This window comes from Arachis hypogaea, chromosome 3 (assembly GCF_003086295.3).
Source record: "Arachis hypogaea cultivar Tifrunner chromosome 3, arahy.Tifrunner.gnm2.J5K5, whole genome shotgun sequence".
NCBI lineage: Eukaryota > Viridiplantae > Streptophyta > Magnoliopsida > Fabales > Fabaceae > Arachis > Arachis hypogaea.
The window spans coordinates 68,744,985-68,817,073 of NC_092038.1; the positions used below are offsets into that span (position 1 = coordinate 68,744,985).

The 72,089-nt window shown below is 38.8% G+C and overlaps 1 protein-coding gene and 1 non-coding gene across 2 annotated transcripts; one reads left to right on the top strand and one right to left on the bottom strand.

Annotated features, from left to right (window-relative positions):
• Positions 1 to 30,504: 30,504 nt before the first annotated feature.
• Positions 30,505 to 31,044, top strand: LOC112778923 (putative F-box protein At1g67623). Its single transcript, XM_025823190.1, has one exon. The coding sequence runs from the start codon at positions 30,505 to 30,507 to the stop codon at positions 31,042 to 31,044; it is 540 nt and encodes a 179-aa protein (XP_025678975.1).
• A 26,875-nt stretch (positions 31,045 to 57,919) lies between these two features.
• LOC112792918 (small nucleolar RNA R71) lies at positions 57,920 to 58,023 on the bottom strand. The gene has a single exon (XR_003197636.1). It is a non-coding gene; the product is annotated as a small nucleolar RNA R71 (small nucleolar RNA).
• Between the last annotated feature and the right edge of the window lie 14,066 nt (positions 58,024 to 72,089).

Consider the following 72,089-nt stretch of genomic DNA (forward strand, 5'->3'; position numbering starts at 1 on the left):
ATTACTACACAGTGAACAAAGTGCTTTCCCTTGAGCATATTGAAATTGAGCATAATGGCACACAGAGAAGATTCATAGTCAGAGGGGACAAGCTGAGGCACTACAGTTATCAACCACCATAAAAGAAGGGTTCAATGTCAAGCTAGTGACAGTAAACGAGCGCTCCATGGGAGGCAACCCATGATTTAATTTTCTTGTCTTTAATATTTCAATATAAATAATATTTGTTGCACCAATATGATTTCAAACTTTTGTGGACAAACTTGACAATTATTCATGACATTGGAGGGTATATGATTGAATTCTAAGTTTGGTGTACCCACGGGTTACACTAAATAATTTACGGGAACAAGTCATGAAAGTCAATGGTCTTTTAAGTTTTGAATATCATGGAGGTTTGACAATAACCATAATTGTTAGAAGGCAATCTAATAAAGCATTCCTTATGAAAGATTTAACCAAAAACAAAGTAGGAATTTCAAAAGAACAATGGTTTAAAGAAGTAATATCTTGGACCATGGGACCAAACATTAAGTTTGGTGTCACCCGCGGCAATGCATGAAGAAATCACGGATGATCTAGCATATGGAATGATAGTTTACATTTATTTCTTTTCTCTTTCTCTTGCCCTTATTTAAATATAGTTATTCTTGCTGTCTTGTAGTGATGGTTAGGTGGTCAAAAGAATATTCAATGAAAGGGACAAGACAAGGAAGGACATAGCATGAGGACAAGAATGCATCACATGCTTCAAGAGGTGGTTCTGCACATCCTTGGGAAGAGTACGTTGAAAACCCTTGAGGAGGCAAGCCTTATCCTTATTCAACTTTACATGCACACCTTAGATTTACAAGATATCCACTTGCATCCTAGCCCTTCATTGTTTAAATAAATGATTACAAAACACTGCCTAGCCATGCACATAACCGAAGAAGTTGTACACTCCTTGCATTCTAACTATCCAACCTCCATTCCCTTCATCATTACTCATCATATATTCTCAACTTCACAAATCTCTTCTTCCAAAAACATGCCGAAACCTTAACCCCCTTCCACATACAAACATAACCTCAAAAAGACTAAGTATGGCCTCTTCTTCAAGAACCAAACGGAGGAAAGAAAAAGAACCCATGAACGAAGAAAGTGTCCCTGAATTTGATCAATGGAGATTCAAAACGTGGTACCATCAAACACAATGGGGATGGATGAGAGATAAAAAGATATATCCAGAAGTTCCACTTCTCTTGGAGGATGAAGATTGCCAAGAAATGAACGCCAAGATTAGAAAGAGGAGGTGGGAAGAGCTCATTTCACCAATTACTAGGATCAATGCAAACATTATATGGGAATTCTACACTAACACCCCAAGGATAGAAATGAATCAAGCTTCAACTTACAAGAGTTATGTACGGGGAACTGAAGTAGATTTTAGCCCAAGCACTATCATGAAAGTGTTGAAACTAAGGGCAACCCATTTTGATGAGCCAGGATACCATCAAAGGCTAAATGAAGAGCAAGACTATGATGAGATTGCTAGTGAAATTTGTGTGGTAAACACGGAGTGGGTAGGAACCACTAAAAATAAGTACAAATACTTGAGAAGAGGAGACCTCACCCCTGAAGCAAAAGGGTGGTATGAGCTATTGAAGAGATCAATCTTGGGCACAGTGAACACTTCTGAGGTCAATAAGAAGAGAGCTATCATGTTGTATTGTATAATAATGGGAGGAGAAGTGAAGGTTCATGAAATCATTGCAAATGACATTCAAAGGATTGCAGAAAAGAATTCGGCCGAAGGTTGGCTATACTACCCAAGTACCATTATGCGTTTGTGCATGAAAGCCAAAGTGCCAATGGAAGATGAAAACCCAACATGGTTGGTCCCGGGTATGCCTATAACCATCGAAAGAATGATGATGGTTACTGAAGCATAGCAGAGCCGAAGGCCACAAAGAAGAAGGCATAGAGATGAACCAATGGAGGAAGAAGAGTCACAAGAAGAGGAAGAGGAACAGCAACACATTCCATCATATAACAATCTGGATATGACTCAGATGCAAGAAGCAATTGGAAGGTTGTCACAACAGTAAACAAGAATTCAAGAAAGGCAAGAGGAGTACCATCTACAATACATGAAGCACCAACAAGAGCAAGAGGAATGGCAGCTGAAAATGATGAACCAACAAAGTGAGTTTGAATCAAAATTCTTTGTAATGCAAGAGGAGCATGCTTTTCAATCTCACGAATCATTTGGGAAGTTGGCACAAATGCAAGCTGAAAATATGAGAGCTTTCAAGGAATTCACAACCCTTCAAGATGCAAGATATGAAGTCCAAGCCGATTATAACATAAATAGCCAAATCAAATTGAATTATATTGGAGAACATCTGCACAACATGGATCCAGCATTTCCAACCTATGATGAATTCTTCAAAAAGAAAAGTGAAATAGAAGTAAGCAAAGCTATGAGCCTTGAAGATCGAGTAGAAGAAACAATGAATAAAGCTGGATTCTGGAAGGGTCAGCAGACAACAGGCTTGGACACAGAGGGCACCACCCCCAAGCAAATGCAAGAAGAAAGAAAAAGCATGACAAATGAAAGGTGGATTCGCTCCTTGTTCATCACCACAAGAAAAAGCATGCATCCTCTTTGTTTAAAGTACTCTTTGCATCTTTAGTGGTTATTTTAAGTGTTACTTTATGTTTATCTTTCCTAAAATAAGTAAGCTAGTCTAAGTGTGTGCTTGCGTGTTTACTTTCACTTAACTAATGCATGCTCTGTGCCCTAAGCCTTTTCAATTCAATAAAAGAAATGTTTGAAACAGGAAGTAATATGGTTCATTGTTAGCTAAGAGTCAAATAATAGTAAGTGGTGGTATGTATGTGTGATTTTGTAGTGACTCACTTTTAGTGAATAAAAGGAATAGAATGTTTTCTTTTTAAATAGAAAGTAACTCACTGTCTATGAATCTCAATTGAATAAAAGTCCTTGTCTAAAAAAAGAAAAGAAAAATGAAATGAGAAAAGCCAAAATGGCAGCAACAAGAACAAAAGAAATAAGAAATAAGCTAGACACCAATAGCTTGAACTTTAGAGCATATGCCTGTGGTGTTTTTGTACTAGGATCTGCTTGGATTATTAAGTTCTTTGGAGTGCATTAACACTTGGTAACTTGGGTTAACTAACCTGGGATTATCAACTGAAAATCCACCATCAAGAGCAACCTAACTACAAGGCATTTAGTGACCCAAAGAGGTGCTGGGCATCAATGCTCTAAGAAGGAATGTAAGCCAAGTGTCTAAAGTGAATAATGTGTCAAGCACAAGTAAAGAAAAGAAGCTTGTTACACATGACACTGAATTAAAGCTTATAAAGAAATTTTTTTAGTAAACAGGGACAAAAGAATAATGAGAGGTCATAGCAGTGTGTTGCTTGATGCTTAGAGGAAAATTTCTAGGCCTATAAGTCAATAAGAAGTGAGTAGTCACATATCTGCATAAAACCCCATGAGCTACCAATAATCCTCTACTAACATTAGCCTTCTCTTCTTCTTTCACTCTTTCTTCTCAATAATTCTCTTCTTGCTTGGGGACAAGCAAGTTTTAAGTTTGGTGTTGTGATGACAAGTCATCTTAGCCTAGTTTTACTAGTCTTTTTCTTTGTTTTCATTTAGTTTTATGCACTTTCTTAAGTCATAAGTAAGCCAATTGGGTTGAAATTCATGTTATCTTTGACTCAATCAATCATGTATAAAATGATGCATTTTCATGAGATATTGTGCTATAATTGTCATATATTTTGGAAGAGAAACAATCTCATGATTTGAAGCATAGCTTTGATGTTTTTGATTGATTGATGATAGGTGAAACAAAGCTTGGAAGGAGGGTGGAAGAGGCTGAAGAAGAAGCTCCTGGAAGGCGATGTTGGAGCCAACGTTTGACCTCAAACGTTAAGGCAAATGTTGGCTGAAGAAGAAGCTCCTGGAAGGCGACGTTTGCGCCAACGTTTGACCTCAAATGTTGAGGCAAACGTTGGCGCCAAAAAGAAGAAAAAGGGCATTCCTGGAAGGTGAAGTTTGCGCCAACGTTTGACCTCAAACGTTGAGGCAAACATTGGCACCTAAGAGAAGACAGATTGAGCTTTAGGCAGCGACGTTTGAGCCAACGTTTGACCTCAAACGTTGGGTCAAACGTTGGCTACATTTTGGCAAATAGGAGCATGGAAAAACACCCCTGATTGATGAGCTAATTGAGCCACGTTTGCGCCAACGTTTGACCTCAAACGTTGGGCCAAACGTTGGCCAAAAAGAAGGCATGGGGATCCACGTTTGAGCTCACGTTTGACCTCAAACGTTGAGCCAAACGTGGATGACAGCAAAGTGAGGCCTGCTGCATAATTTCACACGGCAACGTTTGAGTCAATGTTTGACCTCAAACGTTGGCTCAAACGTGAGAGTTGCATGGCCCGGTTCATAAGTGGATTTCTTCCCAACACCAAGAGAAATCAACAGAGGCCACTAGCAACCCAATTCCATCAAGGCCAAGGCCCAATTCAAGGCTTGAAGATCATTAGAAGAAAGTGTATATATAGCTTAGGATTTGAAGTTTTAGGAGAGCTTTTCCTTTTTAGTTTTCATAGGGAGTTTTCGGAGAGCTTTTGGTGTTAAGTGATTTTGAGTTTCTAAGTCTCGGGGAAGGAGAATTGAATTCCTTCCTCTTAGTTTTCTTGCTTTCAATTTCAATTACATTTGCTTGGATCTTGGGTTGGAGAATTGAAGGAATTCTGTTTCAATCTCATCCTGAGATCTCTCTGTTTATTTACTGCTTAATTGAATTTCAGTTTCGGCTAATTGCCTCTTCATCTACTTTCTCTGCAATTTACATTTCCTTTGCAACTGCTCTTGTTGGATCTAGGAAGGCATTGAGATCTAGACTTGGTTATCTAGTCTCTTGAGTCCTGAGATCTGGATTTCCCATTTTCAATTCTCTGTTTACTGCTTTTCAAGCTCAATTACATTTCTGTTTTAGATCCGATCCAATCCAAGTCATTTTCTACTCCTCTGTTTGTTGAATTTTACTTTTCCTTGTTTAATTTCTGCAAATCCAATTCCCAATTCCCTTTATAATTCAAGCCATTTACATTTCTTGCAATTTAAGATTCTGCAATTTACATTTCTTGCATTCTAAGTTTCTGTCATTTAATTTCTTGCACTTTAAGATTCAGCACTTTAAATTTCAGCTCTCCTCTTTAATTTCATGCAATTTACCCATTCCCTTTACTTTCCATGCAATTTAAATTCTGTTAATCACAAATCTCTCAACCAAATCTTGATTCGCTTGACTAAACCAACCACTAAACAAAAATTGCTCAATCCTTCAATCCCTGTGGGCTCGACCTCACTCCCGTGAGTTTTATTACTTGATGCGACCCGGTGCACTTGCCGGTGAGTTTTGTGTCGGATCGTTTTCCGCACATCACAGCACTTCCTTCATGAATTTGGCATATTGTGGCATATGTTCAAGTACTTCCAAGAAAGGAATATTGATGCTGAGTGTCTTGAATATGTCCAAGAATTTTGAGTATTGCTTATCCTCATTTTCTTTTTTAAACCTCTGAGGGTATGGAAGTTTGGGGACATATGGCTTCACCCCTTCCTTTTTCTCTTGTAGTTGTGATTCAAGGATGTTCTTGTCTCCCTTTGAGATTTGTGCCTTCTTAGTTGTCTAATCCTTTTCACTTTTCTCCTCTATTTCTTCTTGTGGAACTTCTCTGTTGTGTTCTTCTTGATTGACGGATTCCTTCTCCCTAGTCTCTTCACTTTCCACTATGATTGCTTTGCACTCCTCCCATTTTGTGGCTTTTCCTTTATCCTTTGGATGTTCTTCAGTGACATTAGGGAAGGTATTTGCTCTCTTCTCACCCATTACTGAAATTTGCTTAGCCATTTGCCCCATGTGTCTCTCAAAGTTTCTGATTGAGGCCTCTTGGTTTTTGAATGCCAGGGCCTGATCTTTCCTTGCAACTTCTTGATCTTGTCTTGCCATCTCTTGATTTTTCATGAGTTTCTCCATCATTTTCTCTAGACTTGAGATTCTTTGAGAGTCTGGATTTGGTTGTGGTTGTGTGAAATGAGATGGTTGTTGCTGGAAGTTGTTTGAATTAATTGTGGGGGTACTTTGAGGGTGGGATGTGGATGTAGAAAAGTAATTCTGGTGGTTTTGTGAGTTGTTATGGGATTGGTGGTATGTGTTTTGTGGGTTTTTGAATTGGTTAGTATTATTAGATGAATGGTTTTGGTTGTTTGTTTGCTAATGCTGCTATAGTTGAAGTCACTTTGTCCTTGGTTCTGGTGCTCACCCTACCTTGAATTAGAATGAGTCTTCCAGGGTGTCTTATGTGCATTACCATGAAAACTGTGTTGTAATGAACATGAAGTGTTATTCATGCATTGCACCTGCTCAGGGCTTTGTTGCTCATAATTGAGTGTCCTAAAACTTTTTTCAGATTGCTTCCACCCATGTGAGGTTTGAGATTGGCTTTGTGTATTTACTACAGCGATTTGCAGTCCATCAATTTTCTTAGCCATCTGCTCAAATTGTTGCTGAATTTGTTGAGCCATCACTTTGAAGATGGTATCCACACCTTCCAGCTCCAGTACACCCCTTCTCTGGGTTGGTTGGCATTGTCTTTGATGAGCAAAGAAGTATTGATTGTTTGCCACCATCTCTATATGGTTTTGGGCTTTCTCTGCTGTCTTTATTAGCTGCAATGAGCCTCCTGCTGAATGATCTAATGCTTTATGAGCTTTCTGGGTCAACCCTTCATAGAAGTTTTGGAGTCTATCCCACTCACTGAATATTTCTGGGGGACACTTCCTGATTAAGGCCTTGTATCTCTCCCAGGCATCATACAGTGACTCTCCATCTATTTGAATGAATGTTTGCACCTCTGTTTTTAGCTTGATGACCCTTTGAGGTGGGTAGAACTTTGCTAGGAATTTGCTCACCAATTCATCCCAATTGTTGATGCTCTCTTTGGGAAAGGTTTCTAGCCATTGAGTAGCATTGCCCCTCAAGGAAAATGGGAACAGAAGTAATTTGTAAATGTCAGGATGAACCCCATTTGTCTTGACCGTTTCACAAATCCTTAAGAAAACAGACAAATGTTGGTTGGGGTCTTCAAGAGGGCCACCTCCATAAGCACAATTGTTCTGCACCAAGGTGATTAGTTGAGGCTTCAACTCAAAGTCATTTGCCTGAATGTTTGGGGTGAGGATGATGCTTCCATAATGTCTGGGATTGGGGATAGTGTAAGAGGCCAACACCCTTCTTACAGGCTGGGTATTGTTGTTCACTCCCTCTTTACGCACCTCAGCCTCCATGACTTGCAAAAATCACAAATAAACCAAATAAAACATGCGCATTCTAGTGCCAGAATGTGGTTAGAGGGTTAGGTGACACAATGTGTCAAACAGTTAATGCGCTTAGTAAAAATAAAGAAAAATAAAAAAATGCTTAATCTAGACCACCACCTTACTTAATCATTGTCAATCTAATTCAATCCCCGGCAACGGTGCCAAAAACTTGATGTGTGGAAAATGATCCAACACGAAACTCACAGGCAAGTGTACCGGGTCGCATCAAGTAATAATAACTCACATGAGTGAGGTCGATCCCACAGGGATTGAAGGATTGAGCAATTTTAGTTTAGTGGTTGATTTAGTCAAGCGAATCAAGTATTGGTTGAGTGATTTGTAGTAGACAGAAGATAAATTGCAAGAAATGTAAAGAGAGAGGGATGAATTACAGAAATTAAAGAGAACTGAAAGTAAAGGTGCTGAATCTTAAAGAACAAGAAATTAAATGACTGAAACTTAGAGTGAAAGAAATGTAAATTGCGGTAACTTAGAGTGCAAGAAATATAAATTGCTTGAATGGTAAAGGGATTGAGGAACTGGGATTGCAGAATTTAAACAAGCAGAAGTAAATTGCATTAAACAGAAGAGTAAAAGATGAAGTGAATTAAAGTGGATCTTGAACAGAAAAGTAAAAGTGATTGAGGAATTAAAAGCAGAAAGTAGATGTAGCTTAATTGCAGCAAATTAAAAGAAGGTTGAAGATCTCAGGAGTGGAAGAGACTAGATATCAAGTCTAGATCTCAAATCCTTCCTTGATCCAACAAGAACAATTGCAAAGGAGAATGGAAAAGCGAATTGCAGAAGAAAAGAAGAGATGAAGTAGTAAACAGAAATTGAAATTCAATTATGCAGAAAAAGTAAACAAGAGATCTCAAGATGAGATTGAAACAGAAGTTCTTCAATTCTCCACCCAAGATCCAAAGCAAAATTAAAGAGTGCTAAAGCAAGAACAAGGAAGAAGAGAGATCAATTCTCCTTCCCAATTCTCTAAGAACTGAATTCAAGAGTAAAAGCTCAAAATGCAAAATGAAAGTTTAGAGTAAAAATGAAAATTAAGATGAAAGTTCAAAAGTAAAGGTAAAAGCTCCTAACTAAATCAAACTAGCTTCTATTTATACACTTTCTATTCTTGGATTTTAGAATTTGGATGGGCTTTTGATTTGGTGAAGAAATGAATTAAGTTGGATTTTTAATTGAATTTCAGCCCATGTTGCTCCCAGGAGGCTGCTCTGCTCTTGTGGAGAGTAGAGCAGTGAAGCTTTGTGTGGGGATCCTTTTTGCGTGCCAAGTCTTGGAGAGGCACCAGGGGACTGCCCTGCTCTTGTGGAGAGCGGAGCAGTGTGTGTCTTGCGCCCTTGAAATATTTCGCGTGCTAAGTCTTGGACATCATCAGGGTAGCACTCAAGTGGTGCTAAGAGCGCAGCTTCCTTGCTCTGTTAGTGAAGCCTTCGTGTTCGAGACTTGCTGGGAGCATTTTGGCCAATTTTTGGCTTATTTTCCTTTGTGAGTAACGCTCCCCCACTCCCCCTTGCTCATGAGTTCGAACCTTGTGGCAAGCATTGGTAAGCTTTTTCCTTGAATTTATTTCTTTGATGAGCCCGATAATACTCTCAAGGAGAGCATAGCAGTGTTCTTCCCTCCCTTGTTTTCTTGGTTCCAAATTGTGCTCTGCTCTCAAGGGAGGGCAGAGCATTGAAGCTTTGCATGCTTGGTTCATTATTGTGCTCCCTTGGAAAGCATTGTGCTCTTGGGGAGAGCAGTGTGCTTCCACCTTCCATGCGTCCCGCTTCCTCATTTTCTTTGCCACACTTTCTTCTTCATTGAGTCACGCTTCTTAAGCCACACTTTCTTATTTTCTTCTTTTCTTCACCTACAAATAATCAAAACAACCACTCAAAGTATCACCAAATTCACAAGGTTTATAAATCATTAAAAATCAATTAAATTTAGCTTAAACCTCATGATTTAGCATCAATTAAATGGTGGTTGTTTGATTCAAAGAAACCATGCATTTTCATTCCAAATTACTTACTTAGAATGCAAGAAAGTGCATAAAAACTAGTGGAACAAGTGAAATTAGCTTGAAAAATGGGCATATGATGACTTGTCATCACATAATCTCATGACTTGGGCTAGAGCTTTGATGCACTTTATTTGCTTGATTTCAGGACAAAGGAAGCAAGGAAGAACCACGTTAGTAGCCACGTTAATCTAATTAATGTGACCACTAACGTGGAATGGGGACAAGCTTGCAACGTTAATGAGAAAGGTGGTCGACAATAATGCCTGCGAAGCCATCATAAGCCCACGTTAATTGCCACGTTAACTACATTAACATGGTTGTTAACGTGGAGATAAAGAAAGCTCCAGTGTTATTGGTAAACGTGAACACCACTAACGCTCCAAAAGTTGGCAATTGGCCACGTTAAGAGTCATGTTAACTTAGTTAACGTGAACTTTAACGTGGAAGAGAAGACAATGCCAACGTTAGTGACACTCACCTTTGTCACTAACGTTGGATCAAGCTAGCATTGCCCACGTTAGTGGTCACATTAAGACCATTAATGTGAAAGTTAACGTGGAGCTAAGATTGATGAGCCAACATTAGTAACACTCACCTTTGTCACTAACGTTGGAGATGGCATTCACTACCACGTTAATGGCCACGTTAACCTAGTTAACGTGAACTCTAACGTGGGGAGGAGGGGCGTTTGGAGCGTTAGTGGCAAAGGTAAGTGTCACTAACGCTCTCGAAGATAGGCATGCCCACGTTAGGAGTCACGTTAGTTATACTAACGTGAACTCTAACGTAGGGAAAGAGGGGCACAAGGCAACGTTATTGGGAAAGGTGATTCCCAATAACGCTTGCGAAGGATCATAAGGCAACGTTAGTCATCACGTTAGTGCTACTAACGTTGAAGTTAACGTGGACTATTTTGGGGTTGGAACGTTAGTGAAAATGGTGATTGCCACTAACATTCTCAAATCCACATCCTCACTTAACGTTAACATCACTAACGCTCATGCCTATCTCACACTTCTGCAAGCTGAGTCCACTAAAGATTGTAACTGCTTCAACTCAAGATCTCAGGCCCACATCTAAGACTTGAAGAAATCACAAGAAGATCAAGAAGAGTAGTATATATAGGAGTAGTTTTGAACTATAGAGAAGCTCGACACTTTGGAGAACTACCCTCTGTATATTTACTTTTTTGCATTTTCTAGCTAAGCATGTATTCCTTTCTGCCATTTTCCATTTCTAGAGCTATGAACAACTAAACCCCTTTCATTGGGTTAGGGAGCTCTGTTGTAATTTGATGGATCAATTATAGTTTTCATTCTTCTTCTTCTTCTTTCTCCTCTTTTGATTTACTAGAAAGCTTTTGATCTTAATTCAATTGGTTAGTTGTCTTGGAAAAGAAACTCTCCATAGTTGGATCTCCTCTGAGCCTTGGAAAAGGGATGAGGAGATCATGCTAGAAATGCTTTCTCATGTTGGACCAAATTAGGGTCTGGGCGGATATAGTGACATATAATCCTCCCAACACTTTGATTTGGAAATACATGTGGTATAATCAGTGACCATATTTTATCTCTTCCCATGAGCAATTAAATCAAGGAATTGGGCAATTGTTCAAGCTTAGAGAGATTGGGTTGCCAAGGAATTGGAATCCAATCACTTAAGATTGCCAAGGAGATCAATAGATGTTTTGATTGAGGAAGAGATGAAAATGAATTTGATCTGGAGAATACAACATCTCCTGAGCCCAATGAATTTCCCATTTCTGATCTCACCCATTCTCTTTACTTTCTGCCATTTATTTCCATGTTCATCTTCCTGATTCCCCATTTAAGATTCTGCACTTTATTTTCTGCTATTTACTTTCCCGCCATTTAATTTTCTGCAATTCTCAACTATACTCTGTTTAGCTCAACTAGCATACTCTTCCAACTAAAGTTGCTTGACCAATCAATCCCTGTGGGATTCGACCTCACTCTATTGTGAGTTTTTGCTTGACGACAATTCGGTATACTTGCCAAAGGGAAATTTGTTGAGAGACAAGTTTTCATGCATCACTAATCTAAAGTGGGTTCACACTGAGTCTCACAGTGATGACACAACAAAGACTAAGAATGTTGAACCCAAGGAAAAGTTATTTATGATACAAAGAAGAAAGATAATTCTAACTCTTCTTCTTCTACTACCTCTAGGTATAGAGATATTAAATGCTTCAAGTGTCATTGTTTGGGTCATTATATTAGTGATTATCCGAACAGAAGGATGATGGTTATTAGAGGAGGTGATATTTTATCTGATTTGATCACGGTGATAACTCTGATCATGATAGTATAGCACCTTTGGAGGATTGTTCTGATGGTGATGTTGAGTATACAATCCATGCTGAATCTCTTGTAGTTAGATGTGCTTTAAATTTTCAGGTGAAAGAAGATAGCCTAGAGCAACGCCAAAACCTTTTTCACACTAGATACTTTGTGGGTGAAAAGGTATGTAGTCTGATTATTGATGGAGGGAGTTGGACTAATGTGGCTAGTATACTTATGGTGGAGAAATCGGGTTTGACATGTGTTTGACATCTTATAGCATATACGTTGCAATAGTTAAATAACAATGGTGAGATCAAGGTTGACAAGCAGGTGACAATTGCATTCTCTATTGACAAGTATGTTGATGAGGTATTGTGTGATGTGGTACCAATGCAGACTTGTCATTTCTTATTAGGGAGACCTTGGCAGTTCGACCATCGAGCGTTCCTGATGGTTACACAAATCAGTTCTCTTTTAATTTTAATGGTCTAAGATCACTTTTGCTCCATTATCATGTAAGGAGGTTTACCTTGACTAATTGAAGTTTCAACAGGATACCAAGGAAAAATAGAACGTGAGATAAAAGAAAAATCTGAGAGAAAAGAGGCTATGAGAGAAAGAATATAACAAAAGGCTCAAAGGTGAGTAAAAAGAAAGAAGAAAAAAGTGCATGTCATGATAATTGTGTGAATATAGAGAAAAATGTGAGCGTTGAGAGAAAATTGTGTTTCTTTGCAAAATAGCGAGATTTAAAGAGTGCTTTAGTAGGTAAGAGAGCTATGATTATGGTTCGTTTTCGAGACACCTTATTATCTGACACTGAACTTAACCCAAATTTGTCAAATAGCTTTGTTTCTTTGTTGCAAAAATTTGCAGATGTCTTTCTTACTGATGTGCTAAGTGGCTTGCCTCCATTACGAAGGATTGAGCACCAAATTAATTTTATTCCTGGAGCTAGAATTCCTAATAGACTGGCCTATAGGAGTAACCCTAAGGAGATAAAGGAGCTTTAAAAGCAACTGGGGGACTTACTAGCTAAATATCACATCAGGGAGAGTATAAGCCCATGTATTGTACTAGTTTTGTTGGTTCCAAAGAAGGATGGTAATTGGTGTAAAATCTGAGAAATTAGTAAATAATTAGTTTAATATAGTTTAATATAATAGAGCTAATTAAAACAAGAATTTTGACTCTAATTTTAAAGAATTTTGCCCAAGATTGGACCGAATAGACCGAACTGAGCAAACTGGGCCTGTATTGGGCCTAAGGCCCAACCAATACCCATTAACACATACAAATATCAGCCTTTTTCCTCCTTCCTTGGTTGTAAGCACGCTGAAGCAGCCTTGGGAAGGAAAGAACATAGAGCACCAACACCAAACCATTGGTTTAATTTCAATCCAACATAACTTTTCACTCTGAGCTCCGATTGCCGCACCATTTGCAGCCACGTGACTATAGCGTCGAGCTCTACAAAGCTCAGTAAGAAATTTGGTAAGGAAGCCACATTTTTATTTCCAATTTCTCCTACCCAAATTTCAAAAATTTGCATGTTGTGAGGTATTGAGACCTTTGAATTTTGATGTTATAGGATCCTATTTGCTTGAGAAATTAGCGGGTTTTCATTAGCTTGAGGCACAGTTAAGGTAAGGATCCTCAATCCCTAGTGAAACTCTTAATTGATTGTAATTGAGAATTGAGTTTATGTGTATGGATGTGGTATTGTGTTAGGTAGTTCATAAATAGATTTGGAACACAATTGAAGAGGGTGGAAGCTTGAGTGAGAGCTTTAGGTGCTAAATTGTAGTGGTGGAGATTTGGACCTTGCCTAATTTAGTTGCCTTTGGGTTATACAAGAAAATTGGCCAAGGTATGGTTTTGGTTTCTCGTATTTAATATATAATATTTCGTTGATACATAGGTTAGATGACTATAGGATAAGCTGAATATGTGCTTGGGGGCATGTTTAATGATTTTAGTTGTCTATATATGTTAAAATCATGAGGTTTTGCTAGATTTATGATTTATTGATGTGAATGTGGTTGGTGTTGGTAAAATTGATTGATGAATGATGATTTTAATGTTAACGAATGAGCATTAAAAATGTGAACATATGGATGTTGATAAATTGACAATTGTGGTTGTATATTTGAGGATTTATAGAGTAAAGTGGTTCAAATTGAGGCAAGGTTGGTTGTGATTGAATATGGAGCTGTGTTGGGTAAGTTTGGAGTCATTTTGAAATGTAGAATTTTGGTTTTGGTAAAGGAAATTGGTGAAATAGAGGTTTAGAAGTCTTTGGTGAAAACTTATTTTTTGGCCGAACTTCGGCGAGCCATAACTTGACTTCCAAAATTCTAAATTATTTCAAATCTATTTTATATGAAAATTGGGTCCGTAAAGTCTACGCCATTTGAAGAACAGATGAAAAAAATTAAAAAAAAAGTTATGCGCGTCGGAAGTTTGGAGAGAGCAAGGCTGAATATCTGCAACATTTAGCATTTTTGCTATTCTGCATAGCTAGCGTACGCGACCACTATACGCGACATGACTGATGAGCGGATAATTTATACGCTTTTTGGCATTGTTTTTAGGTAGTTTTTAGTAAGTTCAAGCTACTTTTAGGGATTTTTTCGTTAGTTTTTATGTTAAATTCACATTTCTGGACTTTACTATGAGTTTGTGTGTTTTTCTGTGATTTCAGGTAATTTCTCGCTGAAATTGAGGGACTTGAGCAAAACTCTGAAAAAGGCTGACAAAAGGACTGCTGATGCTGTTGGAATCTGACCTCCCTACACTCGAAATGGATTTTCTGAAGCTACAGAACTCCAATTGGCGCGCTCTCAACGGCGTTGGAAAGTAGACATCCAAAGCTTTCCAGCAATATATAATAGTCCATACTTTATTCGGAAATTGACGACGTAACTTGGCGTTGAACGCCAAGTACATGCTGCTGTCTGGAGTTAAACGCCAGAAAAACGTCATGATCCGGAGTTGAACGCCCAAAACACGTTATAACTTGGAGTTCAACTCCAAGAGAAGCCTCATCTCGTGGATAGATCAAGCTCAGTCCAAGCATACACCAAGTGGGCCCCGGAAGTGGATTTATGCATCAAATACTTACTCATGTAAACCCTAGTAGCTAGTCTAGTATAAATAGGATAAGTTAATTGTATTAGACATCTTTTGACAGTTTAACCTTTTGACTATTCGGTCACTTGATCATGGAGAGGGCTAGCCATTCGGCCATGCCTGGACCTTTTACTTATGTATTTTCAACAGTGGAGTTTCTACACACCATAGATTAAGGGTGTGGAGCTCTGCTGTACCTCAAGTTTCAATACAATTACTATTACTTTCTATTCAATTCTCTTCTATGCTTATTCCAAGATATACGTTGCACATCAACTTGATGAATATGATGATCCGTGACACTCATCATCATTCTCACCTATGAACGCGCGTGACTGACAACCACTTTCGTTCTACCTTAGGCCGGGCGCATATCTCTTAGATTCCCCAACAGAATCTTCGTGGTATAAGCTAGATAGATGGCAGCATTCATGAGGATCCGGAAAGTCTAAACCTTGTCTATGGTATTCCGAGTAGGATTCTGGGATTGAATGACTGTGACGAGCTTCAAACTCCTGAAGGCTGGGCGTGATGACAAGCGCAAAAGAATCAAGGGATTCTATTCCAACCTGATTGAGAACCGACAGATGATTAGCCGTGCTATGACAGAGCATAGGAACGTTTTCACTGAGAGGATGGGATGTAGCCATTGACAATGGTGATGCCCTACATACAGCTTGCCATGGAAAGGAGTAGGAAGGATTGGATGAATGTAATAAGAAAATAGAGATACGAGAGGAGCACAGCATCTTCACACACTTATCTAAAATTTTCACTATTGATTTACATAAGTATTTCTATCCCTTTTATTTTCTATTTTTTTATTAATTTTCGAACTCACCATAAACCAATTTAATCTGCCTAACTGAGATTTACAAGGTGACCATAGCTTGCTTCATACCAACAATCTCTGTGGGATCGACCCTTACTCACGTAAGTTATTACTTGGACGACCCAGTACACTTGCTGATTAGTTGAACGGAGTTGTGTCCACACATAAGTGCCATAATAATGATTCCATACAACAACAAAGAATACTACATTGATGTGATCACAATTTCGTCCACCAATGACCAATCTTTTCGGGTTTGGCATCTCGCGTATGCAAGCAAGGAGCTTGCGTACGCGAGCATGGGAAAATGTACAGCCACGCGAACGCGTGGCACACACATACGCGTGATGTCTCAGCAAAGTGGATTTTTATGTTTTAAAGCTTAATTTAAACCTTTAAACCTCTATTTTACACCCTATGACCCTAGCACTGAGTTGTAGGGAAAGTTAAGAAGATTTGAGCTAGGAAGCTGAGGCAACTTGGAAGTAAAGGATGGTCTAGAGCAACTGAATTGAGATGTTAATGATGAGATTGGGGATGACTTCGTGTGGCCGGAATGGTCGAGATGTGTGTGTTGCCGGAACGGTCGAGATGTATGTGTGGCCAGAATGGTCAAGAGAACAAGGTATGGGTGCGATCCCGCTTGCTTGTTAACTTGAAAATGTATTCGGATGGCAAGTTGAGGACGGAAGTTCTCTCTCTTTTCGTGATGGAGATGTGGGGAAGGTGGAAAGGCACTATCCTTTGTATTGTTTCCCCCACATTCTTCTCTGGTTGCATGGTGGAAAGGCGCATTCCTTCAATATGGAAAGGCACTCTCCTTCGTATATCCTCCAGGAGAAGGTGGAAAGGCACGCTCCTTCGATGTGAAAAGGCACTCTCCTTCGTTTATGATCCTCCTGGAGATGCGCAACCTAGAGACAAATGTCTAGGTTAGCTACCAGATGTGTCGAGTTCTGGCAAAGTAACCGACATGTGAGCTCATGGCCAGTAGGATAGGCATCCATCATATGCATTTGTCTATTTACTTTGGTTTGTTTTCTTGGGATTGCCTACTTGTTATTTCATGCTAAACTGCTATAAGTTCTATTTGCTGTATTTGTATTCTACTTGTGTTTGCTTTGTTTGTCTGTGTGGATCTTCTGGTGTTTTGGAAGATGGTAAAGGAAGGGGAATAGTGAAGGGTTTTAGTTATAGTTTAGTTAGAATGAAGAACCTTAGGGAACCACCCTGATTATGGCTTTCATCTTTAGATTCTTTAATATTTATAATCTGAGTGTTAGCATTCTAGGATTGCCTCTGGCTTTTCTGAGACCTTATTTATTATGTATGTGGGCACCTTAACCATACTGAAAACCCCCGTTCTCATCATATAAAATATTGTTATTTTTTAGATGCAGGTTGAGAAGCACCACTCCATATTCTGGAGACTTTGATGAAGTGAAGAACTCTTGGGACTCAAGAGCGTATTTTTGTTTATATTTATATATGTATGCAAACTCTCCACCTTGTATTTTGTATTTTGTTCCTCCTAGAGGTTGACTCAGAGAAACAAGCTGTCCTTTTTTCTGCTTTGGGTCATTTTGGGATTCTCTTATATATATGTATGTATATACTTATATGCTCTTTCCGGTTTATCTTCGCGAGCCGAGTCAGAAGCTTCGCTATATGTATCTCTGGAATTCTTCTCTTATATTTATCTCTTATGCGAGTGATGCGATTTTCTATTTAATACCTTGCTTATCTCTTCTTCACAGACTTCTAGTTAAAATTTCTTTCAACTATTACTATATATATATATTTACTATTAGAGGTTGTAATACCTTGCCACCTCAGCTTTATGACTTAAGCATAAGATTCTATTACACTTGGCGGATATGTGTAGATTGTCATGCAATCAATAAGATTACAATAAAGTATCGTTATTGTATTCCTAGGTTAGATGACTTGCTTGTTGAATTACATGGTGCATGCATATTCACTAAAATTGATTTAAAAAATGAGTATCATAAAATTAGAATAAAACTAAGAGATGAATGAAAGACTTTATTTAAAATAAAACATGGGTTATATGACTAGTTAGTAATGCCTTTTGGGTTAACTAATGCACCCAGTACTTTTATGCATCTAATGAATCATGTTTTTGCGATATTTTTTGGGTAAATTTGTTGTTGTTTATTTTGATGATATTCTCATTTGTAGAACTTGTTTTGATGACCACTTGTCACATGTCTCAACTGTTTTGGAAGTGCTTCAAAAAAAAATTATATACCAATCTTAAGAAGTGCACATTTTGTATCGATAGAGTTGTATTTCTTGGTTTTGGTGTGAGTGCGAGTGGAATTGAGGTTGATGAGAAAAAGCTAAAGGCTATTCGAGAATAGCCAACGCATAAGAATGCTTCTGAGATAAGAAGTTTTTATGGTTTAGTTGGGTTTTACTAGAGATTTGTGAAAAAAAATTTTTTGCCATTGTTGCACCTCTCACAGAGGTTATAAAAAAAAGATTTTGGATTTAAATGAAAAAAAAGAACAAAAACTTGTGTTTCATACGCTAAAAGATTGTTTGTGTTCTATCCCTATTCTTGTTTTATCTAACTTTGGTAGAACCTTTGAGATTGAATGTGATACTTCTGGAATTAGTATAGGTGCTATTTTGATGCAAGAAAAGCGAGTCATTGCCTATTTGAGTGAAAAGTTAAATTTAGCTCAATGCAAATATTCAACTTATGACAAAGTATTGTATGCCTTGGTTCAAGCATTGGAGGTTTGGCAACATTACATACTGCTTAAGGTGTTTGTGATTCACATGAATCATGAATCTTTGAAGGACCTAAAAGGACAAGGTAAGCTTGATAAAAGACTTGCGAAATGGGTATAATTTATTGACACCTTTTCATACGTGATTGCTTTTAAACAAGGTAAAGAAAATGTAGTTGCTAATGCTTTATCTAGGTGGTATGCTTTGATTACTACACATACTTCTAAGTTGTTAGGATTTGAGTTTTTAAAAGAGTTGCATACAATTGATTCTGAATTTTTTTCTATTTATGCCTCTTGTGAATATGGTGCATTAAACAAATTTTATAGGCATGAGCTTTTCTATTTCATGGTAATAGAATTTGTGTGAATGTTTGTTCTATTAAGAATTTACTTGTTCTGGAGTCACACAGTGGGGTTTGATGGGTCATTTTGGTATGCATAAGAATTTGGATGTATTGTTTAAATATTTTTACTGGCCACACATGCATAGAAATGTTGAAAAACTTTGTGCTAAATGCATTGCTTTTAAACAAGCTAAATCTAAGTTGTTACCACATGATTTGTATACCCCATTGTCCATTTTTGTACATCCGTAGGTTAATATTTCTATAGATTTTGTTCTTGGTTTTCCTAGAACTAGAAAAAGTAGACATAGCATTTTTGTTGTGGTAGACATGTTTAGTAAAATGACTCATTTCATTGCATGCCATAAAACTAATGATGTATTAAATATTGCTTATTTGTTCTTTAGAAAGATTGTGCGTTACATGTGTTTCCCAATCTATTATTTTTTATCATGATGTAAAATTTTTGAGTCATTTTTAGAAAGTGTTATAGAGTATGCTAGAAACAAAATTATTATATTCTACCACTTATCATCCTCAAACTGATGGTCAAATTGAAGTAGTAAATAGAACACTAGGGATCTTATTATGTGCTGTTGTTGGTAAGAATCTAAAAACTTAGGAAGATTGTTTATCTTTTATTGAGTTTGCTTATAATAGAACAACTCATTCTTCTACAGGTTTTTCTCCTTTTGAACTTGTGTATGGTTTTAATGCTTTAACTATTTTGGACTTATTATCTTTGCCTTTGAGTGATCTTGTTAGTTTGGATGCAGAAGGTAAAGTTGAAAAGGTTAAATCAATGCACTTGAAAGCATGTGAGATGATTGAAAAGAAGAATAGGTTGGCAGCTCAAAAGGTAAATAAAAGTCGAAAACAACTTGTCTTTGAACCTGGTGATTGGGTATGGGTTCATTTGAGAAAAGAGATATTTTATACTCAAAGAAAATCAAAGTTAGATCCTAGGGGTGATGGTCCATTTCAGATGCTCGAAAGGATCAATGCCAATGCTTATAAGATTGACCTTTTAGGTGAGTATAATATGTCAAATACTTTTAATGTCTTTGACCTATCCCCTTCTAATATGGATGCAGATTCGAGGATGAATCTTTTTCAAGAGAAAGGGAATGATACGAGTTCCGTGGGATAAATTAAGAGTTGTAATATACCAATTAGTCCAATTACAAGAGCAACATCTATGAGAATAAAAGAATGTTTTGCAAACGTTGCTAAATTATTTTTTCAAGATATGCATCAAGAATTAGCCAAGACAGTGGTCAATGATTCTGGAAACCAAGCGTCTTACTATTTTCAAGTTGCATTGAAATCTCTAATTAGTCAAGCAAAATCATGGGTTAAGTACAATTTTGGTCCCTAAGGTATATGTCGAAAATCTTTTTCATCCCCAACCTTTTTTTGCATACAAAATCATCTTTAAAGTTTAAGTTGATTTTAAAATCATCATTTCTCTAATTTTTGGACAAAAATACCCTCCTCCTTCTTTGCACTCACTATCATCAGTTTCCAAATTCACTGCCCTCCTCTCCTTCTTCCTTGACTTCTTCCAATTCATCGCCCTCCTCTCCCCAGTCTCGTCTGATCTTGCCGGTCGCACCTCCCTCTCCCTGCTTGCCATCCCAACCATCCAACCTCCCGCACCTCCCTCTCCCTCCTTAACAGAGGGGTTATCGAACCAGAAGTTTGAAAAGTTCTCAAGTGGGTAGGGGTCGGGTTGTGGGCAAGGGCGTCGGCACTAGAGTAGGAAGGTGGCCTGGAGGTGCTGAAGGAGTCATCGTCAAGGATCTCTCCCTCCTCAAGTTCTTCATTTTCGTTGTTAAGGTTTGTGGTGATTTAGTTGTCAATGATGCTTGATTTCTAGGTATTTTCAACCACAATCTTGTTCTTCAGCTGAAGCTGATAAAAACTTGTTCTTGGATTCCCTCTTCTCTCTATATGCTGTATCTCTCTCAATTGAAATTGCTCTTCGTTCTATTTTGTGTTTGCATTGTATGTGTGATCTGTTGTGTGTGTGTTTTTAGTTTTTCCCATCTCTGTTGTTTTCATTTCTATCACAGTTGTTTAGCTGTTATGTTAAATTGAATCATCTCTTTATTGTGTTGATTTGTTAATTTATTTGATTAGTTTGTTTATTTTCTTGATTAATTTGCTTGAGTTTTAAAAGGACAATAGTTATATGGTGGTTGTTGTTGTTAGAGTTTGAGAAAATTCGGCAAATATAATGAGTGATGGAGGAGGTGAAGAAGGAAGAAGACTCTGATAAAGAGAAAGAGAAACTAATAAGAGTATGTTTATCCGAAGGATGACTTTAAATCTAAATTGAACGTTAGGGACGATTTCAAGCTCAAAAAAAAGTTGGAAACGAATAAAATTTTCGACCGATATCTTAAGAACCAAAATCATGCTTAACCCTTAAATCAAATAAGCATCACCTTATTAATATTTATTTTAGGACTTATTTTATGTGTATTTTATTTTATTTTGTTTTTATTATTTTAGGGCTAATTATAATTTAGTCTATTTTATTTTAGTGAACTTATGCATTAAGATTTTAAAATTGTGAGACAAAAACCTTTAAAATTTATAGTAACTTTTTTTTAATTTTTTATAAATAAATTTTTTTTTGAATTTTTTAAAAAAATTTAGGGGAAAATAAAAGAAGTAAAATCTTCTTTTATTTTCATCTTATCATGATTCCGTATCACTCTGATGGGCACAGATTCCATGTGCCGAACTTCTTTGGCACACCAGTGCACATGGCACTTTTCTTTGGCTGACCGGTGTGCCATTTGATGTTGGCTATCGGATGTCTCTTATTTTTTAATCTAATGGTAGAGATCACCCTTTCTCTTTCCTCTTTTGATTGGTTAGTGGCCATCATGTGTCAGAGGGGTTAGTTTACAAATTTAACTTTGTAGTTGGTTATTTTTGTTACATTCGAAAATTATTTAGGTTTATGTAAAATTGGTTTATGATGTTTTAAGACCTAAATTAATGGCAGTTAGTGATTCTATTTAACCCTAAATCAAAGATGATGGAGGTGGGCTGGGAAGGAAGGAAAAGCGTTGTGGACGTTGTTTAACGCATACAAGAAACACTTTGATGTCTACGTATCCATCACTGACCGTCAATGGAGTTGCAGGAAGCTTTCTCCTGCGAAATCACAGTGCAAAGCTGCCTACTCTCCGAATGGCGCATCTGTCACGACTCATTGGTTCGGAGGATGACGATCTACATAGTATCATTGCCGGAAGGGGTTTCGATCGCCGTTGATAACAAGGAGTGTTTTTTTGGGTATACATATGGCTTTGCCAGAGACGATCAACAAGGAAGGATCAAAGCGGCGTGGAGAAAGTGGGCTAGAGAATGATGATGGAGAGGCAGAACTCTTTTCGGGTTGGGGCGGGTCAGGTTGGAACACTGCTGGTTGAACTTGGCTCAATCCAGATGGACCTATGGATTATAATTTTTTTTGTAACCAATGATGGGCTCAAGTGTTGGTATGGTATGGTCGTCTTTACAATACACAAAAAGAAAAAATCCTAACATAGCTGAACAAGGAAGAGGAACACCCAGAACCAAAAAAAGGAACACCACCAAATTAGTTATTGCATTTACAATTAGTTGCTGAACAATCTAACAGCAGTATTAAATATTTCAATTTCCTTAGGATATAATAATTAAAATAATCTATAAAACTAACTTTTCTGGTGCATAAAATTAATAGAAACGTTGAATATTTAACATGGACATTTTTCCCAACAGAACCCAGGATTGCATTTGTGCAATATGATTGGTTGAGGATGAATACCTATCCTTTAACAAGCAGAATTTGATGTGGCTTTTTAAGGAGATTTTATTATTCAATAAAATAATAATGCACCTCTTTTATTTTTGGAAAGGTAAAGGAATAAATTAAATTATTTTGTTGGCAAGGACAGTCAGTATTAAATTATTGCTTTGTAGAATCGAAGCATTTAAATTATTGATGTGTGTTATTGAATCTTGTTCTTTATGGCTTTATGCCTCTCCTCGTATCTGGCATTACAGTATGTAGCATTATATGCTATTTTATTTGAAATTTATGCATGATTATCCTCATACGGAATATCTTTTTATTGTGTTTCTGTTGTTGTGCTTGGAGAATCCTAAGTTTGATCTGGTATGGAGGATTCGTTAGATGATGATTCAGCTTAAGCATGCGGCTATACACAAATTATTAAATTCGTAAAGAAAACAAATGTGTGGAACAATCCATTATCACTATGTTTTAAAGATAATGTTCACACGCATAACCTTCGCATCCAGCAGTCAGTACTTTCTAACGGAATTAGCTAATAGGCCCACCCGAAAAAAAAATAGACCTGAACACTATAATACCACAGCCCGTTCTCAGTTACATGGGCCACCCCAATTACATACATTGCCGGGGAGGGGTCGGTTTATGATGTCTCCATCCCGTTGTTGCGCTGACCCCTAAGACCTGGGACTTTACCTCTCCAGCAAAATATCGGCCAGCTGTCGTATGATTTCTCCCAGTTGAGTCTTGAGTTCCCGTCTTTCTCTTTCGATCTAGGATACACAGTACTCTATCGATTCAATGGCTTGTTGTAGGTCCTCAATCGATTGGCTAACTGCAAGTGATGTAACTTTGTTAGCAACACATTGACACTGCAAGTAACTAGACGTGGGGGCGTCGCAAGAAGATAGTTTTCGCTTACCAAATGCACCTAGTACCTCCGTGGGAGTCGACGTCACCATCGTATCGTGCCGTCTACCGTGAACAAATCGATTGAACTCAGACGCCGGTGGGAGCTCGTTGCCCAGCCCTGGAACAGGTGATGCAGTCACCTGGAAGTAGTCGTTCCAGGCGGTCACGGCCTCTTGGTAACTCCGGTAATGAAGAAGCAGGTTACGTGGAAAGCCATCCACCTAATCCGATGCTGTTTCCCAGGTTGGGTATATTCTGAGTATCCTCTCTCTAAACACGACGTACCAACCACCTTCTATTCACATTGCCATCCGACTGTTAGAGGAGATCTGGTAGACCCTGCAGAGGGAGAGTTGGTTAGGCTTGATGGTGAAATACAGTTTATAGGTTTTTCTCTCACCTGGATGCTAAAAAATGGAAGAGTAAATAAATAAAGCAACTAGAATGGTGCAACAGTAGTCGAGGTTTACTTGCACGCGGGCCCTATGTTCAGCAGTAGGGTTGTAGGGACTCTAGGTTCAGGAATACGGGTGTACTTACACCAGCAAAGAAAAAATTAATAACATTTGTCTTATTCACCACTATTAATTTCAATGAATTTATTATATTTTTAAAATTAATTTTGATCAAGAATTAATTCCCAATATAAATTCCAATCGATGAACTTTTTAATTTTAATATGGAGAGAGTGTTGGTGTATAGCAAGGTTATGGAGGGAATTGTAATATATGTTCCCAATTAAATACGATAAATGCTTTTTTAATCAATATAATTATTATACTATCTGGACGCATCGGTAAATGAAGATAACATCCCGAGAAACGTATGCGGTACTGAACCACAACCCCCCACCCCTCCCCCCAATGGCAGTATATTAAAAAGCAAAAAACTACAAGGTCATTTACAAATTCGTCTATCCTCTTTATAATCTCCAATAATCCATCCACGAAGTCCTTGCAAATGGCTGGATGTTCCTAGAAGGACAAAAAGAAATTGGACGTATCCGTTTAGCACGAATATCCGCTGAATTTTCTTCCTTGCGAAATATGGTCAAGTATTACCACGATTGTCGCATCAAATTCGATTGAGGATCTATTCAACATGCAGGCGACGTATAAGGTGTTCCTGGGTGAGATGAGCTCAGACGTGTTTACAAGCATGCAACGATGTCGTATAAACCATTAGCGCACTTTTTAGTTTACTTCGACGGGCCGGAAAGAAGATTCCTTGATCGTTGTGTGGAAGTAGGAAATGTGCATGTGAATAGGGATGGCCACTGTGACAAAGGGATGGAACTGCTTGCTAGGGCTTCAACGGAGGGCAGCGTCGAAGAGGTTATCTGTGTGCCATGTTGCTAATGTTTGATCACGAAGATGAGGAAGACGTGAAAAGTTGTGTTCAAATGATGGAAGTTATCCGTATTTCTAGGCAGCTTGAGAGCTGCAGCAAGTTCTTCAGGGGCATTTCCAATGATGCCATTGTGCTCTTATTAGAAAAGTTTGCATCTGAATGAACGTGACTGTTTAATTATCTTGTTAATCCGCCTCCGACTGTATTATGGTGGGTTTATCTTTATGTAATCCGTTATGTAATCTACCAATACAGTGACTAGCAAATGCCGATTTGTTATGATCCTTCATTAACCCCTTACTAATTGCTATGCATACTGATGGTGTATTTTATTTTATTTTATTTTATTTGTTAAAAGACTATTAGTTTGATCAATTTATTTATCATAATTATGTGGATGGCACAGACGACGCAATTAATGCGTATCTTGGCTATAACTTAGTCCAAATAATGCTTTCTTCTTGAGTGGGATATGATCTAAACTTTGCACTATTGAAGTAACATTTGAATGGACAAAAGACTGTTTAGTCAATGAACCTTTTAAACCATCGAAAGGTTTTTTTTGGGCTGGGTACTAACACCGTGATAGTGAATTTATATAAAACTGGTAACATGGATAGGCAATAGGGAGTGACTGAAAGGGGTCAGGTAAAAAATGGGTACGAGATAATTTTTGTATGAGGAACGATAATTGACGTTGGTGTATAAAATCTGTACAAACGTTGAATAATGAACATGCATCTATGTTCTAATTGAACCACGGAATTGTATTCATATAATATAACCAGTTGAGAGATTGAATACTTGTCCTTTAAAGAACAAAATTTGCTTTCATATTTTAAGGAGTTTTTATTATGTAATTGCACTAAATGTTTTATTATAACCTGAGAGAGAAGTAATTTGAATTTTGTTTCGATCAATGGCTTCGTATTCTTTGTTCATCCAAGCAATCTAATTTGAAAAATGCTTATTTCCTATAATTTCATATAATATTAGGATATCATAAGAATCATACTATGTATACATTCCTTTGTTTTATTTTTTAGTGTAAATGATGGTATGTGACCTTACATCAAAAGGAACCTGTAAACATTCATGACAATCAAACGTGCTGCCTGTGGGGCAATACCACTCTGCAAGGAAAGATAAATCGATAAACATGTCTTTGATAACACACACGTAAATAATTGCAGAAATGGTCCAAAATCACGATTTGGAAATGGTATTTGGCTTCATCGTAACAAAAATCCCTAATTGTGTGTCAACAGGTCACATGACTTTTGAAATTAAGAACAGACAGATGAAAGTAGATATAATTATATTATCAGAGTTTAAGTTCCACTACAGAAGATCAAATGGGAGACAGAACAAACAAAGGAAATAAAAGGATCATACAGGCCTCAACGGAAAACGTGACATTAAGATATCAAGCATGTGCAGCATGTCAAATAACTCCGGCCCCGTCTTCATTCTGCCTGGCTGGATGACGACCTCGATAGAGCAAAAACTTTTGCTTTTCCTCCAAAACGTCGATCCTGTGTTCTAGGTCACACCACGGTATAGCCTCAATCTTTTCCCGTTCACGGCACTTGGCGATTTCTGCCATCAATTCTTTGCTTTGACGTCCAATTGGTGAAGGATCATGTCATTCTTTTGCTATGCTATTTTCAACTCCTTTTTCAATCGTCGCCTTTCCTTCTCCTCTTCCTCCCAGTTCATCCTTCTTTGCCTCGAAAACAAACTTGGCGGCCATCATCTCCTCCTTCGCTGCCTCAGTTCTGCTTTGATCGTTACAAGTCTATCCTTCAAATCTCCTCCCTCCTGACCAGTGCGGCTTCAACGAGGTCATAATCTGTGGACTTTTCATCCACACGGATGATGTTGATAAAAGCACCGATCGAGAGTTCCACGAGGTCGTCGGGACTAATGGCGTGGTCAGTGACCGATACATACAACATTTTCTTGGGAGAAGAAGATGACATATAGCAGACTACGACGACTCTTAAAGCAACGATTTTTGTTTTGGCGATGATGGTTGTCCTTCGAGTGGGTCGTTCTCAGGCGCTAGACGTCGAATCTTCCATCTGAAGTTACGCTAAGAGTGCGTAGTAGAAGCCGTGTGCAAAGATGACTCTGGCGGTGTGGCAGACGACGGAGAGAGTAGTGGAGTGTGGTAGTAATAAGAAAAGGGAGAAAGATAGACGGAGAGTGGAGAGAAGGAGTTACGGCAGAGAAGAACTGAAGAAGGGTTAGTACTTGGTAGGGTTTGGGGTTGTCAATAATAGGCACGTATATATATATATATATATATATATATATATATATATATATATATATATATATTACATTATAAAGAAGGTAGAAAATTGCTTTGTATCGTTTTTTTTTTGTAACTAATGTGTCAATAATGGGGTTTATTTTCAGGAAAATAAAACATTAATTTAAACTATTTCGACGGGAAAAAAAAAAGAAAAGATAACATTTATTCAGCGAGTAATTATAGCAAGTAACTAAAGTTGACATGAATATAACACAAAAATCGAACAGTGAACATTAAATTCTTGCGTTGTAAAACCAAAGCATTTGAATAGGAAACTACTATACATAGAATCTATCTATTTTAATAGATAGATAGAACTATAGATAAAAGTATGTATGTATTTTATAATGTTGCATTTCATTGTTTATATTTTAGTTTTTTGTATTTAATTTTGCAGTCTCATTCAAAATGTTAAACTCCTTAATACTTTATAAGTAGGACCCTCATTGTCACGGATTTAGATCCTCTAAAATTTGAATTTCACTTTAGAGAGTAAAGTGTATCCATCCACTTATTTCCCACCCTCTCCCCACCTTTCCACATCGTATCAAATATCAACTTTCAGTATGGGATTTGGATCCTGTAAAGTTTGAATTTCACTTTAGAGAGTAAAGTGTGATCTTCTACCCTTGAAAAGTTTCTCTTTCGTATTTATTCTTGGTCCCACCTATGAAATAAATGGTGAGAGATCACACTTTACTCTCTAAAGTGAAATTCAAACTTTAGAGGATCCAAATCCATCAGTATGAGTTCTCTGTTCGATTTTCTCCGAAAGTCTTTTCTTCATTTTGTTAACCATGCGTAGATTACTAATGTCTTTCATTCGTTATAGTTTCATTACATTTATATTTCCACCGCAATTTTTTTAGACGAATATTTGTTCATTGTACATGATGGTACATACACCGTAAATATCGTTTACCGAGAAGTATTTAGCAAATTAGGAATATTTTTTTAGTAGAATGTATTTTTAAATTTCTGTACTATGCTAAATTTGTTTGTCCCTTTATTTGTTTGGTTTGTTAAATGATCCAACTTCTAAGGTTTCTTGTTTAATTATTTAAGTTTAAATTAACTCATTACATCACATGAAATATAAGGCTTCATTTTAATAAAAAATAACAAATTAACAATAACAATATCAATATAGGTAAAGGAAGCAAGTATTTAAAAAAAGCTGCATTCATCGCTTCTGTGGTTGGCACGAGGGATAAGACTAGTAAAAAAATGAAAACTAGTATTTTGTTCGTCCCCTATTAATTAACTTATCTTTTCTAGAACAATCGGTAAAGAAATGTACGAGGCACTAAACCCTTTTAACAACAAAAAAGGATATAATAAGAGCACAAAATGTCTCATTAGTGGTCGTGTGTCATCTTGATATTTTCCAAAACCCCTGGCCTAAGTTGCTTGCAAAATGGCTGGAGGTTCCATGAAGAACAAAAAGAAAAGGAACGCAGCCAAGAAGGCCAAAAAGAAAGGGACCATATCCGTTGAGTACGAATGTCTGCTAAATCTTCTTCCTCACGACATATGGGTCAGGATTGCCACGAAGGTTGCGTCGTATTCGACTAAGGATCTATTCAATATGCAGGCGACTTGCAAGGTGTTTCTGGATGCAGCGAGGTCCGACGATGTTTACAAGGCGGCGTCGATGTTAGAGTTGCCGATTGCGTCCTTTCTATACTACTATGGCTGACCTGAATAGAGGTTCATAAAATGCTGTGCGGAGGCAGGAAATCTGGCTACCCTACTCTGAGTGAGGATGACTGAATTCGTCTGGATTGATCACTCTATCGGTGGAATGGATACTCTGACTATGGCTGCAATTGGGGGTGACCTGGAAGCCTGTTACATATGTGTGATGCTGTTACTATCTCATGCCAAGGAAGACGAAGAGCACATGCGAAAGGGACTTGAATTTTTTGAGATTGTACGTGATTCTGGGGTGCTCGAAAGGTGCAGAGAAGTCTTCATGCAGGTATTCACGGGTCCGTGGGTGGAGGTTAAGCCGTTGGATCCTGGACTACCCAAGGTTTGTCGATCCATCAGTTGCCGCACCAGAGGCACCATGGGTGATGTGGAAGATTTGTCCCACGTCTCGTGTGTGTAGTGCTTGACCGATTACGAGGTTCGGGTGTTATAGGAGTTGTTCGTATTCGAATAAAAATATCTATTTTGAGGTTTGTGTTATCCAAGTTTGTTGTTTAGAGTTCTCGTATCTGGTATTACCGTATGAAGTATTATCTCCACCTTTGTTAACAATTTACGCATGGTTATCCTGATGTTAAATATATTTTTATTTTTATTGTGTTTCTGTTTTCATGCGTGTATAGATCTTAGTTTGAATTGGTTAAGCTTGATGGTAGAATATGGTTTAGGGGTTTTTCCTCGCCTGGATGCTCAGAACTGGAAAAGTAAATTGAAGAACTCCAACGGAGTGGCAGAGGTGTACTGGCACACGGACCCCACATTCAAGAGTAAGCATGTCCTTCACGCGGAAGTAGGTTTAGAAGCAGGGGTGCAGGGATACCAGGGTCTGGACTAGGGGTGTACTTGCACCCACTTAGATAGAAAAAAAAATGTTTGTTCTGTCAATCAATATATTAAATTGAATGCAATTAATTGCAAACTAAAAAATTATCATTTAATTCGATAATTTAATTTAATTTGACCATTTACAATTTTTTTAATCGGGTTAAAAATCCTTAATCTACACGATTACTGCATGTATTTAATTGTTTTATCTAATGTTTCATAATATTAACTGTTATCGATAAGCTTAAATAAAATTGCAAACAACCAAGACGTCATTAACATTTTCCATTTCTAGGAATCAAGGCAAATTTGAAAATGAGAACGAGACTGCCCACTTCCATTTGGCAGAAGAAAGACACTTCTACTTGTATAAGTATATATAAATATGGGTTTAAGTACATATAGTAAATGTATTAATTATTTGGTATTATCCATAATGTTGGGCAACGAAACATCTGATGCGCTAAGCCATAATTATTAATTAATGCCAGTATATAATATAATATATATTTTTTTACCGATAATATAAAATATATATATATATATTAACTTTTATAGGATAGAAGATAAATTTTACAGTTGAGGATACATACATTTTGGAAATTGGTATTATTGCGATAACTGATAAGTTTAAATGATAATAATAATATATAAAAGCTTAAATTCCATCTCTTAATTGGCGATCGTTTCTCCTGTTAATATTTTCCGATAATCCTGCAACAACACCCCTCCAGCCTCTGCCATGCCCTTGCAAATGGCTGGATCTTCCAAGACAAATAGAAAGAAAGGGAACGTGCCAATTGAGCATGAATGTCAGCTGAATCTTCTTCCTCGTGATATATGGGTGAGGATTGCCGCTAAGGTTGCGTCGAATTCGATTCATGATCTGTTCAACATGCAGGTGAGTTGCAAGGTGTTCCTGGATGCAGCGAGTTCCGAAGCTGTGTACCAACATGCGACGATGCGAGTTATACTGTTAGTGTCCTTTTTATTTTACCTTGACCAGTCGAAAAGGAGGTTCCTCGATCACTGCATTGAAGCAGAAAATGCAGATGCTATACTCCGACTAGGGTTGACAGAGTATTTCTGGATTGCCTGCCGTGGCATTGGGATGGAACTGCTTGCTAGGGCCTCGACAGAGGGCAGCGTCGAAGCAGGTTACCTGTTTGCCATGTTGCTACTGTGTGATCATGAAGATGAGGAAGAAGTGCAAAGGGGTGTTGAAATGTTAGAGTTTATCCGTACTTCTGGAAAAGTCGAAAGGTGTAGGGAGTTCTTCGTAGACATTTTCTAGGAGCGATGGGTTGACGAGAGACCATCGGATCCGAGACACGCCGTGGCTTGTTGGTCCACCAATTGCTTTACCCGCAGCACCATGGCTGATGTGAATGATGTGTCTCGTGTCTCGTGTGTGCACCGCCTGGCGGATTACAAGGTCAGGGTTTTCTTGGAGATGTTTAGATTTTATTGAACTTGATTGTTTATCACTTTATTAGGCTGCCCCCAAATGCACTATTGTAGGGTTATCTTTATGTAACTTTATGTAATCTTCCAATACAATGGCTAGTAACTGACAATTTGTTAAAAAATCTATTTCTTGGTTGAAAAAATGGTAGTTTGATCCAATAAATTAAAATAATTAATTCATATTGTTGTTCACGCAATATTTTATAGCTTCACCCGGAAGTAAAAAAACCTAGAGAAATTTAAATGCTGCAAAATTAGAAACCATTAAGACAACCGAGTTTTAGGTAGGGATTACAGAACATCAAAAGGACGGCTAAAGAAACAAAGCAAATAAAGATTTGAAACATAGAAGCCGTAGGTCATATACCCCCGACATCGTCTCCATTATGCCCGGCGAGCTCCTGATCGTTAGAGCCTTGTGCCGTTAGCGGAGCTTGACCATACAATTGGTGGGCCAATAACCCTAGCTTGATCTCCACAACCTCGAGCCTGCCTTCCACTTCACGCCATGGTGCCATCTATTTCTGTTCCCTTTGACGAAGATCGGCAATTTCTGCCTTCAATTCGTTTGCTTTGTCATCCAGTTGGCGAATGGTCGTTTGATGCTGTTCCAGCTCCATGCACAACTTCTCTTGCAATCGGCAACCTTCCTCTAGTTCATGCTGCCTTATCCTCGTCCTGACCTTTGCGGTAATTGTCTCTAGCCTCACCTACCTTAGTTCTGCTTCTGTCGTTTGAAGTCTATCCTTCAAAAACATCTCCCTCCAACGGAGGGTGTCGATCAAATCTGCAGTCAGAAGTTCTGTGAGGTCGTCAGGACTAACGTGGCAGTCGGTGAGGGATTCCTGCGATATTTTCTCAGATGAAGACGGGGAGGTCTACTGGATGATGAAGACTGCAACAATTTTTCTCCAGGCAGAGAGGTTAGAAAAGAAGGTACAAATTATAAGAACCGACGAATGGATAAGACGGATACGGTATGTCTATAACTTGTATATAAATTATATCTCAGGGATATTTTTGACATTTCATATGCATTGACTACTTGACTGTGCGTTACCTGTGCGGTGATATAAAGTTGTTTCATTTTTCTTTATTTTGATTACTTTGTTTAAATTTTTTAATCAACATTTAAGTTTTAAAAAAATAAATTAATACACTTTAATGTGTTTAAATAATGTACGTCTTTTATTTTTTCAAAAATTAAGGTAATAATGCCCCTGGTTTTATCGGTAAATGAAGAAAAGATATGGGAAAACGTGTGCTGTATTGAGTACCATGGATTGCACAGACGTAGCAATAAATGCATATCTTGGCTAGAGCTTAGGCCAAATCATCTTTCTTCCAAGGTGGGATTTGATCTGAACTTCTCTGCTACTGAAGTGATTCAATGTGATGTTTGAATAGACAGGACGGGCTGAAGGGCTAACAGTGAGTTTATACAAAAATGATTACTTGTAGATGCAATAGGGAGTCACCGAAAGGGAGGTCATTAACGGGGAAATTTTTTTTTATAAATAAATTTTTTCATACGAAATGACGAAAGACATAAATAGCAGTGCACGAAATTATCTACTAATAGGCATAAAATGATCCACAACAGGATATATAATTATATATATAATAACATAATTACATAATAGCACAATCCTTACATAATAAATATATTAGATAACCAAAAAATTAGGTGAACCCAATCCTATCCTATCAGTCAAAGAGGTGGACAAATAGGATCAACTCATAGTTTGCCCGACAATTTATGCACGAAACACGAGCAGCACCTCTATCACCATCATTTACGTAACACCTCTTCCGTAGCATTGATGGTGGTAAATAGCACCCAAGTTTCCACGGCTTGGACATGCAGGCAAAACACAGACTAGATTCTCTTCGTTTAGCACTGGCACGCAATGCAGACATGTCCACGACCCTTGGATAATGCTTCAGAACACCAATTTGCAAATTGTTAGGGCACCGGCCGCCTCAAGCCCATGAAATGTTTCCAAGCCCTTACTTTTTAACTCAGCGTCATCACCTAGCATCAGCATCATTGATACTGTGTATTGGGGGACCGAATGGCCCTGGGCTGCTACAGCATGCATCGTTTCCATCCCCGCAAAGCGACACCCGCTGAGGAAAAGGTCAGACACAGCAGCCCAAAACAGAATTTCCAGGTGCCCGCTCTTCCTGCATCGCGCTAAAAAGTCCCTTCTCCCTTGGTGCATTGGACTCACACTCCACCTCTATTGGTCAGAAATTGTAATCGAGGCGCATCGGTATACGAAACCCTCATCCCCTGCCTTATGTGTAGCGGTGCACGACATCCTGAGACTGCACAAGTTCCTGACGGATTGTGCTGTGGTCCTCACAGCAATTAGAGTCCAAACATCGCAGGGAAGGTTGGTGGTGCCTGTTGGACACTCCATCTCCTATTCTAAGAATGAATGCCTGATACGATAGATGAATGGGCAATTATGTTTAAGGAGTGGACAACAGAAAGGGTCCAAGTAGTACTGTCAATGGCTGTTGTTTAAGGTGTATTTATAAGCACCGGGTTCCGTTTGCGATGGTGTCCCATCGGTTGTGTACCATGCCTCTACACAAACTCAGCCACACTCACATTGATTTAGGAATGTGCCGATTCTGTTTCCCTCGCCTCACACACGGCTTCCTTAGCAATCAACCAATTACGTCCTTTGTATTCAAATTATTTTTAGTTTTTTTTTTTAATTTTTTGGTCCTAAAACTCGTAATTAATAATATAGTCAACTCGAGGAAAATCATACAAAATGTGATATCCACTTAATAAAATATGTTAATAAAAGTCTAACTTTCTTTATCATATTGTCTTCCATTTTTTTCATTTCATCGTTTTATATTTTCTAGTTTATTTTTTTTCTTTTGCTATTTTTGTGTTTGGGTATCCGATCGATATAAGTATCGGTTTAACCTAGACACGGTTTACCTGTTATTTGTTGGAATTTATAAACGAGTAATCAGATAGATAATATAAATTGCTGTCAAATATTTACATCATAGATATATAAAAAACATAGCATTCATTATACGATAAACAATATAATATTTTAATTATATGTCAATCCTAAACCCAGTGTTGATCCGTCAATCACAATATACCTGACAACCCTAAACCCTAGGTATGTCTACGTATCATTCCACCTCATAGTTAGCACGATAGTGGATGCACGGAATATAGTCGGCGCCTTCGACACCGTGGACGAAGCCCCGCTCTGCCGCCCTTCGACAGTAGTCACATAGAAGACCCATGTGGCCTTGTGTCAAGCATATGGTCGTATCACATACCGTATGTTCTTCGCTCTTTTTCGGCATTTAGACTTCATCCAGCCAAGAAATTGTGAGAACCGCAAGGCAACTCGAGTAACACGCAGGGAGTAAACAACCCGCTTCGAGCGCGCAAAATAGTTCTAAACCAGTTTTTTTGCCTCGTTGTCGTCCCTTCGGATAAGAAACTCCATTGAAAGTGCGTGCTTGGCAGCGTCCAAGCGATTGCTTGCTGCATTCTGCAGCGTTCCCCATCTAATGGCCTAGGTACGTCGTATGTAGAGCTCCTGCAGAGCCTCCCGAAACAGAAGCTCTGGGTGACCAATCTCAAAGCACCTCTTAAAAAAGCTTTGCCCTATTGGGTCGCATCTCCACCACAACTTCATGTCATGCGGGGGTGGTATAGAAACCACCCTGAGCATAGTATCCTCTTCACCTGCATCACGCGCAACGTAACACATCATATGAAACCTGCACTGGTCCTCAATAGAGTTTGACGCGACTTTAATGGCTATGGCTAACCAAACGTCGCGAGGTAGTTCAACAGCAACAGACAAACGTTCCATTGTAACTTTCCGTTAGTGCGTATTTAGTTGATGGCTAGAAAGGTGAAAATTAAAATGTATTTTAACTAATCATCACATTCATATATATATATAATATGTCCTGAAAATTGCAACAGACGTCCATGCACAAAAGACGAAACATAAAGGGAATGGTCGTAAACACACAAAGTCCTAATTTGCGAGTAAGAAAAACTTGGATTGCCACACATTCTCGCAGTGTACCCAAATAAAAAACAAAAAAAGAAGCAATTGAATAATAACTTGGGGGACAGTAGCGTCATAGCTGGTTGAACCATGCACCCTATGCAGTACCAGCCGATTGACTTAGGTGTTTTTCTTCGATTTCATCCTCCATAACTCTTCCTTGCTCAACACACGCTCTTTGAGTTTGTTGAATGGTGTGCTGGTCAGGTTCACCGCAATTATTGCCCTGATCTCGTTCTCCCGTAACTGTAAAATGGTTGACACTCGGGTTTAGTGTGCCCGTATAATATAATAGCCGTAATCTACTTTTTTCTTATTTGAGCGTACTTACAATGCCGACCATTATCGGGTTGAGGTTATCCCCCATGTTGAGTGGTGCACGAAATTGTGATCAATACTTTTCACAACTCAAATAATCCCCGGTGATGAACCCAAAAACTTGGTGTTCAATACCATGGCATAAACACAACTTCGCACAACTAACCAGCAAGTGTACTGGGTCGTCCAAGTAATAAACCTTACGCGAGTAAGGGTCGATCCCATAGAGATTGTTGGTATGAAGCAAGCTATGGTCACCTTGTAAATCTTAGTCAGGCAAACTCAAATGGTTATGAATGATGAATAAAACATAAAGATAAAGATAGAGATACTTATGTAATTCATTGGTGGGAATTTTAGATAAGCGTATGAAGATGCTTTGTCCCTTCCGTCTCTCTGCTTTCCTACTGTCTTCATCCAATCCTTCTTACTCCTTTCCATGGCAAGCTGTATGTAAGGGTTTCACCGTTGTCAGTGGCTACCTCCCATCCTCTCAGTGAAAATGTTCAACGCACCCTGTCACGGCACGGCTAATCATCTGTCGGTTCTCAATCAGGTTGGAATAGAATCCAGTGATTCTTTTGCGTCTGTCACTAACGCCCAGCCTTCAGGAGTTTGAAGCTCGTCACAGTCATTCAATCATTGAATCCTACTCAGAATACCATAGACAAGGTTTAGACCTTCCGGATTCTCTTGAATGCCGCCATCAATTCTAGCTTATACCACGAAGATTCCGGTTAAAGAATCCAAGAGATATCCACCCAATCTAAGGTAGAACGGAGGTGGTTGTCAGGCACACGTTCATAGGTGAGAATGATGATGAGTGTCACGGATCATCACATTCATCAAGTTGAAGAACAAGTGATATCTTAGAACAAGAACAAGCGGAATTGAATAGAAGAACAATAGTAATTGCATTAATACTCGAGGTACAGCAGAGCTCCACACCTTAATCTATGGTGTGTAGAAACTCCACCGTTGAAAATACATAAGAACAAGGTCTAGGCATGGCCGAATGGCCAGCCTCCCAAAGAGGGTTCAATCATAAAAACATGATCAAAAGATGAAAATACAATAGCAAAAGGTCCTATATATAGAGAACTAGTAGCCTAGGGTTTACAGAGATGAGTAAATGACATAAAAATCCACTTCCAGGCCCACTTGGTGTGTGCTTGAGCTGAGCATTGAAGCATTTTCGTGTAGGGACTCTTCTTGGAGTTAAACGCCAGCTTTGGTGCCAGTTTGGGCGTTTAACTCCCATCCTTATGCCAGTTCCGGCGTTTAACGCCGGGCAGTTTTGAGCTGATTTGGAACGCCGGTTTGGGCCATCAAATCTTGGGCAAAGTATGGACTATCATATATTGCTGGAAAGCCCAGGATGTCTACTTTCCAACGCCATTAAGAGCGCGCCAATTGGGCTTCTGTAGCTCCATAAAATCCACTTCGAGTGCAGGGAGGTCAGAATCCAACAGCATCTGCAGTCCTTTTTAGTCTCTGAATCAGATTTTTGCTCAGGTCCCTCAATTTCAGCCAGAAAATACCTAAAAGCACAGAAAAACACACAAACTCATAGTAAAGTCCAGAAAATTAAATTTTAACTAAAAACTAATAAAAATATACTAAAAACTAACTAGATCATACTAAAAACATACTAAAAATAATGCCAAAAAGCGTACAAATTATCCGCTCATCACAACACCAAACTTAAATTGTTGCTTGTCCTCAAGCAACTGAAAATAAAATAAGATAAAAAGAAGAGAATATGCAATGAATTCCAAAAACATCTATGAAGATCAGTATTAATTAGATGAGCGGGGCTTTTAGCTTTTTGCCTCTGAATAGTTTTGGCATCTCACTCTATCCTTTGAAATTCATAATGATTGGCTTCTTTAGGAACTCAGAATCCAGATAGTGTCATTGATTCTCCTAGTTAAGTATGATGATTCTTGAACACAGCTACTTATTGAGTCTTGGCCGTGGTCCGAAGCACTCTGTCTTCCAGTATTACCACCGGATACATACATGCCACAGACACGTAATTGGGTGAACCTTTTCAGATTGTGACTCAGCTTTGCTAGAGTCCCCAATTAGAGGTGTCCAGGGTTCTTAAGCACACTCTTTTTGCCTTGGATCACACTTTTATTTCTTTCTTTTTTTTTCTTTTTCTTTTTCTCCTTTTTTTTCGTTTCTTTTCTTTTCGTTTTTCTTTTCTCCCCCTTTTTTTTGTATTCACTACTTTTTCTTGCTTCAAGAATCATTTTTATGATTTTTCAGATCCTCAGTAACATGTCTCCTTTTTCATCATTCTTTCAAGAACTAACATTCATGAACCACAAATTCAAGATACATATGCACTGTTTAAGCATACATTCAGAAAACAAAAATATTGCCACCACATCAAAATAATTAAACTGTTATAAAATTCAAAATTCATGCAATTCTTTTCTTTTTCAATTAAGAACATTTTTTATTCAAGAAAGGTGATGGATTCATAGGACATTCATAACTTTAAGGCATAGACACTAAGACACTAATGATCACAATACACAAACATAGATAAACATAAGCATAATTTTCGAAAAACAGAAAAATAAAGAACAAGGAAATTAAAGAACGGGTCCACCTTAGTGATGGCGGCTTGTTCTTCCTCTTGAAGATTCTATGGAGTGCTTGAGCTCCTCAATGTCTCTTCCTTGTCTTTGTTGCTCCTCTCTCATGATTCTTTGATCTTCTCTCATTTCATGGAGGAGGATGGAATGTTCTTGGTGCTCCACCCTTAGTTGTCCCATGTTGGAACTCAATTCTCCTAGGGAGGTGTTTAGTTGCTCCCAATAGTTTTGTGGAGGAAAGTGCATCCCTTGAGGCATCTCAGGGACTTGATGATGAGAGGGGTCTCTTGTTTGCTCCATCCTCTTCTTAGTGATGGGCTTGTCCTTGTCAATGGGGGTGTCTCCCTCTATGTCAACTCCAACTGAATAACAGAGGTGACAAATGAGATGAGGAAAGGCTAACCTTGCCAAGGTAGAGGACTTGTCCGCCACCTTATAAAGTTCTTGGGATATAACCTTATGAACTTCTATTTCTTCTCCAATCATGATGCTATGAATCATGATAGCCCGGTCTATAGTAACTTCGGACCGGTTGCTAGTGGGAATGATTGAGCGTTGGATAAACTCCAACCATCCCCTAGCCACAGACTTGAGGTCATGCCTTCTCAATTGAACCGGCTTTCCTCTTGAATCTCTCTTCCATTGGGCGCCCTCTTCACAGACTGTGAGGACTTGGTCCAACCTTTGATCAAAGTTGACCCTTCTAGTGTAAGGATGTTTATCTCCTTGCATCATGGGAAAGTTGAATGCCAACCTTACATTTTCCGGACTAAAATCCAAGTATTTCCCCCGAACCATAGTAAGCCAATTCTTTGGGTCCGGGTTCACACTTTGATCATGGTTTTTGGTGATCCATGCATTAGCATAGAACTCTTGAACCATTAAGATTCCGACTTGTTGAATGGGGTTGGTAAGAACTTCCCAACCTCTCCTTCGGATCTCATGTCGGATCTCCGGATATTCACTCTTTTTGAGTTTGAAAGGGACCTCGGGGATCACCTTCTTCAAGGCCACAACTTCATAGAAGTGGTCTTGATGCACCCTTGAGATGAATCTCTCCATCTCCCATGACTCGGAGGTGGAAGCTTTTGCCTTCCCTTTCCTCTTACTAGAGGTTTCTCCGGCCTTGGATGCCATAAATGGTTATGGAAAAACAAAAAGCAATGCTTTTACCACACCAAACTTAAAAGGTTTTCTCGTCCTCGAGAAAAAGAAGAAAGAAGAGAGTAGAAGAAGAAGAAATGAGGAGATGCAGATGGCTTTGTAGTTCGGCCAAAAGGGGGAGAAAGAGTGTTTAGGTTGTGTGAAAATGAAGGAGTGAATATGGGTTTATATAGGGGTGGAGGGAAGGTTATGATTTGGTTATGGGAGGGTGGGTTTGGGAGGGAAGGTGTTTTGAATTTGAATGGTGGGGTTGGTGGGGTTTTATGAAAGATGGATGTGAGTAGTGAAGAGAAAGATGGGATTTGATAGGTGAAGGGTTTTTGGGGAAGAGGTGTTGAGGTGATTGGTGAATGGGTGAAGAAGAGAGAGAGTGGTGGGGTAGGTGGGGATCCTGTGGGGTCCACAGATCCTGAGGTGTCAAGGAAAAGTCATCCCTGCACCAAGTGGCGAGCAAAATTGCTCTTTGTGGCAATTCTAGCGTTAAACGTCGGGCTGGTGCCTATTTCTGGCGTTTAACGCCAAGTTCTTGCCCTTTACTGGTGTTTAACGCCAGTCTGGTGCCCCTTTCTGGCGTTAAACGCCCAGAATGGTGCCAGACTGGGCGTTAAACGCCCATCTGCTAGCCTTACTGGCGTTTAAACGCCAGCAGGATCTTCCTCCAGGGTGTGCTGTTTTTCTTTCTGTTTTTCTTTCTGTTTTAGCTTTTTCAATTGATTTTGTGACTTCTCATGATCATCAACCTACAGAAAACATAAAATAACAAAGGAAAATAGATAAAATATAACATTGGGTTGCCTCCCAACAAGCGCTTCTTTAATGTCAGTAGCTTGACAGAGGGCTCTCATGGAGCCTCACAGATGCTCAGAGCAATGTTGGAACCTCCCAACACCAAACTTAGAGTTTGAATGTGGGGGTTCAACACCAAACTTAGAAGTTGGTTGTGGCCTCCCAACACCAAACTTAGAGTTTGACTGTGGGGGCTCTGTTTGGCTCTGTTTTGAGAGAAGCTCTTCATGCTTCCTTTCCATGGTGACAGAGGGATATCCTTGAGCCTTAAACACAAAGGATTCTTCATTAACTTGAATGATCAATTCTCCTCTATCAACATCAATCACAGCCTTTGCTGTGGCTAGAAAGGATCTGCCAAGGATGATGGATTCATCCATGCACTTCCCAGTCTCTAGGACTATGAAATCAGCAGGGATGTAATGGTCTTCAACTTTTACCAGAACATCCTCTACAAGTCCATAAGCTTGTTTTCTTGAGTTATCTGCCATCTCTAGTGAGATTTTTGCAGCTTGCACCTCAAAGATCCCTAGCTTCTCCATTATAGAGAGAGGCATGAGGTTTACACTTGACCCTAGGTCACACAAGGCCTTCTTGAAGGTCATGGTGCCTATGGTACAAGGTATTGAAAACTTCCCAGGATCCTATCTCTTTTGAGGTAATTTCTGCCTAGACAAGTCATCCAGTTCTTTGGTGAGCAAAGGGGGTTCATCCTCCCAAGTCTCATTTCCAAATAACTTGTCATTTAGCTTCATGATTGCTCCAAGGTATTTAGAAACTTGCTCTTCAGTGACATACTCATCCTCTTCAGAGGAAGAATACTCATCAGAGCTCATGAATGGCAGAAGTAAATCCAATGGAATCTCTATGGTCTCAGTGGGAGCCTCAGATTCCCATGGTCCTCATTGAGGAACTCATTGGAGGTCAGTGGACGTCCATGGAGGTCTTCCTCAGTGGCGTTCACTGCCTCTCCCTCCTCTCCATATTCGGCCATGTTGATGGCCTTGCACTCTCCTTTTGGATTTTCTTCTGTATTGCTTGGAAGAGTACTAGGAGGGAGTTCAGTAATTTTCTTGCTCAGCTGACCCACTTGTGCCTCCAAATTTCTAATGGATGACCTTGTTTCAGTCATGAAACTTTGAGTGGTTTTGATTAGATCAGAGACCATGGTTGCTAAGTCAGAGTGGTTCTGCTTAGAACTCTCTGTCTGTTGCTGAGAAGATGATGGAAAAGGCTTGCTATTGCTAAACCTATTTCTTCCACCATTATTGTTGTTGAAACCTTGTTGAGGTCTCTGTTGATCCTTTCATGAGAGATTTGGATGATTTCTCCATGAAGGATTATAGGTGTTTCCATAGGGTTCTCCCATGTAATTCACCTCTTCCATTGAAGGGTTCTCAGGATCATAAGCTTCTTCTTCAGATGAAGCTTCCTTAGTACTACCTGGTGCATTTTGCATTCCAGACAGACTTTGAGAAATCAAATTGACTTGCTGAGTCAATATCTTGTTTTGAGCCAATATGGCATTCAGAGTGTCAATCTCAAGAACTCCTTTCTTCTGATTTGTCCCATTGTTCACAGGATTTCTTTCAGAAGTGTACATGAATTGGTTATTTGCAACCATTTCAATTAGTTCTTGAGATTCTGTAGGCATCTTCTTCAGATGAAGAGATCCTCCAGCAGAGCTATCCAAAGACATCTTGGACAGTTCAGACAGACCATCATAGAAAATACCTATGATGCTCCATTCAGAAAGCATGTCAGAGGGACACTTTCTGATTAATTGTTTGTATCTTTCCCAAGCTTCATAGAGGGATTCTCCTTCCTTCTGTCTGAAGGTTTGGACTTCCACTCTAAGCTTACTCAATTTTTGAGGTGGAAAGAACTTTGCCAAGAAGGCATTGACTAGCTTTTCCCAAGAGTTCAGGCTTTCTTTAGGTTGTGAGTCCAACCATATCCTAGCTTTGTCTCTTATAGCAAAAGGGAATAGCATAAGTCTGTAGACCTCAGGGTCAACCCTATTAGTCTTGACAGTGTTACAGATTTGCAAGAACTCAGCTAAGAACTGATGAGGATCTTCCAATGGAAGTCCATGGAACTTGCAATTCTGTTGCATTAGAGAAACTAATTGAGGCTTAAGCTCAAAGTTGTTTGCTCCAATGGCAGGGATAGAGATGCTTCTCCCATAAAAGTCAGGAGTAGGTGCAGTAAAGTCACCCAGCACCTTCCTTGCATTGTTGGCATTGTTGTTGTTTTCGGCTGCCATGGGTTCTTCTTCTTTGAAGATTTCTGTTAGGTCCTCTACAGAGAATTGTGCCTTAGCTTCTCTTAGCTTTCGCTTCAAGGTCCTTTCAGGTTCAGGGTCAGCCTCAACAAGAATGCTTTTATCTTTGCTCCTGCTCATATGAAAGAAAAGAAAATAAGAAAATATGGAATCCTCTATGTCACAGTATAGAGATTCCTTGAGGTGTCAGAGGAAATGAAAAATGGAAGGAAGAAGTAGAAAATTCGAACTTATCAAGAAAAATGGAGTTCGAATTGTGCATTAAGGAATAGTGTTAGTCCATAGATAGAAGGATGTGAGAAGAGGGGAAGTAATTTTCGAAAATTAAGTAAAAGATTTTGAAAAAATTTTGAAAAACACTAATTGATTTTCGAAAACCAAGAGTGGAAAAGAAATCAAGTGATTTTTGAAAAAGATTTTGAAACTAGAAATCAAAAAGATTTGATTGAAAACTATTTTGAAAAAGATGTGATTAGGAAGATATGATTGAAAAGTTATGGTTTTAAAAAGATGTGATTGAGAAGATATGATTTGAAAAACATTTTAAAAAGATTTGATTTTAAAAACTAATGACTTGGCTATCAAGAAAAGATATGATTCAAACATTAAACCTTTCTCAACAGAAAAGGCAATATACTTGAAATGTTGAATCAGATCATTAATTGATAGCAAGTATCTTTGAAAATGGAAAGAAATTGATTTTGAAAAGGATTTGATTGAAAAAATTTGATTTGAAAAATATTTAATTTTGAAAAGATTTTGAAAACTTAAAAAAAAATCTGCATTAAAAACAAAATCTTCCCTCTTGTGCCATCCTGGCGTTAAATGCCCAGAATGGTGCACATTCTGGCATTTAACGCCCAAACTACTACCCTTTTGGGCGTTAAACGCCCAGCCAGGCACCCTGGCTGGCGTTTAAACGCCAGTCTGTCTTCTTCACTAGGCATTTTGAACGCCCAGCTTTTTCTGTGTAGTTCCTCTGCTGTATGTTCTGAATCTTCAATTCTCTGTATTATTGACTTGAAAAGACACAAATTAAAAATATTTTTTTGATTTTTGATAATGAGTAATAATCAAAATGCAACTAAAATCAAATAACAATGCATGCAAGACACCAAACTTAGTAGTTTGTATACTACTGACACTAACAAAATGAGAATACTCATGAGAAACAACAAAACACTCAAGTCAAGAGAATTCAAGGATCAGAACAAGGAAATCATCAAGAACAACTTGAAGATTAATGAAGACACATGCATGAGTTCGAAAAATGCAAGAAGAATAGAAACATGCAATTGACACCAAACTTAAAATGAGACTCTAAACTCAAACAAGAAATTTTTGGATTTTATGATTTTGTAATTTTTTTGTGCTTTTTCGAAAATTAAGTGGAAAAGAAAATAAAGATATCAAAATTCTTAATGAGAATTCCAGGAATCATGCAATGTTAGTCTAAAGCTTCAGTCTAAAGAAATTAGACATGGCTAGCCAAGCTTCAGCAGAACGTTGCATTCAAGAGCTAAATTGATGAAGATCAATCAGCTTTGGTGATGATAAGAACATCACCTTGAAACACTAGAACTCATTCTTAAGAACTCTGAAGAAAAATACCTAATCTAAGCAACAAGATGAACCTTCAGTTGTCCATACTCGAACAATCCCCGGCAACGGCGCCATAAACTTGGTGCACGAAATTGTGATCAATACTTTTCACAACTCAAATAATCCCCGGTGATGAACCCAAAAACTTGGTGTTCAATACCATGGCATAAACACAACTTCGCACAACTAACCAGCAAGTGTACTGGGTCGTCCAAGTAATAAACCTTACGCGAGTAAGGGTCGATCCCACAGAGATTGTTGGTATGAAGCAAGCTATGGTCACCTTGTAAATCTTAGTCAGGCAAACTCAAATGGTTATGAATGATGAATAAAACATAAAGATAAAGATAGAGATACTTATGTAATTCATTGGTGGGAATTTCAGATAAGCGTATGAAGATGCTTTGTCCCTTCCGTCTCTCTGCTTTCCTACTGTCTTCATCCAATCCTTCTTACTCCTTTCCATGGCAAGCTGTATGTAAGGGTTTCACCGTTGTCAGTGGCTACCTCCCATCCTCTCAGTGAAAATGTTCAACGCACCCTGTCACGGCACGGCTAATCATCTGTCGGTTCTCAATCAGGTTGGAATAGAATCCAGTGATTCTTTTGCGTCTGTCACTAACGCCCAGCCTTCAGGAGTTTGAAGCTCGTCACAGTCATTCAATCATTGAATCCTACTCAGAATACCATAGACAAGGTTTAGACCTTCTGAATTCTCTTGAATGCCGCCATCAATTCTAGCTTATACCACGAAGATTCCGGTTAAAGAATCCAAGAGATATCCACCCAATCTAAGGTAGAACGGAGGTGGTTGTCAGGCACACGTTCATAGGTGAGAATGATGATGAGTGTCACGGATCATCACATTCATCAAGTTGAAGAACAAGTGATATCTTAGAACAAGAACAAGCGGAATTGAATAGAAGAACAATAGTAATTGCATTAATACTCGAGGTACAGCAGAGCTCCACACCTTAATCTATGGTGTGTAGAAACTCCACCGTTGAAAATACATAAGAACAAGGTCTAGGCATGGCCTAATGGCCAGCCTCCCAAAGAGGGTTCAATCATAAAAACATGATCAAAAGATGAAAATACAATAGCAAAAGGTCCTATATATAGAGAACTAGTAGCCTAGGGTTTACAGAGATGAGTAAATGACATAAAAATCCACTTCTGGGCCCACTTGGTGTGTACTTGGGCTGAGCATTGAAGCATTTTCGTGTAGAGACTCTTCTTGGAGTTAAACGCCAGCTTTGGTGCCAGTTTGGGCGTTTAACTCCCATCCTTGTGCCAGTTCCGGCGTTTAACGCCGGGCAGTTTTGAGCTGATTTGGAACGCCGGTTTGGGCCATCAAATCTTGGGCAAAGTATGAACTATCATATATTGATGGAAAGCCCAGGATGTCTACTTTCCAACGCCGTTGAAACCGCGCCAATTGGGCTTGTGTAGCTCCATAAAATCTACTTCGAGTGCAGGGAGGTCAGAATCCAACAGCATCTGCAGTCCTTTTTAGTCTCTGAATCAGATTTTTGCTCAGGTCCCTCAATTTCAGCCAGAAAATACCTGAAATCAAAGAAAAACACACAAACTCATAGTAAAGTCCAGAAAAGTGAATTTTAACTAAAAACTAATAAAAATATACTAAAAACTAACTAGATCATACTAAAAACATACTAAAAACAATGCCAAAAAGCGTACAAATTATCCGCTCATCATTGAGCCACCCAATGACCCAGATCCCAGAGTTCATGCAGAATGTTGATCGGACAAATAAATAGTAACCGTCAGTATATATTATAGATAACCGTGAAACGCGTAGATGGCTTGCATGCATGTTTTACTGGGTAATAACATACCTCTACCCACAATTTGGTATCCCTATGAGGCTCCTTATCGGGAAATCTCCGAAGTTGCTTTGTGAATTCATTAAATACTTCTCGTATACTTCCTGTGTCATGTCGTATAAGACCCTTGCCTACACGAACCGCGAAACATAAGTCAGAACACTTTTATGCACGTCATGTTGCATGGTATGCCAAAGTAAAGACTACGATAAAAATTCTTTGGTTACCGTTTTCTGGATCCGATCTTCCCAGTGCGGCATCTCGAACTAGTTCGGCGATGAATCAAGGTTGTAAATTGTCCGGTCTTTGAAAGACACGAGCATCAAAAACCAATGGCCCAACGCGTTCAGCATGGGGACAAAAATTTGCACAAAATAAACATGTGTTGTTAATCCACGGAAGACACTTGTTCATGGTTTAGGTTTAGATTAACAAATATTTCTCTGTTAACAGACAAGTTCGAGGAATCTGGATGGCCTCATACATTTTTCCATGTAACGATTAAGCATTAGTTCTGTCGTCACCCCGTTTAAAATATCGTCCTACAAAGATAACGTTGACGAATAAAATAAGTTGTGTTCTATATCCGATCGCCGACGACTGTGAACGAGTGTCAATGGTGCAATGATTCATTTCGAGTACCAACATTAGACAGAGTTAAGTTACTGAGATCGACGGAGGAAGGCACCAGTACGAGGGGGACGTGGCAAGGATCTCAGCACCACTCATTATCAGGGCAACCATATAGATGATCTGGTAAACAAGAACAGCAAACCAAAATTTGATGGTGAATCGCGATACATCATATGTGCTTTTCCTCGTCAAAACAAGCCTAAACAGGTGCCATACCTTGTTATCAATGTCATTTCCCGGTAGTAAGCTGTGTATATTAGATCTGTCTGCCGACTTGATTCCAATGCGAACATGTTCATCACTACAGTATGAAGAAAGTGTTAAGACGGTATAATAACCGCGATAGGCGGGTTTAAACACCAAGGCGTCGAGTTTTACCATGGATCAAGATTCCTGTCAAACACATAGGCAGAATAAGGCCGACTGTTGGTTGTTGAAGTCCATGACAGGGGTGATCTTGAACCTCATCTATGATACATGTTTGTCTAACGTCGGTCAGTAGTCGTATTTGGGATTAACCTAACTAACCAATTATTTACCTTCTTGCTCATTGAATGGGTAGACTTTTTGCTGTTGGAGCCAGTTCGTACAGATCTATCCGTTCCCTCACCGGAACATAGCCGTTAGGCATTCCTTGTGGCCGATGGTGGTATGCGGAACAACTTTCACATGATGCTGTCGGTTCCTTTCAAGGGTGTAGTACTCCTCTCAGCCGAATCCGGGGCAATCAACGTTCCACCTGCGATGCCAGATGCAATTTTCATGGACTGTAGGGTTGACTGTTCATCCGTCTCCCCATCGGAGTCCAACAACACGATGGCTTTTTCGCGACTTGCAGCAGCTGGGTTGTCAGTTTCTCTCTCGAGGTCCCTTTGTCAAAGTGTAAGCTAAACCCATTTAGGATAAGGGACACCAACAAGACACGTTAAATACAAGGCCAAGGAGTAAATCCTAACCTAGAACTTTTCCACGAGGCCCCTCATCAAGTCCTTGATGATGATACCGATCTTCGAAAATGACTAGTCCTCCTCCGGCTAGATCTGAACACCTTTTACCTTAGTAACAATCTCCGGAAGTAGACCTATGTCTGAGGTTTCGGAAGAAGTTTTGGGTCCACCGAGAAGCTACATATCAAGACAAAAGGATGCCAACGAATCAGTTATTTGTTGAAAGAATGTGTGCAGTACACCTGAGCAGAAGATTTACCTCAGATGGTTGCGGGGGCTACGCTGCTCAACGGCATCTACATCATGGACCGCTTCGCATACGTCCCTGCATGTACCCCGTACGTGGCTGTTAATGCTAATATTCCTCTACCACGTATATGCAACGTAATGCATTTTGTTGTATTCTAGACATCATAAATGAAACTTGTATAACCTATTGTGTGTGTCACCGTCGGACCTTGAGCATGATTCTTTGTCGCCCATTGTTGTTTGTGTTTCGAATAATGGTGGTTTAGAAGGGTAAGTGGGTTTATTTAATTCCAAATATTCTTGTAAATGCTGATGGTTGTGTGCTCCATTTTCGGAGTATGATGTGTTTATCTTTGCGGTATTGTGGGTGGAGTCACGGGTATTTATTGTAGTCGTCAAATCCGCAACAAATCTTTCACCCGTATGGTACCTTCGTATGTGGGATTGTTTTAGAGTCTGTTACGTATCCAAAAATGAAAGTTCTGAGTGCCATGATACTAGAGAATTTCCTTTTGCAATTACCTATTCTGGGACGATTAAGGTCAAGTCTATCCAATACTCCAACAGGCTTCCATTACAGTGCAAAGTCTGACCATGCCTTCGCCCCCAATCAATACAACAGGGCCATTATTTTATTTTAATTGATTATATCGTATAGGCATGGGAATACAAGCTATATATGCAACGGGCGTTTTGCTTTTTTTGCCTACACCGTCAAAAGGCATTTGTTAGGAAATGGGACAAAGCCAAAATGGCTAATAAATTAGATGCCTTTAGCTATCCGGTTCCTTTCCCATCGTATGTATTAACCGGTTTGTCCAAAGATTGTGCCATACTCGTTTAAGCATATATTTGTATATACACAGTATATTGTCCCATACCCCCATTTGACATATACATCTGCTTGTCTGCTGCTACCCAGGCTATTGGTTAGCGCGTCATAAAGTTTAGCATCGTGTGCAGTACAAGGAAATTAGTCACAGATGTCGCTTTCCACTATCGTGTGCAGTATAGTAGTCTCTATTTTTCTCCCAGTTACGGGCACAATTGCCCTAAAATCTCGTTGCGTTATTTTTAATTTTATTGTTTTATTAACCAACATTAATAGGCAATAAAAACCATAAACCCTAACCCCTCAACCATAAACCCTAAATCCTAAACCCTAAACCCTAAACCATAAACCATAAATCCTAAACCCCAAACCATAAACCCTAAACCCTAAACCCTAAACCCTACACCCTAAACCCTAAACCCTCATCCATCAACCCTAAACCCTAAACCTTAAACCACAAACCCTAAACCATAAACCCTAAATCCAAAACCATATACTATAAACCCTAAACCCTCAACCATAACCCCTAAATCCTAAACCTTAAACACTAAACTATAAACCCTAAACCCTAAACCTTAAACCCTAAAATCTAAACCCTAAACCCCAAACCCTAAACCCCAAACCCTAAATCATAAACCCCAAACACTAAACCCTCAACCCTAAACCATAAAACCTAAACCCTCAACCCTAAACACTAAACCATAAACCCTAAACCATACACCCAAAAATATCAACCATAAAGCCTAAACATACACCCTAAACCCTAAACCATCAACCTTCAAACATAAACCCTAAACCCTAAACCCTAAACTCTAATCACTAAAACTTAAACTATAAATCATAAACCCTAAACCCTAAATCCTAAACCCTAACCCCTCAACTATAACCCATAAACCTTAAACCTTAAATCCTAAACTATAAACCATAAACTCTAAACCCTCAACCCTAAACACTCAACCCTAAACACTCAGCACTAACCCCTAAACCTTAAACTATAAATCATAAACTATAAACCCTCAACCCTCAACCCTAAACCCTAACCCATAAACCTTAAACTATCCTAAACCCTAAACCCTAAATCCTAAACCCTAAACCATAAAACCTAAACCCTCAACTTTAAATACTCAACACGAACCCCTAAACCTTAAACTGTAAATCATAAACCATAAACCCTAAACCCTAAACCCTAACCCATAAACCCTAAACTATAAATCATAAACCCTAAACCCTAAACCCTAACCCCTAACCCCTCAACCATAAACCCCGAAACCCTAAATCCTAAACCCTCAACCCTAAACACTCAACCCTAACCCCTAAACCTTAAACTATAAATCATAAACCATAAATCCTCAACCCTAAACCTTAAACCCTAAACCCTAAATCCTAACCCATAAACCTTAAACTATAAATTCTAAATCCTAAACTCTAAACCATAAACCATAAATCCTAAACCCTAAATACTCAACACTAACTTCTAAACCTTAAACTATAAATCATACACCATAAACTCTCAACCCTAAACCCTAAACCCTAACCCATAAACCTTAAACTATAAATCATAAACCCTAAACCCTAACCCCTAACCCCTCAACCCTAAACACTCAACCCTACAGCCCCACCCATCAATTCCCAAATCCTCATCCTTATTTATAATGCATCAAACCTCAGGTGAGCTGAAGGAAACAGTGATAGTAGTGGGAGAACAAAGCATGAAGGAGGATGAAGAGCAAAGCTAAGGTTCTGGTAGGGTCAGGTTTTATCTAGATCGGGTGCGGGAACTGGGTTGGGGTGTGGGGCAAATTGTTTCTGTTGTGTTGGTCTGGGTCGGACTGCTGGCCCAAAGTCACGTAAAAAAAAGGCTTTCCATGGTCATTATTGCAGGACTCTTCCCAATGCAATCTCCTATTTTCTTTGTTTCTGGAATAAATCAAATTTATTGTTACCTAATCTCTTGTTATTCCTTGAAAAATGATGTTAATTTATTGTTTCATATTGTTTTTATTTAAGGGACATTTACGTTTATTAATGTGATGTGAGTGACGGCTCGCTGTAGCTATCTGCGGAACATAAGCGTCAGACCCATCATGATGCACAACTCTACGCGCGCCTCAACTCTACAATGTAGCAAAAGTGAGAAAGTATGTGGTACATGCTTCCCTTAAGTGTTTACTTTATTTTATTCTAGATAGTCTAGTTCACGGCATACAATTTGAAAAAAAAGGAAAAGAATAATAGTTGGTATATGGGAAATTATTTGGCAGAGTCGTTGGCTGATATGGGTGATCAGGTATTTCCGGACGATATCTTGATGGAGATATTCACCCAGACAGACCCAAAGACGGCGGCGAGATGTAGAACCGCAAGCACAACTTGGCGTGTCCGACTGTCTTCCGACGAATTTAGGAGGGACAACATGCTCGCAAATAGCGGGAAACACCATAAGGTGTTGCTCCAGATTGATGGCTAGGAGACGCACTGTGCAAGAGTATCTTTCTATCTTGTGGACTATCTAGACGGAGGAAGAGTAGTCATGACAATGCTTGAACAACTGGGTCCTCGTGGATGGTTGAGTGTTATCAGCTCTGAATGCGGTATGATCTGTGTCCGGTATAGCCGGGCAGATTTTGATACAAGACTTATGGTATGGAACCCACTGTTGTGAGTCGCTCGGCAACTGGACGATTCGGCCGACACCCTATATAGACAAGCCGTTATTGGATACCCATTCGGATACCGGACGGGAACAGACAGTTACTACGTTGTCTACATGTCAAAGAGGCACCTCATAGACAGGTTTTTGCACTGCAATATTTTTAATTCCGTCGACGGATGCTGGAAACATGAGTACATAAACGATCAGCGTCTCACTCACCTCGGTGTGAGCTCAGTGTTCCACCTTGGTAAGGGCGTGTGGGTCAACTGGGTGGACGTGGTGCCACAATTGAAACGTATGTGGTCGTTTTGGATGCAGGCACCTTTCTTCGGAGCAAGATTAGGATAAATCGTAGCTCAATTCAGCACGTGCAGAAGATGCATGTGCTCGATGGGATCCCATACTTGGTCAGATATGAATGATCCCCGCTCGGACTATCGACCATATGGTGCAAGATTGACTTGGACTTGATGTGCGTCGTCTGATACACGAAAACTGTCTCTCAACAATTTTCTACCGGCAAGTGCACCGGATTATCGTCAAGTAAAAACTCACTATTGAGTGAGGTCGAATCCCACAGTGATTGCTTGGTTGATCAACGTTAATTGGAAGATTGCTCTAGTTGAACCGAATCAGATTTGAAATTGGGATTGCAGAATGTAAATTGGCAGGAAACTTAAAGTGCAAGAAATGTAAATGAACAGAAATTAAATTGCAGAATAATAAGAGCAGAAACTTAAATTGCAAGTAATTAAAGTGCAGAAGCTTAAATTGTAAGAAATTAAATGGGAAAGGAAATTTAGCATGAAATAAAAGAACAGAATGTAAATAGAATGGGTAAGATCAGAATAGGGAATTCATTGGGTTTCAGGAGATATTGAACTCTCCGGATAAAATTATTTTCATTTCTTCCTCAATCAATGCATTCATTGACTTTGCTTGGCAATCTTAGATGATTGGATCCCAATATCTTGGCTCACCAATCTCTCTAAGCATGAACAATTGCCCAATGTCTTGATTTAATTGCTCATGGGAAGAGTTGAAGTTCAGTCACTGACTATACCACACAAATTCATATATCAAAGTATTGGTAGGATTAAATATCACAATATCCATCCAACCCCCAATCAAATCTAATGTCCCCCAATTTAATCCAATGTAAGAAAGCATTTCTAGCATGAATTCTCCATCCCTCTCTCAAGGATCAGAGGAATTTCAATTATGGAAAGCTTCTCAATCAAGACAACTACCCAATCGAATTAAGATCAAAAGCTTTCTAACAAAAATCAAGAGAAAAGAAAGAAGAAGAAGATGAAAACTAATATTAATCCATTGAATTCCAATAGAGCTCCCTAACCCAATGGAAGGGGTTTAGTTGTTCATAGCTCTCAGAATGAAAAATGAAAATGAAAGATACATTACAGAATTGACAAAGTTGCAGAAAAAGAAAATTCGCAGAGTTTTAATACTCCGTGCGTAAGCCCCCTAACTAACTTGAACTCTAAGATATTTATACTAATTTCTTCAATTGATCTTCGAATCATCTCAATTAGGCTTTTGTCCTTTGTTAAAGTTGATATAATTGGCTCATATGCTGTTGAGACGAGAGGTGCTTTGAAATGCAGAGTTCTGTACGTTTGAGGGCAAACGTTGAGTCAAACGTCCTTCAGAGGAAAATGATTTTGGACGTTTTGACCAACGTTTGACTCAACGTTGGAGTGCCAACATTTTCTTGTCTGCGCGTATGCGTGACATACGCGTACGCGTGGATGCAAATTTACCACTTCACGCGTTTGCGCTGCCAATGCTTGCGCGTGATTGGGACCGAAATGCTCATCCACGCGTGGAAGCACAATTCCCAAATCTAATTTTGAAACGGTTTTGCGCACGTTGACCTTAGCATTGGACCAACAACGCTCCCTCCAATGTTGATTCATCCATGCGTGCACGTCACCAATGCGTGCGCGTGGATTGCCAAATTTCACACTCACGCGTATTTGTAGCAAACGCATACGTGTCGATGCGCTTTTTCAAAAATCAAGTTTTAGAGCTCAGATTGCGCACGTTGGCCTCAACGTTGGAATGGCAATTTTCCCTCCAACGTTGGCCTATCCACGCGCACGTGTACGCGTCACCACAATTTTTCTATTTTCAGAAAACAATTTGTATCAAGCGTTGGAGGTAACGTTGGCTCACCAACGCTCCCTCGAACGTGGGTATCAGAATTATGCAGCAGATTTTGCTTTTCCTTCCCTCTCAATGTTGCTTCCTCTTCATCCTTTTCATGGCCATTCTTCAACCTCCTTCCATGCATTCATTGACTTTGCTTGGCAATCTTAGGAGATATTGAACTCTCCGGATAAAATCATTTTCATTTCTTCCTCAATCAATGCATTCATTGACTTTGCTTGGCAATCTTAGATGATTGGATCCCAATGTCTTGGCTCACCAATCTCTCTAAGCATGAACAATTGCCCAATGTCTTGATTTAATTGCTCATGGGAAGAGTTGAAGTTCGGTCACTTACTATACCACACAAATTCATAGATTAAACTATTGGTAGGATTAAATGTCACAATATTCATCCAACCTCCAATCTAATCCAATGTGAGAAAGTATTTCTAGCATGAATTCCTCATCCCTCTCTCAAGGATGAGAGAAATTCCAATTATGGATAGCTTCTCTGTCAAGACAACTACCCAATTGAATTAAGATCGAAAGCTTTCTAACAAAAATCAAGAGAAAAGAAAGAAAAAGAAGATGAAAACTAATATTGATCCATTGAATTACAATAGAACTCCCTAACCCAATGGAAGAGGTTTCGTTGTTCATAGCTCTCAGAATGAAAAATGAAATTGAAAGATACATTGCAGAATTGACAAAGTTGCAGAAAAGGAAAATTTGCAAAGTTTCAATACTCTGTCCGTAACTTGAACTCTAAGCTATTTATACTAATTTCTTCAATTGATTTTCAAATCATCTCAATTGGGCTTTTGGCTTTTGTTGAAGTTGATCCAATTGGCTCCCATGCTGTTGAGACGAGAGGTGCTTTGAAATGCAAAGTTCTAATGCCCACGTTTGAGTTCACGTTTGAGAACAAACATTGAGTCAAACATCCTTCAGAAAAAAATGATTTTGGATGTTTTGAGCAATGTTTGACTCAAAATTAAATTGCCAACATTTTCTTGTCCACGCGTACGCGTGACATACGCGGGCGTGTGGATGGTAAATTTACCACTTCACGCGTTTGCGGTGCCAATGCTTGCGCACGCTTGGGACCAAAATGCTCATCCATGCGTGCACGTCTTCTACGCATGCGCGTGGAAGCACAATTCCCAAATCCAATTTTGAAACATTTTCGTGCATGTTGGCCTCAGCGTTGGACCAACAATGCTCCCTCCAATGTTGATTCATCCACGCGTGCGCATCACCTATGTGTGCGCATGGATTGCCAAATTTCACGCTCACGCGTACGCATAGCATACGCATGCACGTCGATGTGATTTTTCAAAAATCAAGTTTTAAAGCTCAGATCACGCACGTTGGCCTCAACGTTGGACTTGCAACGTTCCCTCCAACGTTGGCCTATCCATGCGTGCGCGTTACTTGCGCATGCACGTGGATTGTCAAAATTTCACAATCCACGCATGCGCGTATTGCACGCATACGCGTTGCCACAATTTTTCCATTTTTTTAGAAAGCACTTTGTATCAAGCGTTGGAGGTAATGCTGGCTCACCAACGCTCCCTCCAACGTGAGTATCAGAATTATGCAGCAGATTTGCTCTGCCTTCCCTCTCAATGTTTGAGGTAACCTTGGTGGTCCAACTTTGGCCACCAACATTGCTTCCTCTTCATCCTTTCCATGGCCATTCTTCAACCTCCTTCCATGCAATTCTTCACCTGTCATCAACCAATACATGCATCAAAGCCTTTCTAATATCATGAGAGATTGCATCATTCTTAGCATACAAGTAATTATGGCATAATTCTCATGAAATTGCATAAAAATAACCATGGTTGAATGAATCTAGGCATACATGAATTTTTAACCCAATTGCTTACTTATAGCTCAAGAAGTTGCATAAAACCTACTAAAAACAAAAGAAAAAGGCTCATGAAACTAGCCTAAGATGCCTTGGCCTCATCATCCCATTCATCAAGCTAGGAGTTGCTGGTCAGTTGGGTGTTCCATGGAATCTTGTGACGATCATGGGTGATTGTATGATCGCGTGCGCGAAAATAATCATAAACGGGCAAGTGGTGCTAACGGTGTTTTTGTGATGGAGATTTCGTTAGATCAGATTAATTTAGTTAGCCGACACAGAGTGACCGCATTCAAAGGTGAGTGACTGCTGGCCCAAAGCCACGTCCAAAATAAAATAAAAAAAGCTTTCCATGGTCATTGTTGCGGGACTCTGATGATCGAATTTTTGACGGTTTAGAATTCACAATAAATTCTCGTTGCAAGTATAGTTTCTAAACCAACAACAATCGTTTCATACAAAAATTTGTTTGTCACAAGTGATAAACCATTATTTTATGATTTATATTGTGTTTAATTGAGTGGTTTTATCAAGTCTTTACCCATTTATTCATATGATTAGCATGATATTACAATTTCTTCCCAAAGTTGTTCTATGGTTAAAAACTTGCTTCCTAGAGATATTTTTATTGTGTATTTTAATTCTCTTTTATATCATTCGATGACGTGATACGTGTGTTAAGTGTTTCAGGCTTCATAGGGCAGGAACGGCTTAGAGAATGGAGAGAAAGCTTGCAAAAATGGAAGGAACACAAGAAATCAAGGAGATGGCCAGCGAACACCGATGCGGACGCATGGCTCATGTGACCGCGCGAAATGGAGAAAATCACAGTGATGCATTCGCGTGCCTGACGTGAATGCATGGATTGAAATCTGCGTGGATGACGCGTACGCGTTGCGAGGAAAAATCCTAGATGACGCGATCGCGTGGACGACGCGTACGCGTGACATGCGGGATTTACAGAATTTACAGAAATCGCTGGGGGCGATTTCGGGCCGCATTTTGACCCAGTTTTTGGCCTAGAAACCCAGACTAAAGCTGGGGAACATGCAGAGACTCAGGGAGATTCTCATTAGGATAGTTTTTAGTTTTTAGATTGGATTTTACTCCTCCTCCAGGTTTTCTCTCTACACATTCATAGTTCATAGAATTTTATTTGCTTTTGGATTTGGATATTGAGAAAAGTTGTTACCTCTGCCAACACTTCGTCATTCTAATTTGTTTTCTTACTTTTTACTTACTCTTTCATATCCTTAATTTGTTCAGAGTTACAATTGGATTATTTTTAGAGTTTATTAATACAAGAACTATTTTTATTTTTAATTGATCTTTTATTATTGTTTATCATGCCTTTCTTTTTTTTTTCCTTTTAATTTTGTGAAGTCTGCATTCATGATAATGGAGTAGTTTCGCAACTTGATTGGGAGTTGATTAAAAGGAGAACCTTGAGTTGGAATACTCAAGTGTCAAATTGTAATTGGGTTTATTGTTAGTTGACTCTCTAGTCACTAACTCTAATCCTTCCCAAGGGAGAGGATTAGAACTTATGAATAGAAGTTGACTTCCAACTTACTTGACTTTCCTTTATTCAGTAAAGGATAACTAAGTGGAAACAACTACCAATTATCAATTGATCTTGAGAAAAATCCAACAAGGATAGAACTTCCAATAAATCTTCTCCCAGTCAAGATCTTTATTTAAATTACATAAATTCTCTTATTTATTTTCCTGTTTCTTAAACTCAACATTTCTTGGAAAACCTCTGACCAATAAGCTGCACTCTTTTGTCAACTCGTTGGGAGACGACCTGGGATTCATACTCCCAGTATTTTTATTCTAATTTTGTGACAACCCTTTTAAATTAATAGGCGGATTTTCACTGGTTAAGAATTGTACTTGCAACGTATTTATTCCATTAAATTCTTAATCGATCAATCTCTTCCTCCGTCAATCTTTGGCGCCGTTGCCGGGGAGTTGCAATAGCTTGCTAATTCATTGGTTGGAATTTATTTATTTGCATTTTATTTTATTTTGTTTTGTTACCATGAGCTCTATGTTTTTCTCATTGAATGACGTGTTCATTTCCTGATCCGAGCTTAGCCGCTTTTGATCCTGAAATTGAAAGAACTCTTTCACGTATTAGGCGAGCTCGACGTCGGTTAGCCTCTGAGGATGGTGAAGTGATTGTTATCAATTCACCAATCTCATCTAAGGGCGAATCTGAACCACCATCTGAAAGCGAAACAAGCTCATTTTCTACTGATTCAGTTGATTCACGTGCAGTTAACATGGCAACACTTAGGAGGATTACTCTTCAAGAAGCTAGAACCCCAGATTTTACACTGCAGTCGTATCAAGTGCATCACCCAACTCTGGCTGTAGATTTTGAGCTGAAAACTGCACTAATCAACTTGTTGCCCAAGTTTCATGGCTTACCTACTCAAGAGCCTATTAAGCACCTTAGGGATTTCCAGACAACCTGTTCTACTGTTAAGCGTCATGGTGCAGATGAAACTTCTATTCTGTTAACTGCTTTCCCGTTTTCTCTTGAGGGAAAGGCGAGGGAATGGTTCTGCACTCAATCTGAAGCGACTGTTACTAACTGGGATATGCATAGAAGAGAATTTTTGGAAAAATACTTTCCAGCTGAAGTTACTAATAGATTGAGAAAAGAAATTTCTATGATTATTCAAGGTAAATCTGAGACTCTCTATGAATATTGGGAGCGCTTCAACAATCTCTTGGACGCATGCCCCCATCACATGATTGGCAAGATGGTATTGATCAGCTACTTCACACAAGGCATGAAGCCTCAGAATAAGACCACATTAGAATGTGCTAGTAATGGTTCTATGAAAAAGTATAAGACCGAAGATGAAGCATGGCAATTGATCAGCGACTTAGTTGAATCCACTAGGAATCACAGGCATAGGCACAGCCACCCAAAAATTATTGCTGAGGTTTCCTCTAGCAAGGAGACTACTGCTCTGACCCAGAGTATATGTAAAATGACCAACCTACTAAAACAGATGCAGTTTAATCAACAACAAGCACAACAAAGCCAACAGTTGGTTCCACAAAGAGTATGCGTGATTTGCACTGATTATAGTCATTATACTGATGAATGTCTGATAAATCACTATTTTATGGTTTATATTGTATTTAATTGAGTGGTTTTATCAAGCTTTTCACCCACTTATTCTTATGATTTGCATGATTTTACAATTCCTTCCTAGTTCAGTTCTATGATTGGAAACATGCTTCTTTGGTCTCAATTTAGCTAATCTTAATTCTCTCTTACTACCATTCGATGCCTTGATATGTGTGTTAAGTGTTTCAGGCTTCATAGGGCAGGAATGGCTTAGATAATGAAGAGGAAGGATGCAAAAATGGAAGGAACACAAGGAATTGAGGAGATGACCAGCAAGAAGTCAAGCGGTCGCATGGCTCACGCGACCGCGCAAAATGGAAGAAATCAGAGTGACACGTTTGCGTCCCTGATGCGACCGCGCGGATTGGAAGCTGCACGAACGATGCGAATGCGTGGACGACGCGCACGCGTGGTACGAAAAACGCTGAGTGACGCGATCGCGTGGACGACGCGGTAACATGACGTGCGCGATCTGCAGAATTACAAAAGTCGCTGGCAGAGATTCTGGGCCACATTTCAACCCAGTTTTTGGCCCAAAAACACAAATTAAACTCAGGGAACATGCAGAGACTCAAAGGAGGAACTCATATCAGATCATAATTCAATTTTAGGTTTTAGATGTAGTTTTTAGAGAGAGAGGTTCTCTCCTCTCTCTTAGGATTTAGGATTAGGATTCCTCTTAAAGGATTTAGGATTTCGACTCTTCATTAGGTTTAATATTCCTTTTACTTTATATTTCTCTTTTACTTCCAGATGCTTTAATGCTTCTATTACTTATGTTGCCTATTTGGCTTATGAACTTTTCATGTTAGGATTTTCTTAATTAATATAATTTGAGGTATTTTAGACTTATGATTGTTTTCTCTAATTTAGGTTATTGATGCTTGGGCTCTATCCAAATTATTTTCATTCAAGTAGATTTTATTCCCTTTTGCCTTTGGTTGATTAATTGGTAACTCTTGAGTTATCAAACTCAGCAGTGGTTGAAATTGGCAGATTCTAATTGATCTAGACCGCTCTAAAGCTAGTCTTCCCACAGGGATTGACTAGGACTTGAGGATCAAACTAATTAGTCCACTTGACATTCCTTTGCTTTAGTAAAGGTTAACTAAGTGGGATTAAAACCCAATTCTCATCACACCTGTTAAGGATAACTAGGATAGGACTTCCAATTTCTCATATCTTGCCAAGAGTTTATTTTATAGTCATTTATTTATTTTTTCTTGTCAATTAAATTACTTGTTCAACCCTTTTTAAAACCCCAGTATATACCTTTGCATAACCAATAATAAGAACATACCTCCCTACAATTCCTTGAGAAGATGACCCGAGGTTTGAATACTTCGGTTATCAATTTATTTAGGGGTTTGTTACTTGTGACAACCAAATGTTTGTGCGAAGGGATTTTCTGTTGGTTTAGAATCTATACTTACAACGCAACTATATTTTTATAAAATTCTTTACTAGCAAAAATCCTAACGTCAAAATGGTGCCGTTGCCGGGGAATTGCAAACGTGTGCCTTATTATTGGTTATTGTAAATATTTCTCTTTTACTTGTTTATTTGTTTCTATTCCCCCCTTATTTCTGATAACTACTATGAATTCTCACCCCTCTCGCGTTGAGTTTGGTTCTACTTTTATTACAAGGAATGGAAGCTATAACAGGGCTATGCATCAAGGTCTAGTCAATCAAAGATGGATGGAGCCAAGAGGATCTGATCAACCCTTTAGGCAACAACACCCTCCTAGATATCACAGCCAAGGACCGTTCTACAATGCATGCCAAACTAATAGATATGGTGGACCCTCTTGTAGCTACCAACAAGCCCCACCCTATACTCAAAGACCATTCTCTCAACATAGCTTCGAACCACCATACTCACAAGCTTATTTTCACCATTCACTACCACATGATCCTTATCCACCCCAACACCAATCCATTTACTCCCAAGAACCACCACTCCCCTATACACCATGTTCACACTCATCGAGCCAAAAATCATAGGTTCGCTTCGAAGAATCAGTAAACCAATTTAATGCAACCCTTCATCAACTGGAGCAAGCAATAAATCAATTATCTTCCAGATGTTCAGACACTTAACAGACTCCCATGGCTTCATGTGTGGAATCTAATGAAGAACACAGCACGAAAAAGACACTAGAAGCTCCAGTGGACAGCATAGAGCATAACTTCGTATTGGAACAAATAGAGGAAGCTGTCATTATAGAAGAAAAAGAGTTGGTTGAAGATTTAGGAGATGTCGAACCGCCACCTGAATCCAGAGTTATGGAGAATTCCGTCAAGGATGTTACAATTGATGCTAAAGAGGATGTTGCGTAGCCTCCAATGCAGATATCTTATGAAGAACTTGACGGAATAACCCAAGAAGCAAGTTTCCTTGATGACGATGATCACGAGTCAAGTTCTCTTAGCAATGAACTTGCATCTACAAGTGAATTCTTTGAGACAGAAGAATCTTCCCCAAGTGAATACGAAGATGATGCAGAGGTCGACTTTTCTCAACCTCCAGATTATGACTTCAGTGACGAGGAAGATATCAATGACTTTGATCAAGACATGGTTGAAATGGAAGAAATTTGCAAAGAAGTTGAGGAATTCACTAAAGACCACAAGGGAGTAGAGCTTGCAGAACCACTGGAAACACTTATCCCAAGGCCACCGCCACCCAACTTCAACTTCAAGTGGGTAAAATCCTTGACTTTCATCTTTACTTTTCCACTTGAATATGGTTTACTTGAAACAGATGGCCAGCTTAGAGCTCTTTGCAGCTTTAAGAGTAAGAGGGAAATAGCTCGTACTCCGAGCTGGTGCACAAGGTTCAATAAGGTTCCATGCTTTAACTCGAAGTGCACGGATTGGTATCACGTTCAATCAATTGGATCTCGGAAAACGTTTGGTCATCTTAGTGAGAATCTAATTTCTAAACCACCCGGATGGAAAAAAATAGATCAAAACGAAGGCGGATTTAAAAGCAAAGTTTGGGATCCTGGAATCTATTCTGACGTTCGTCACCCCGGGAGCCTGAAAACCCGTTTGAAGCTGCTCAAAAGCTTTACTTGCCTAGTTTGGGACCCCGGAGGCTGTTGGCATTCCAAACATTGGTGGAGATTTCTGGATGAATTTAAGCATAAGCCACCATAACATGAAGCTTATCCAATGTCCAACTTAAGGACTTTAACTAAAAGTACTAGGTGGGAGACAACCCACCATGGTATGGTCGTGTCTTTTTCAACTTTTATTTCGTATTGTTTAATCTTATGTTATATTGAACCTAGATGTTATTCGTAAGCACTTGCGTTAGCATTATATACTGCATTACTGTATACTTGCATAAAAAAAAAATTTTCGCACGCGACGCGACAGCGTCGCCGACGCGTCCGCGTCATAGGTGCGTTAGGAAGAAAACAAACTGAACAGAGAGTCATGCGAAAGCGTGGCTGGAGGCGTGCCTTTGGCACAACTTGATCCACGCGACCGCTGATGATTGGATTTTCGACGGTTTAGAATTTCACAAATGAATTCTCGTTGCAAGTATAATTTCTAAACCAAACAATAATCCTTTCATACAAAAAGTTGTTTGTCACTAGTACAAACCCCTAAAATTTATAAACCGAAGTATTCAAACCCCGGGTCGTTCTCCCTAGGAATTACAATAAAGTGTCTTGTTATTGGTTGTGAGTTATTTTGGGGTTTTGATAAGAAGCATGAAAGATAAATGGCAAGAAAGTAAACTAAGGCCTAAAAAGGTCTTGGCAAGGGTTGGTGGTCAAGGATCTCTATCCTAATCACTAACCACAATATGAGAATTGGCAAGGATTAATCTCATTAAATCATCCTCTAACTTAGTAGTAAAGGAAAGTCAAATGAGCTATATCAATCCTAGTCCATAAGTCTTAACTCTCCACTAATTCAATTAGTGAGAACTAGAGTCAATGGATCCCAATCATTAATTACTTGGACATTAGTAACTCAAGAGTTCCTAAGTTACCTTTGCAAGCCAAGAACATAAAACTCTACTCTAGAATCCAACCAAGCATTTTCTCAAACACTTGGAAGGCACAAAAGAAAAGCATAGTAATTTGACAACAAGAATGAAATCTAACAACAATTATTGAAAGGAATTAATAACAACAATCAAAAGAAACACAGTTATTATGAATTACCTTGATTGAATTGAAAGAGAGTAGAAGAAAAAAAAAGTAGATCTACAACAAAACACAAGAACAACATAAAGGAAATTACAACAAAAGAATGGAAGGAGAATGAATGTAACAACAAGGAATTGAGAAGATAAAAGTAGAAGAAGATGTATTAAAATCTAGATCTAAGAACTAAACCTAATCCTAATCCTAATCCTAGAGAGAAGTGAGAGCTTCTCTCTCTAGAAACTACTTCTAAAACTAAACTATGACTAATGGTAACTAACATGTGTTTCCCTCTTCACTCCTTGGGTTAAATAGCATCAGAAATGAGTTGGATTGGACCCATAAGGCTTTAGAATTCGCTGGCCACGTTTTGCTTTAAGAGAACCAAGTGGCAGCAACGGTGCGTGCGCGTACTATGCGCGTACGCGTCACCATGAACAGTTCAACCATAGCAAATCTTATATCGTTTCGAAGCCCCGGATGTTAGCTTTCCAACCCAACTAGAACCGCATCATTTGGACCTCTGTAGCTCAAGTTATGGTCGTTTAAGTGAGAAGAGGTCGGCTTGACAGCTTTCCGGTTCTTTCATTTCTTCATGAGTTCTCCAACTTTTCATGCTTTCTTTCTTCATTCCCTTGATCCAATCTTTGCCTCCTAAACCTTAAATCACTTAAAAAACATATCAAGGCATCTAATGGAATTAAGGAGAATTAGATTTAGCTATTTTATCAACCTCCCCACACTTAAACCAAGCATGTCCTCATGCTTAAACCAAGAATGAAGTAAGGGTGTGGCATTTATTCAATGGGAACTAACTAAATGCGTGATGCAATCTACCTATATGCAACTATCTAAATGAATGCAATTTCTTGGTCAAAATAAATCAATTCCCAAGAAGCATATATGCACAAGGGCTAAGGACTAGCAAGTCTAATCCAAAGTTGAATTGAGTTATTAAATATTTTTACAAACTTGCATGAGAAGAGATGATCGTAGGTGGAAACATGTAATTGAGCATCAAACCCTCACCGGATGTATTTGCACTCTATTCGCTCGGTGTTTGGGGTTGATTCTCTCAATTCTCCCCTAATCATACTTTCAAAGATTTGTTCTTCTTCTAACAATCAACATATATTTCATGCATGCATACATATATCATGAGGTCTTTTCTTTGGTTGTAATGGGGCTAGGGTCAAGGTAGGATGCATATTTGGTCAAGTGAGCTTGAAATTTGAATCTTTGATAAGCTTAAACTTCCCACCTAACCTATGACATCCTATACAATTTCAAAGCTAACCTAACTACCCATTTCTCACTTTTTCACATACTCATGCAATTTCTTTTCATTTCACAACACATATGCATTGATTTTATTGGACCTTGCTTTGGGGCATTTTGTCCCCTTTTTATTACTTTTTCTTTTTTTTCTATCTTTCTTTTTTCTATTTTTTTCTTTTCCATATTATTTTTCTTTATTTTTCTTTTCTTTTTTTTCTTTTGTTTTTCTCATTTTTTTTACAAGAGCATCAATGCATAAGGTTTTACATTCGATCAATACATGAGTATGTACCCAATTCCCAATATTTACACTAATAATACAAAACTACCATTTTATTCACCCAATGTCCCAAGGTTCCTACACTTGAATGATACTTACACACACTAGCCTAAGCCAATCAAAGATCCAAATTAAGGACATTTATTATTTTTCGCTTTAAGGCTTGTAATGTGCTAAATTAAAGAACCAAGTGGGTTAATCGTAGGCTCAAAATTGGCTAACAAAGGAAGATAAAAGGTAAGGCCATTTGGGTAAGTGAGCTAATGAAATGATGGCCTCAATCATATAAATGCATGAATACATAAAATAATGGATATAAAGGATCAAACAAATCAAAGATTACAATCATAGAAAGAGAATAATGCACACAAGAAGGAAAATAAGTGGTTATAAGATGTAACCACACCATTAGGCTCAAAACTCACTTGCTTGTGTTTTCAGCTCAAAATTCATGTTCCACAATATATATATATATGTGTGTGTGTGTGTGTGTGTGTGTGTGTGTGTGTGTGTGTGTGTGTGTGTGTGTGTGATTCAAGCAAGTTTTATGAAAAGTTTTCACTCAAATCAATTGAGGTGCCCTATAGATAGAAATCTCGAAAAATTTCATTATTTTGACTAAGCTTATTTTGTATATATATGCAAAACTAAGAAAATGCAAGTAAAAATCCTAAAATCCTAGAATGAAATACAAAAGTGTTGGAATTAGAAACTTGTCACCCAAAATCGCCGACCGGTCGGACGACCTCCCCACACTTAAAAGTTTGCACCGTCCTCGGTGCACTCAAAGATGAGTAAGGGGGTACGGCGACTCTCCGGATTTCTACGTGTTCTTAGTCTTGCTTCCGTTATTGCTTGTGGTGCATTCGTCATGAAAAACAAAAATATAACACCATAAGATTAGAAGATATAAAAGTAAGGAAGCATACATTGTTGGAATGAGGTAAATCACTAGAATGAGGTGAGTGAATTAATGACAAATAAGCAATGTGAATTCTAAATTGCGCGGTTTAGAACCCACACTAGCATAAAAAGTGATGTCACAAAAGAAGCATGCACTTCACTTATCCTAGTGGACTTGAGATGCTTTAAGTAAGCTTGTAAGATAAAACAAGCATTAAAGAAGCATGAGAGCATTCAAGTCAAAGCTTATGGATGCATATGATCATGAAATACAATGCATTAAGGTAAATGCACATCATCCTTCATCAAGAAATTGCCCACTCAAAGAGAGAGTTCAAATCACATGGTGGCTAGCTACAGCATGCAATTCAAAAGAGTTATAAGCTCGAAGGCAATTCTCATCACTTGGTATTTTTCAAAAGGTAAGCATGAAAAACTCAAAACCAAGTAGCCTCAACAATAAAATCCAACAAGGATTATAAACATAATGATGTTAAGATAACATCCCCTTTTTAATACTCAGCAGCAATTAATGGTAAATAAGAATATCAATCCAACACTTACAATGAAAAAGAGAAAATGAAATGAAAAATTAACTAAAACTAACTAACTAATCAACTAACTAACTAACTAAAATAAATGGTTCTCAATGGTGTTTGGAAGTGTTGGATGAGGGGTAGGAGGAGGGAAGAAGAAAGGAGAAGGAAAGAAATAGAAAAAAGGAAAAGAAACGAAATGTGGTGAAGGAAGGAAATCCGCGCGTACGCGCGCATGCCCCGCGCGCGTCGATGGCATATTTCGAGAGTGGCGCGTACGCATCATGTGCGTGTATGCGTGAATTGGTTTGTGCCTTAGGCTCAATTTCCGCATAGTGCAGGCCTAACTCTCGGGTCAAGGTATGGAAGGTGGAACTTCTCAATCCACGCGGACGCGTGCATGGCGCGCGCGCGTGGATGGTCCAAAACGCTTGATGTACGCGTACGTGTGTATTGCGCACACGCGTGGATGGTGCTCTGTTTCAAAAAAATTTCTATGTTTTTGCACCAATCCAAGCATTCTAAACCTCCAAACAGCTACCAAAACACCTTAAAACCTTATTTAACATACTAAACTATCAACTATACTCAACTAACTAAACAAAATATGAAATCAACCAAATTCTACACTATTTACAAAAGAGAAAATGAAAAGATGTTACCATGGTGGGGTGTCTCCCACCTAGCACTTTTGTTTATTGTCCTTAAGTTGGACTTATGGGGAGCTCCTCATCAAGGTGGCTTGTGCTTGTACTCATCTTGGAACTCCCACCAATGCTTGGTTCTCCATTGTGCCCCAAGATTTCCTATGGGTTGAGCCAAATGTTGATGGAGTTCCTCACAAGCTTGGGGCTCTCAATGTTGATCCTCTTCTTCTAATCCGGGATCCCACACTTTATTTTCACACCCGTCTTGAAGTTGATCATCATTATTAGTCCAACCGGGTGGTGAACAAGAAGAATCCTCTATGAAGTGCCCAACAATCCTCCTAGACCCATCTATTTGAGCACTATTTCCACCTTTGTATTCAACTCTTGAAGTATCAACCAAAATGAGCCTTGATTTGCAACGCCAACCACGAAACATCTTTCGCTTACGCTTCATCCCACAAAACATCCTAAGTTGACCATTTGTTTCAAGCAAGCCATACTCAAGTGGGACAATAAAGCTAATAGAAATGAATTTTACCCACTCAAATGAAGATGTAGATGGCAACCTAGGCAAAGATGCTTCCAAAGATCTTGACAAAGCATAACCAACCCTCCTTCTTCTATTTCTAGGGACTTCCACCTCTTCACAAGATCTCTTAATCTCAATCCTTTGTTCAACAATTTTATCTAAACCTTTTCCTTTACTCAAATCATAATAGGGAGGGTGAGAAAAATTTACCTCCTCAACGCTTTCAAATCCAACCGGAGAAGGTTCTTCATGCTCAAAGGATTCTTCACCACTAAGACTTGATGCTTGATCTTCATCACTAAAGGAACTCAATTCTTTCTCTATCCCATCCAAGCCTTCATATGGAATATGCCTTGGAAGGTGTGCACTTTCCTCCCTAGCATCAATTTCAATCATCTTGGAGGGGTTTTCTTCAACTTTATGTTCCCATGGAGGCTCCGCATCTCCCAAGTCTTCTACCACTTCTTCCTTGTCTTCAACAATTAAAGCTTCCTCCAATTGTTCCAATACAAAGCAACTTCCCTCATTTCCCACCGGAGTTTCCAATCTCTCCTTCATGCTATGTTCTTCATTTAATTCTCCACATGTAGCCATGGGAGTTTCTTGAGTGTTCAAGCATTGGGATGCTAATTGATTTGTTACCGCATCCAAGGCGGCCATGAAATTTTGCACATCCCTTTTCATCTCTTCTTGCCCTTGAACAAGAACACCAAGGGTTTCATCCATTAGAGGTTGGGGTGGGTGGAAGGGTTCATCATTTTGTGGCAAGGGTTCATAATAGGAAGGTGGTTCTTCTTGGTAGAGTTGTGGTGGTTCAATGTTTTCCATTCTTTCCACTTGTTGCACAACACACTCCATGGTTGCTTGAAATTGATCCAATGCTTCCTTGAGACGATCCCTTGACTCTTGTTCCTCTTGGATATCATGAGTAGGACCATAGGGCTCTTGGATTGAAGGACATGAGTATTCTTTCATGGGAGGTTGTGGTGGAAAGTAGTATTCATCTTGTGGTTGGAAATTTTCATATATTGGAGGTGGTTCATCTTGGTAATAATATGGAGGAGGTGGCTCTTGAAAGGGTTGATATTGTGGTGGTTCCATATATAGCTCATATGCCTCAAAAGTTGGTTGGTGTGATGGATATGGATTAGGGTCATATGAAGGTGGTTGGTAAGAAGGGGCTTGTGAGTATGGTTGAGAATTATGTTGAGGGTATGGATCATAGGCATATGGTGGTGGTTCTTGAAAGTCACAAGGAGATTCACCATAGCCATTTGATTGGTATGCATCATAGAATGGCTCTTCTTCATAGTGCATTGGTGGAGGTTGTTGCCAAGAAGATTGATCATATGCATATGGCTCCTCCCACCTTTGGTTGTCCCATCCTTGATACACATTCTCATTATAGTTCTCATCACCTACAACATAATTGTAACTACTCTCATAGCCAAAGTGAGAATTCATGATAGTAAGAGAGGACAAAAACAAAAATAGGAACAAATAAAGAGAACAAACTAGAAAGTAACAAAGAAGCAAAAAGCTAACATATTCACAATATTCACATATATACAATAACCAATAACACAACACCATTGCAATTCCCCGGCAACGGCGCCATTTTGATGATTGGATTTTTGACGGTTTAGAATTTCACAAATGAATTCTTGTTGCAAGTATAGTTTCTAAACCAAACAATAATCCTTTCATACAAAAAGTTGTTTGTCACTAGTACAAACCCCTAAAATTTACAAACCGAAGTATTCAAACCCTGGGTCGTTCTCCCTAGGAATTACAATAAAGTGTCTTGTTATTGGTTGTGAGTTATTTTGGGGTTTTGATAAGAAGCATGAAAGATAAATGGCAAGAAAGTAAACTAAGGCCTAAAAAGGTCTTGGCAAGGGTTGATGGTCAAGGATCTCTATCCTAATCACTAACCACAATATGAGAATTGGCAAGGATTAATCTCATTAAATCATCCTCTTACTTAGTAGTAAAGGAAAGTCAAATGAGCTATATCAATCCTAGTCCATAAGTCCTAACTCTCCACTAATTCAATTAGTGAGAACTAGAGTCAATGGATCCCAATCATTAATTACTTGGACATTAGTAACTCAAGAGTTTCTAAGTTACCTTTGCAAGCCAAGAACATAAAACTCTACTCTAGAATCCAACCAAGCATTTTCTCAAACACTTGGAAGGCACAAAAGAAAAGCATAGTAATTTGACAACAAGAATGAAATCTAACAACAATTATTGAAAGGAATTAATAACAACAATCAAAAGAAACACATTTATTATGAATTACCTTGATTGAATTGAAAGAGAGTAGAAGAAAAAAAAAGTAGATCTACAACAAAACACAAGAACAACATAAAGGAAATTACAACAAAAGAATGGAAGGAGAATGAATGTAACAACAAGGAATTGAGAAGATAGAAGTAGAAGAAGATGTATTAAAATCTAGATCTAAGAACTAAACCTAATCCTAATCCTAATCCTAGAGAGAAGTGAGAGCTTCTCTCTCTAGAAACTACTTCTAAAACTAAACTATGACTAATGGTAACTAACATGTGTTTCCCTCTTCACTCCTTGGGTTAAATAGCATCAGAAATGAGTTGGATTGGACCCATAAGGCTTTAGAATTCGCTGGCCACGTTTTGCTTTAAGTGAACCAGGTGGCAGCAACGGCACGTGCGCGTACTATGCGCGTATGTGTCACCATGCACAGTTCAACCATAGCAAATCTTATATTGTTTCGAAGCCCCGGATGTTAGCTTTCCAACCCAACTGGAACCGCATCATTTGGACCTCTGTAGCTCAAGTTATGGTCATTTAAGTGCGAAGAGGTCGGCTTGACAGCTTTCCGGTTCTTTCATTTCTTCATGAGTTCTCCAACTTTTCATGCTTTCTTTCTTCATTTCCTTGATCCAATCTTTGCCTCCTAAACCTTAAATCACTTAACAAACATATCAAGGCATCTAATGGAATTAAGAAGAATTAGATTTAGCTATTTTAAGTCCTAAAAAGCACATTTTCACTCTTAAGCACAATTAAAGGAGAATATACAAAACCATGCTATTTCATTGAATAAATGTGGGTAAAAAGGTGATAAAATCCCCTAAAATCAATACAAGATAAACCCTAAAATTGGGTTTATCAACCGCGTCACTAACGCGTCAAGCCATTAACAAAATAGCCTCCCCACGCGTCCGCGTCACCCACGCGAACGCGTGCCTCAAAATCGACGTATAAAGGGTGTATGGCCGAAAGTTGAGGTAGAATTGGGCTAGACTCGTGCTAGAAGTACAAGCCTTGCCACGCGTACGTGTGCCCCAAGCGTCCGCGCCGTTTTCAAATTCAGGCCATCCACGCGATCGCGTCACCCAAGGATTTGGCAATATGCATTTCAAACAGAGAGTTGCGCGACCGAGAGGCTGCCCTCGCGCTTGTGGCACAAATCGATCCACGTGACCGCGTGGATGACGCGTCCGCGTCATTTCATAGAAGCGCTATCCACACGAACGCGTCACTCACGCGTCCGCGTCACAAGTGTCGCACAACTTATCCTGATCAGCTAAATATCTTATCTTTTCTTCCCCAAATCTAAATCTTTTCTTCCCCTTCGTATTTCTTTCTTCCTTCCTTTCTTTTTCTTTCTTTTTTCCTTTCAATTGGTGTTAGAAATTTATCTGAGTCATTATTTTGCTTGTGGATTGTTAAGAAATTGCTTGACAATTATATATTATTTTTTTAAGGGTGCTTGCATGTTCAATTTAATACTTTCCATACCTTATTTAATATGCATGCTTTGTGTTTGTGAAAAAGCCCGTATGGCATTGTGCATTCTTAATTATTCTATCCTTCTACTCTAATGCCTGTTTTTCACAAAACCCTTTCCAATATTTTGTTAATGGAATACAATTGTCAAAACAAACGTTATTGTTAGTTTCTCACAACTAATAATACATTATGGCTTTTAATGCTTGATCTAAGCTACTCATGCCTTTTGTCAGCATGCCAATAAACATCTTGCCTCTAATTGTCTCAATTTATCATGCCCTGTTTCCATTGTTGTCCTAATTTCATGGAATCGCGACCATGTGTTAATGACATTCTTCTTTATTTTGGCATGATTATTACTCGTATTGCCCTCTCCCTTGCTCTATCCCTTTGACTTCATGTCCCTTTCTCTTCTCCTTTTTCAGGATGGCCACCAGGAAGGGTAAAGAGAAAGACTCTACAACAAGCACCGGCTGAGGAACCACAACTCCCGTCCACCTGCACATCTTTGCATGCACCGAGGACGGTGCAATATTTAAGAGTGGGGAGGTCGATACCGATCTCCACGGGTTAGTTAGTCCCTTCTCAACACCAATTTTTGTTTTTCATTGTTGCATTTGCATGTTTGTTTGATTTTGTGCATATTTTACCACTTGGTTGAAGTAACATTTTCTTTTTCAAGAAACTTTTTATAGCATTTCACTAATTTGAATTAAACTTTTTGAAAAACTTGTATGAAGAAATATTATTTTGGAACATGGTTTAGAGCTCGAACACACAAAACAGTGAGATTTTGAGTCTATTTGATTGGTTGCATTTTATCAACCAATATATTTTATTTTTGTGTGTTATTCTCTCTAAAATTGTAATCTTTGTCTTGCTTAATTCTATATTTCCACTGCTTGATGTATGCATGCACTTATATGATTGAGGCCTTATTTCACTGAGCTTACATACCCATATGGCCTTACCCTTTCATTATCCTTTGTAAACCAATGTTGAGCCTATTATACCCCTTTTTTCTTTACTTTAGCTCATCACTAACTCTAAGCGAAAAACAATAATGTCCTTAATTTGAATCCTTGATTAGCTTAGACTAGTGAAAGTGCTCATGAATTAAGTGTGGGAAAAGTGGGTTTGGAAACGTTTGGTTTGAAAATTGAGTATGTTAGACTTTGTGTGAAAATGTGAAAAATGTTAAGAACATGTTTATTGATGAGCGGATAATTTATACGCTTTTTGGCACTATTTTTAGGTAGTTTTTAGTAAGTTCAAGCTACTTTTATGGATGTTTTCATTAGCTTTTATGTTAAATTCACATTTCTAGACTTTACTATGAGTTTGTGTGTTTTTCTGTGATTTTAGGTAATTTCTGGCTGAAATTGAGGGACTTGAGCAAAACTCTGAAAAAGGCTGACAAAAGGACTGCTGATGCTGTTAGAATCTGACCTCCCTGCACTCGAAATAGATTTTTTCGAGCTACAGAACTCCAAATGGCGCGCTCTCAACGGCGTTGGAAAGTAGACATTCAGAGCTTTCCAGCAATATATAATAG

Bases quoted from the DNA above. Each gene is read 5' to 3' on its own strand.
- LOC112778923 (XM_025823190.1), top strand. From the start codon at position 30,505: ATGGCTGGATCTTCCAAGACAAATAGAAAGAAAGGGAACGTGCCAATT.